This window comes from Hypanus sabinus, unplaced genomic scaffold, assembly GCF_030144855.1.
Source record: "Hypanus sabinus isolate sHypSab1 unplaced genomic scaffold, sHypSab1.hap1 scaffold_486, whole genome shotgun sequence".
Classification (NCBI taxonomy): domain Eukaryota; kingdom Metazoa; phylum Chordata; class Chondrichthyes; order Myliobatiformes; family Dasyatidae; genus Hypanus; species Hypanus sabinus.
Genome location: NW_026781356.1, coordinates 234422 through 306510, shown reverse-complemented (window position 1 = coordinate 306510; position 72089 = coordinate 234422). Strand labels below are relative to the sequence as shown.

Here is a 72089-nt window from a genome sequence, read left to right as displayed (position 1 = left end):
TCATCCCATAACCCTTCATTCCTTTCCTGTCCGTATACCTATCCAAGTTTAACTTTAATAACAATATCGAGCCTGCCTCTAACACTTATACTGGAAGCTCGTTACACACAGCGAGCACTCTCTGAGTAAAGACATTCCCCTTTGTGTTACCTCTGAAATTTTGCCCCCTCTCCCTCAACTCGTGTTGTCTTGTTTGAATCGCCCGTCATCTCAATGAAAAAGCCAATGCACGTCAACTCCATCTTCCCCCTGATAATATGAAATACCTCCATCAAGTCCCCCCTCAAACTTCTACGTTCTAAAGAATAAAGACCTAACTTGTTCAAACTTCTCTAACTTCCTTTAATGCCCCTCCTCCTCTCTTACCCCATCCCTGATTTATTTATTTTCTCCCTTCCCCTTTTAGTTCTCTCTCTGCCCATCACTGCCTGTTCTCCATCTCCCTCTGGTGCTCCCCTCTCCTTTTCATTCTCCCTAGGACTTCAGCGCCTTGTTCCTTTCCCTTCCCCAATTCTGTATCTTTTTTTAGCCAATCACCTTTCCAGCTCCTTGCTTCACGCAACCCCTTCCGGACTTCTCCTATGTTTTCGCGTCCCTCTCCCCTCCGATTTTGAAATCTCTTACTATCTTTTCTTTCAGTTAGTCCGGACAAGGGGTCTCGGCCCGAATAGACGACAGTGCTTCTTCCTATTGATTCTGCCAGGCCGGCTGTGTTCCACCAACCTTTTGTGTCTGTTGCCTGAGTTTGCAGCATCTGTAGATTTCCTCGTGTTTCCTATACACAATACTCGGATTTATAAAGGGAAGCATACCAAAAGCTTTCATCACCACCCTATCCACATGAGGTTCCACCTTCAGGGAACAATGTACTATTCTCCCTCGATCACTCTGTTCTACTGCATTCTTCAATGCCCTACCATTTACCATGTATGTCCTATTTTGATTATTCCTACCAAAATGTAGCAGCTCATACTTATCAGCATTAAACTCCATCTGCCATCTTTCAGCCCACTCTTCTATCTGGCCTAAATCTCTCTGCAAGCTTTGAAAAACTACTTCATTATCTACAACGCAACCTATCTTCGTATCATCTTCGGATTTACTAATCTAATTTACCACCCCATCAGACAGATCATCAATGTATATGACAAACAACATTGGACTCAGTATAGATCCCTGAGGCACACCACTAGTCACGGGCCTCCAACCTGACAAACAGTTATCCACCACTACTCTCTGGCACCTCCCATCCAGTCACTGTTGAATCCATTTTTCGACTTCAAAATTAATATCTAACGATTGAAACTTCCTCACTAACCTTCCGTGCGGAACTTTGTCAACGATGATACTGGTGTTCTGAGCTGTGTATATTTCAATGCTGTAAGTTTTTTTTTAAAGGCGGGTGAGCTCAGGGCATGAATTAACACATTTTGATGATATTGTAGACATTATTGAGTCCTTGCAGGAGGAACACGTTGGACAGACCAATATTTCTGGGATCCCTATTTTCAGCCGTCTACATACGGAAGGAATTAAAGGAGAACGGGGTGACATTACTCGGGAGGAAAAATGTCACCGAATGCCAAACAGAAAACCTACGGTCACGCAGGGCGCAAAGCACAGAGGGAATGTACAAGACAGAAAGATAACTATCAGATGCATAATATAACAAGCAGACGGATAACAAGACAGAGATAGACCAGGCAACCGGTAGCTTTCTCATCCATCCCCGGAGAGAAATGACTAATAGCGCGGTGGAAGTGGAGAGGGAGTATCCTTTCAGGAGAGGTGAACGGCAATGTTTTGTTTGCCCAGAGAGTGCGATGAGTGGAATGTGCTGTCCGGGTTGGAGGTGGAGGCAAATCGACATAGGCGTTAAATTGGCTCTTTGGTAGGCACGTGTATGTGCAGGGATTGCATGGAGATGAGCAACTAAGTCGTAAAACCGGCTTAGATAGAAGGTATAATTGTTATAGCCGAGTTTCGGGCCGAAGGGTCTGCTCCGTTCTGTGATTTCTGGTCACTGCACGGCATGAGGAAACAGAGTGATTTGAACGCAGAGGGTGGGAACAGCAGGGATCAGGGACTATGACGATGAATTGGCAAAGACAAGGAATGATTTTTCAGCAGACGGAATGGGCAGTGATCGATCCACAAGGAGTGACAGATCAGACTCAAGCAGATGGATAATCTTCGTTTTAACAGCGACCCTCATTATCACGGGTATCTGCTGGAGGATTCATGGTGAGTTTCACACCGGTCGGAACGACAAAACCACAGAGAATAAAAATGGCCACTGTAACAGCGACACATTCCCATCATTTCCCAGAAAAACCCATTACGGTGATATCAACACACCCCTCACTGTGGTACTGACGGGTCTCTCAGCATGACTACGACTCACCCCTCACCGTCACACCGACACAACCCCCACCAACACATCCCTCAACATGATACCAACATATCCCTCAACGTAATACCAATGTAATACCGAGTCACTGTAACATTGACACGTCCCGCACTGTGACGTAGAAACATCCCTAACTGTGACACAGACATGTCCATCACTTTTAAGCCGACTTATCTCTTATTATGACAGTAACTGCCACTTCACCGAAACACCGACGTAACACTCACCGTCACAATGACACCTTCCTCACCGTGACACCGACAAGCCCTCAGAGCGTCACCCACTCAGTCCGCACCGTGTCAATAACACTACACTTACCGTGACACCGACACATCCACCGTGACAACAACAGGTCTTTCCTCGTGAGACAGACACGCCCCTCACCGTGACATCGGCATTTTGTCCACTGTCACACCAATACACCGGACATTATGACACCGACGAGTCTCTCTTTGCAACACCGTCACACCTCGCACTGTGACTCCGACATATCTCTCACCGTGACAAAGAGAAACACCGCGATATGACCCGGTGCATTTCTCACATTGAACCAGAAACACCTATCACAATGACAGCTAGACGTCTCTCATTGAAACACCGACTCGGTTTGACACGGAATCAACTATCACCGCGATACTGACGCAGCTCCCATCGTGTCACCAATAAAAACCTCGCTGGTAACATAATATACCCCTCAGCATGTCCCAGACACGTATCGCACTGTGGCGCCGACGCCCCTCACTGTGCCAACAGCACACACCTCACTGTTACACCCTCACCGTGACACTGACGCACTATAAACGCCAAACATCCTTCACCATCTCAGATCTCTCCTGAACGAAACTACAAACTCCTTTGGGCAGAAAATCAGGAGATCAACAGGAACCAACACCAATGTCGAATACCAGTCCAAGAGTTAAACTCAACCTTTGAATGTAAGATATGTGAGATTTCCCACCCGTATGACCCCAGAGAACCTGTCACAAGGAGACTCCGAAACACACCTCACAGTAACACCGACACGCCCGTCACTGTGACACTGAGACACCACTGACACCTACAGGCTCCTCAACGTGACCCGTCCAGCTCCGCACCGTGACAAAGACTTACACGTCACTGTAACACCCCTCACCCCGAAGCAAATACCCACACCTAACCCTGACACAGACAAAACCCTTACTGTGATACCGACATCTAAATTCACAACGGCGCCGACAAAGTTTTATCCATCATACCGACACACACCTCAGCGTGGCAACCGAACACACACCGTGGCCATGACATGCCTCCCACGGTGACACAGACACCATTCTCAATGAGAGCAGCATCCACACGTTACACAGATACTCCACCCACCGTGACACGAACAGACTCCTCACTTTGACATTTCCCTCTCCGTGATGTCGAGAGACACCTCCATCACAGCAACACGAGCATGCCCCACGCTGAGACTGTGAATTGATCATCACCACGATACTGACACAGACCACATTGTAACAACAACAAAACCTTCACCAGGGCATTGATAACCCCTCAGAGATACACAGACACGCCCCTCATGTTTCCGATGACGCCTCTCACTGTGACACCGGCACATCCTTCACTGTGACACGCTTCACCGTGACACTGACTCAACACTCTCTGTGACCCGTTCGGTAGCGTGACGCTGACTCCCGTTTCTCTGTAAACGCTAAACATCCTTCACCATCTCTCTCAGTATCACAGATTCGTCCGTCTTTTAAACGAATGCACAGCGATCTCCGTCAGCAGTTCACTGAGATGGAAACGAAGTACAGATCTGTCAACGAAACCAAGGCTCAAATCTGTGAATTGTTGACCAGCAGAAGAGGTGAGGCATCATCCCCCTCTTTCACCCTCTCCTCATCACAGGGCAGGCATGGAGAGACGATGCGTCACTCTGTGTTTGACCCAGTGATATGTGATGGGGCTGCGTGGAAGAAGTTGCATCTTCACTACTGTGTGGATCCAGCTTCACTCTGTGTCTGACAGCGGGATTGTGTGATGGGACAGTGCACAGAGAGATTCACCACATGTCTGTCCCCTGAAGTGTGTCATGGCACCGTGGAAAGAGAGTTTCAATCTGAATCCCGGAGTGTGTGATGGGTTCGTGGAGAGACAGCTTCAGTCTGTGTCTGATATCGGGAGTGTGTGATGGGACGTTATTGAGAGACGTTTATTCTGTGTGACAATGGATTGTGTGATTCGATGTTGTGGAGTGCGCCATTGGAGAATGTTGACGGAACTTCGCCTTGTGTGTGAACACTGTGGGGTGTGATTGAACGGTTCAGAGGGAGCTTCACTCTCTGACACGCCAAGAATTGTGTGATAAGATGGGTGGAAGAAGATTCACGCTGTGTTAGACTAGGGTGTGTGCGATGGGACCATTTGGTGGCAGCTTCTCCTTCTGTCTGACCGGTGGAGTTTGTGATGGGGCCATGGAGAGAGAGATTCATTCTCCGTCTGAGTGTGAGTGTGTGATCGGACGGTGTGCAGGGAGTTTAAGTCTCACCCCTCACTCCGTGTGTTTGTGATGGGACTCTGTGTTTGACAGTGCGTGCGTGTGATGGGAAGGTCTGGCTGGGCGGTGGGGGGTGAGTGCTTTTGGGATGGGATGTGCCGTGGTCATGATTGTGTCTTACACCAGTAACGGTGACGCGTGCCTGGACGGAATGCCGCCCCATATCTGAAACCAGCATTGTTTGATTGGACGTTTCGGAGGGAGCTTCCCTCGTTCTCTGACCCCTGTACTGTGTGAAGTCACTGGCTAGAAGGCGCATTATACTCTGACTGACCACGGGAGTATGCGGCGGGATGGTGCAGAGATTGTCTCATTTCCTATCTGATCACGGGTGGGTGTATAGAGGTAGTGTAGAGGGTGGTTCACTCTGTGTTTGTCCGCAGTACTGTGTGATGGGAGAGTGTGCAGGGAGCTTCACTCCATGATTGACCAAAGGAGGGTGTGATAGTGCGGTGGAGTGAAAGCTTCAGACCGAGGTTGACCCCAGAGCTATGGGACAGTGTGGAAGGAAGTTCACTCTGTGTCTGACCCAGAGAATGTGCGATGGGGCAGTTTGGAGAAAGCTTCACTCTGTACCTCACCTCGGCAGTGTGTGCCGGGACGGTGGGGAGGTAGCCTCAATCTCTGTCTAACCACGGCACTGTGAGGTCTGACGGTGCAGTGGGAGATTCACTCCCTCTCTGACATCAGGATCGTGTTTTCGGATGCTGTACAATGAACTTTTCTCTGTGTCTGACCCCGGGAGTGTGCGATGGGACAGGGAGGAGGAAGATTCACTCTGTGTTTGACCACAGGAGTGTGCGATGGGACAGGGAGGAGGAAGATTCACTCTGTGTTTGACCACAGGAGTGCGTGATGGGACAGGGAGGAGGAAGATTCACTCTGTGTCTGACCCCGGGAGTGTGTGATGGTACGGTGCGGAGGGAGATTCGCTCTGCGTCTGACCCCGGGAGTGTGTGATGGGACGGTGTGGGGGGAGATTCACTCTGTGTCTGACCCCGGGAGTGTGTGATGGGACGGTGTGGACGGAGATTCACTCTGTGTCTGACCCCGGGAGTGTGTGATGGGACGGGGCGGAGGGAGATTCACTCGGTGTCTGACCCCGGGAGTTTCTGATGGGACGGTGTGGAGGGAGATTCATTCTGTACCTGATCGCGGGAGCGTATGATGGGGCTGCGTGGAGGAAGATTCACCCTGTGTCTGACACCGGGTGTCTGTGATGGGACGAGGTGGAGGGAGATTCACCCTGTGTCTGACCACGGGAGTGTGTGATGGGACGGTGTGAAGGGAGATTCACTCTGTGTCTGACCTCGGGAGTGTGTGATGTGACGGTGTGGAGGGAGATTCACTCAGTGTCTGACCCCGGGTGTCTGTGATGGGACGAGGTGGAGGGAGATTCACTCTGTGTCTGACCCTGGGAGTGTGTGATGGGACGGTGTGGAGAAGCTTCACTCTGTCTCTGAACCGGTGAGTGTGTGATGGGATGGTGTGGAGGGAGATTCACTCTGTGTCTGACCCCGGGAGTGTGTGATGGGACGGTGTGGAGAAGCTTCACTCTGTCTCTGAACCGGTGAGTGTGTGATGGGATGGTGTGGAGGGAGATTCACTCTGTGTCTGACCCCGGGAGTGTTTGATGGGACGGTGTGGAGAAGCTTCACTCTGTGTCTGACCCTGGGAGAGTGTGATGGGTCCACGCGGAGACAGATTCACTCTGTGTCTGACCCCGGGAGTGTGTGATGGGACGGGGTGGAGAAGCTTCACTCTGTCTCTGAACCGGTGAGTGTGTGATGGGATGGTGTGGAGGGATACCGATTCAATGCCTGACTCCGGGACGGACGGAGGGAGAATCACTGTTGCTTGTTTCTGAATTCCAGACCATGCTTGTTCCAAGGAATGGATCAGAAATGAAGACCGGCTTTATTTTCTATCCCCGTTTGCAATTCTCTACGGTGAGGCGACGAAGCATTGTTGTAACTCAAAATCAATTCTTCTTGAAATAAATTCAACAGAGGAAGAGGTATGTTTCTGATCGACGGAAGGTATATATATATATATATGTATGTGTGTGTGTGTGTGTGTGTGTGTGTGTGTGTGTGTGTGTGTGTGTGTATGTTTATATACACCAGAGTGAAGCTCCCTCCACACCGTCCCATCACACACTCCCGGGGTCAGACACACTGTGATTATTCCTCTACACGGTCCCATCACACACTCCCGGGGTCAGACACAGAGAGAATCTCCCTCCACACCGTCCCATCACACACTCCCGGGGTCAGGCACAGAGTGAATCCCTCTCCACACCGTCCCATCACACACTCCCGGGGTCAGACACAGGGTGAATCTCCCTCCAGTCCGTCCCATCACACACTCCCGGGACCAGGCACAGAGTGAATCTCCCTCCTCACTGTCCCATCACACACTCCCGTGGTCAGACACAGAGTGAATCTCCCTCCATACAGTCCCATCACACAATCCCGGGGTCAGACACAGAGTGAAGCTCCCTCCACACCGTCACATCACAGACACCCGGGGTCAGACACAGGGTGAATCTTCCTCCACACCGTCCCATCACATGTTCCCGGGGTCAGACACTGAGTAAGGCTTCATGCATCTTGCCATCTTATTCTCCTGGAGTGAGATACAGTGATAACTCCTTCTGCACTACCCCTTCACACTCTCCATGGGTCAGACATAACGTGACACACCTGAAATTCAATCATTCATGATAGTACTTTAATTTCACAGAATTTTGTTAGCAAATTTGTCCAGGACCAAGGCAGTGCATTCTGGATTGGAAAATGCAAAGATGGGTGAGATTTGGGGTCTTGCATGTTCCTGAGAATAAAATGAGTCGTGAGATTGATACAGATTGCGAGAGTCGAGTGGGCGGTAGGTTTAGTTTGCGGTCTGGCACAGGCTGCGGAAACGTTTGGGGACAATGGTGCTCTTTTGGGAACTGACAAGCGTTGTTTGAGAGTGTGAAGGAGTGGCAGTATGTTGGGGTCTGTCACATGTCCGTGGGGAGAGATGAGGGAGGGGTGTAATTTGGGTTCAGACACAGATCTGTGGGGAGAGAATGGTTCAGTGGGAGTACTCTGGGGACTGAGACACGTCCGTGGGGAGAGCATGGGACGTGGGAAATGTTTTGTTGATTGACACAGGTCTCTAAGAAGAGGGTTGAGCAGTGGGATTATGTCGGGGACTTCGGGTGCTGTGGGGAGAGAGTCAGCCAGTGGGTGTAGCTTGGACTGACACTGATCGGTGGGGTGGAAGTGGTGAGTGTGAGTACTTAGACAGATAACACAGTTCTGTGGGGAGACATTAAAGACGTGGGAGCATTTTGAGGACTGTGGGGAGATAGTGAGGGAAGGCATTACTCTGGGGTCTGACGCAGGGCTGCAGAGAGAGAGAGAGTGGGTCAGTGGGAGTATTCCGGAGACTATAAGGGGGGATGTGGGAGATTTTGGGGACTGACACGGAGCTGTGTGGAGAATGTTGGGTACTGTTATTATTCTGGTCTCTGAAACCGATCTGTGGGGAGATAGTGAGGGAAGGGATTACTTTGGGGTCTGACGCAGGGCTGCAGAGAGAGAGAGAGTGGGTCAGTTTGGGTATTCCGGTTACTGTAAGGGGGGATGTGGGAGATTTTGGGGTGCCACAGGCCAATGGTGAGGGAGGGCGTCTGTGATGTAGGGGACTGACACACAGCTGCCAGCTGGAGGTGCATTGAAATTCTTTACCCCTCCCTGATAGGAAAATGGCCACGAATGTCGTCTACCAGATGAAAGCTGGAGGCTTCGAATGCGGTACATGTGAATGGTTCGGCGAGTTTGAGATTTGCACTGAGTTTCGTCAGCGCTTCATCTGTGAGAAGTCTGCACATTTATGCCCAGGGATTTCTGACCAGATCCAGATTCTCTGTCAACAGGCAGTGGGTCTGAATTGAATCAAATGACAACGCGCTCTTTCTAACCCATTTCCTTCTCTGACTCACATTAACCCATCCGCTCTGCCCCTTACCCTTACCATGTTTTCCTCTTTCCCTCTATCGCAATCTTACCATCTCGCCCTCTCTTTACCCTCGTCCCTATAAACTCTCTCTCTCATCCCTCTCCACTCCCGGCTCCTCCATTTCATTTGCATTTTTCCACCACCCCCCCACCACGACTCTCACCTCCCTTCCTCCCAACTCTTCCCCCTTCTATCCCGGTCTCTCCCTCGATTCTCTATTCCCCCTCTACAGACTCTCCGCATTCCTCTTGTTCCCTTGACTCTACACCACTCGCTCTCCCGCTTCTGTCTTCAGCTACTCTCACCTTAATCATATGCGTCAATGTTCTCGTACCCGCGCCCTGGGGAAATAGAGTGCATGCATTCGCCTTAGCCGTGCCCCTTGTAGTTTTATACACCTCTATGAGGTCACTGAAAGAAGTCTCAGAATTCCCATCCTCGCTCCATTACAGAGTCCCCCCTGTCCCGGCAGCATCCTTGAAAATCTCCCTCTGCAATCTTTCCAGTTCGTTGAGATTTTTCTCAGAGTCAGGCAAGCAGAACTGAACTCCGTACTCCAAGTGCGGCCTGACTGACGTCATCTGCAACTGCAACGTGACCTCCGACTCCCGGACTCAGTGTCCTGACTGATGAAGGCCAGCGTGTCAAATGTCCCGTCCACCTGTATCGCATCTTTTCTACCGGATTCACGGTCTGTTTTATTATCTGTATCTTAGACCACCAGAGATTTGTTGTTTCGAAGGATCAGTAGCGCGCAAATATGTAAAATTAATGGCAAATGCAAAAAGCTAATAAATGCCGCTGAAATGTGGAGTTGGTGCTGATGCGTTCAATAATATGTCGGCAGGGGGGAAGAAGGTGTTCCTGGTTCATTGAGTTTTCAGTCTCCTGTTCGTTGTCAACCCTCCTTCCCAGCCGACCATCCTCGTCACCGTCATCCATGACTTCCTCTACAGCCCTCCCCGTTTACCCCACCGCCATCTACTTCTACAAACCCTGTCTAAATCAACCCTCCATCCCCTACACTCCGTACCGCCTCCGTTATCTCCTCCTTCCCCAAATCATCTCCCCGTCTCCCTGACGCGCTCCATCCCCTGCAGGTCCACCACGATTCTATTAATCCTCTCCCTGCTCGACCCGTTTCCCTCTTTCTCAGTTTATATGGATATTTGGGGAGAAAGGGGGAGAAGTAACCTCTGTTGTTTCTCCACCCAGCCCCCTTCCACCGGATATCGATCTCTCGCTTCTGAGCCTCTGCAATCTGCTGTGTGAACAGGTAGATCGATAACAATTCATCCCAGTGACCGCTATCTCACCACCCTTATCCGTGCTCCCGTCAAAACCAACCCTTCTTCCAATTCCATCCTGTTCCCTGCACACTTCCGGAAAAGAAACGCATACACATTCTACGAGCCGGCACACAATTCAAGACTTCAGGATCCGCAGAGTTTTGGGGATTGGTGAGAGGGAAGCTTCGGAACATCGTAGTTTCTGAAGGGACCCGGGGCAGTGAGCTTCAATTTGTGCCTGAACCCGGTTGTGTGCTCTAGGACGGTCCGGAGAAAGCGTCACCCAGTGTCTAAATTCAGGAGAGTGTGATGCGACTGTGTGGAGGGAGTTTCACTCTGTGCCTGTCCCCGGGAGTGAGTGTGGAGGGAGCTTCACTGTGTCTGACCCCGGAAGTGTATGATGAGACGGTGTGGATGGAGATCCAGTCTGTGTCTGAACCTAGACGTGTTGAATGGGATGGTGTGGAGAGAGTTTCTGTGTGTGTGTGTGTGCGTGTGTGTGTGTGTTTGTGTGAGTGATGAGCCAGAATAGAGGGATAGAGCAGCGGGAAATTGGTTTTGAGCGGAAATAAGAAGGTTTCTATCTTTGAATCTTCAAGGAGGAAGCTTGGGTGAGAGAAGACACAGAACTGTTGGTGGATTTGTTTACTGTTTAATTATTGTTTCTTTCTTTATATTCGCAAGGTCAGAGCAGTAGCAATGTCTGGCCGGACAGTTGAATACTCCTTTGTGGGATGTGGGAAGGCCGGGAGTCCTCAAGAGCTCCTGACAACTTCACTTGTAGGAAGGCTATCCAGATGCACCTTCTAACACACTGTGTTACAGAGTTGGATCTGAAACTAGATGAACTCGGGATCATTCGGAAAGCCGAGGGGGTGATAGGGAAGACATACAGAGATGTATTTGCACCTGATGTGTAGGATACAGGAAATTGCGTGAGAGCCAGGAAGGTAAAAGGTGTTAAAAGCCAGAGTCAGTGCAGAGACCCATTGTGGACAACCCGCTCAATAACAGGTAGACCACTCTGGATACTTCCGGATGGGAGGAGAGAGGTGCAAATTACCAAGCCGGGTAAAGTCTCACCGGTCAGGTGTCTGGCACTGACTGTGGTTCTGTGTCTTAGAAATGAATAGACTGAGATATGGTGAGCTGTATTGATAGGGTTGTCTTTGTTGGGGGAGTCGAAATAAAAACTACTGTGGACGAGAACGAGATTCCTCGATGGAATACTGGCGTTATCGTAAGGGAGCCAGATCCACAAACTTGTGTATGTGCAGGTGTGCCCAAAATTAGAAAATGCATTCAGCCTAAAATGTGGCTAAAATGTTAGGATTGGAACGAGGTGTTCAGATATGTATATCACTGGGATCTCTTCCTCGGAATGTGCGCCGTCTATAGTTGAGACGGTTTCATTTCATTTCAATTCAATTCATTTTAAGCTTAATTGCAATTTCTGCACACATTACCGCCAGGGCCAAGCTACTAAACAAAATACCAACTGTCACACGAGGCACACAGCACATATAATAAGTATAAAATAGAAAGATTAGAAGCATATATGAAATACTTTAACGCTTTATGTACACGGCCGCACAAGCGTGCATTTACATATATAAACAGTTTCTGGTTCTAGGCGCATTAAAAACCACCGAAATCTACAAACTACAACAACCGAGCTTGCCAAGCGAACGCTGGGAGACAGCACAGAGTCCTGCCCGGAGGCCGCACCACACCGCCCCTCGTTGTGAAGCTCCTTCATTTCCTCCGCCATCTGGCAACCTGTCCGTTTACACCTGAACCGGAGTGAATCTAATATCCCAGCGGGAAGGTTTGCCATTAAAAAAAAAGTGTCGTTGTGGTGTTTAAGATCGAGTTGCAGGGGGAGGATAACCAGAATGATTGTACAGATAGTGGAATCATTGTTGGAAGATGTTGTTAAGACCTCAGACAAAGTCAGGAAGCAACATGGCTGAGCCCGTTGAGACTCATGTTCTGAGCTGACTCCGATTCAATGTAGGAAGTATTGAACGAAAGGCAGATGAGCTCAGGGTAGGGGCCAACGACTGGAAACATGATGCTTTAGCCATTTGTAAGATTTTTTAGCAGGAGGGGCAAGTCTGTTATCTCACCCTCCCAGTTTACCACTGTTTTGGTTGTTCTAATGTATATGTAGTTTAGGCTGAGGCGAGTTTTTCGAGGTGAACTGAGGAATAAGAGAGGTATGAACTCCTGATCATCGACCACCGGGAGTCTTACCAGCAAAGATAGAAGTATCCGTTGGAGTCTGTTACGATTTTCAAAACAGTGTTTATTAGTCAAATATACAAATCAATATCAACAATGCAAATATACAGATAATCCACGTTAGCAATACTATACCTAAAAGTGTGGGTATAATAATAATCAAGCTCTATCGTTGTCTAGGGGATAATTCATTATCATGGGAAAGTATAAATTTCAGTTCAGTTCATGAAGGCTGAGGTAGTTGTTGGTTCTTTTGTTGTAACCGTTGGAGGGAAAGATTGAGAGAGAGATCGAGAGAGAGAGAGAGAGAGAGAGAGAGAGAGAGAGAGAGAGAGAGAGAGAGAGAGAGAGAGAGAGAGAGAGAGAGAGAGAGAGAGAGAGAGAGAGAGAGAGGGGGAGAGAGAGAGAGAGAGATCAAAAGGTTGAGCTACAGTCAATCAAACCTTTTATTTTCTGGATCCGTCGATATGTTGTTGCGGCCATTCAGGTATGACCCCTCTGTCCTTTAGCTAGACCGTTCTTCAATGGTGTACTCGTCACCTAGGCAAGGGTGGACACACAACCAAGCCCCCACCGGCCTCGCTATAAACACTGTTTGTTAAAATTGACCGATTCACACTGTTTGTTAAAATTGACCGATTCTTCGTTCGGTCTCCGATGCCCCTCACTTTTTTTGTGGGTTCCAACATTTAAGCAGTGCTCACTAGTGTGTCTCCTGGTGTGTCTGAGGGGTGTCTCCCCAGAACTCACTTTTGTTCCTACTCACGGGGTCTCAGGTGTCAATCAGTTTTGATAGGCTTAGTGCATCAAACCAGCTCACTCCGGCTGTCCACTGAGGAATTTTAATGAACAAAATAGGACCAAGTGAACAGCCCTCTCCAAAAGTCATAACAGTAAATCAATGGCTTCTCTCCTCCCTCTTATCAGCAGCAGATGATTCAATTTGTTTTCCTCTTATCTGTGTGTCTCTCTCATTCTCTCTCATGAGCAGCGTGGTAACAGTAACGGTTTGTGATTCTCCCAAGCGGGAGACATGGGCAACTCTGCACCCTTCTGCCCATCAGTGCAGTTCATCCTTGGTAACGTGGGCACAAGCAGTGTGGACAGTCGGCATTTCTTTCTCTGAGGAGGACCTTTAAAAGGCCAGAGGGCATATAGTTCATTAGAAAGGAAGAACAGTAACTCAATATTTCCTGCTTGCACTGTTTCTGCAGTGTGTAATTTCGTGGATGTTCTGTATGTTTTCCCGACACTGCTGCTGTAAAGACACACTTTAGTCAGATAGTGATGTTAAACCTGACTCAGAATGTTCAGAGAAGATGTGCGTTCAAGTCAAGTCAAGTCAAGTCACTTTTATTGTCATTTCGACAATAACTGATGGTACAGTATGCAGTAAAAACGAGACAGCGTTTTTCAGGACCATGGTGTTACAAGACACAGCACAAAAACTAGACTGAACTACGTAAAAAAAAACAACGCAGAGAAAGCTACACTAGACTACACACCTACCCAGGACTGCTGGAAAACTGTGAGCATCTCTGGTCGGCCGCCTCTGGAAGGACTTGATTCACCTAAAAGCCGGAGTAAGAATTCACGGCTTTCGTTGCGGAGACCGGAGTACTCGAGCCGGAGGCGATGCGACACCAATTCTTCTCTCCGTCGCCACAGGCCCCGCTGTAACGATGCAATCGTGGGATAATGAAAAGGGTGCCCAACATAGAACATATCACATAGAAATCTACAGAACATTAAAGACCCTTCCGCCCACAATGTTGTACCATCTATGTAACCTGTTCTGGAATCTGCCTAAAATTCCCTACCGCATCCCCGTCATTTTTTATCTAAACTCTACTTACCTATCGAAAAGAACCTTAAAAGTCCCTAATTATTCCGCCTCCATCACTGTGCCCGCAGTCTATTGCACGGACCCACCAAACTCTGTGTGAATAAATTTAACCCTGACATCCTCCCACACCCCGCCCCCGGACCTACTGCCAAACACCTTAGAAGTACGCCCCCTAGTGTTAGCCATTTCACACCACGGACAAAGCCTCTGGCCATCCACACGATGAATACCTTACATCATCGAATAGATCTCTCTCATCAACCGTCGGTCCAAGGAGAACAGGTCGTGTTCACTCAACATATTTCATAAGGAATACTCTTCCATCCAGGCAATATCCTTACGAATCTCCTTTGCACTCTAATTGATCCACATTCTTCCTGCGTGAAATGAAAAGAAATGGGGTCTACCTAAGTTCCTATTTAACCTTAACTGTACATCCACGTTCTCGAACTCAATTCCAGGGTTGATGAAAGCTCACCGACCAGACGCTTTCTTAACATTGACTTCCTGCGCAGCACCTTTAAAAATCTTATGGATGGACAAGGATCCCAATTTCTCGCTGATATTCCACACTGCCAAGAGTCTTATCATTAATATTATATTATGTACTCAAATTTGATGTACCGAAATGAACCGCTTTATACATACCTGGGTTGAACTCCATCAGCCGCTTCTCAGCCCAGCTCTGCACCATATCGAAGTCCCGCTGTAATTTCTGACCACCCTCCCGACTAGCCACAACACTGCCAATTGTTGTGTCATAAGTAAACGTACTAACTCACCCCTCTACTTCCTCTTCCAGGTCATTTACAAAAATCACAATAAGGAGAGATCCCAGAACAGATCTCCGCGGAACACCACTGGACACAATACCCCATGCAGAATACAAACCATCTATAACCACCCTTTGCCTTCTGTGGGCAAACTAATTCATTGTTAACATCGCACGGTCTCATCGGATCCCATGCCTCCTTACTTTCTGAATGAGCCTCGCGTGGGGGACATTATCAAAAGCCATACTGAAATCCAAGTATATTACATCCACTGCCCTAACTTCATCAACGAGTTTTGTTTCATTGTCAGATAATTCTATTAGGTTCGTAATGCACGACATGTCCTTGAAAAAGCTATGCTGACCACCGCTAATCTGATTATGCCACACCAAAGACTCACGAGTCCTGACTCCCAGGAACTTCTCCAACAACCTGCCCACGTCACTAGTCAATAATCTAATGGGTTATCTCTAATCCCTTTCTTGAACAAGAAACAACATTTCTGACTTCCCCTTCTTCCGGTACTTACATCCACCCAAGTGATGATGCAAAGATCATCATCTGAGACTCAGCAATCTCTTTCCTCGTTTCCCACCACAGCAGGCTGTCTCGGTGAATTATCTAACTTAATACCTTTCAAAACCCTGAACACACCCTTTGTCTCAATCTCATTAAGTACCTCCGCTACCTCCTCCGATTCCATGCACACGCTTCCACTACTGCCCCTCACTGTTCCTATTCTGACACGGCTCCACTTCTTGCTCTTCACATACTTTACCATGTGGTTTTCCTTAATCCACCTCACCAAGACCTTCAGAGTTTCCTAACTCTCCTAATTTTATTCTTCAGTTCCTTCCTGGCAAGCTTGTAATTACCTGGAACTCTGTATGTATCCAGCTTTTTGTTTTGAACCTGTCGCGTTTTCGTGTCTTCGAATCCAGATTCTTCACATCTCTTGCACACCATGGTTCTTTTACCTTCCATTCATTCCCTGCCTCGATGGAACATGCAAATGCAGAACGCCGTGCTTCTGTCCCCTGCTCTATCTCTGCCGTGCTTTTCCCTGAGAACGTCTGTTCCCGATCTGTGCTTCCAAGTTCCTGCATATTAGCATTTTAAATGCTACAAATTGTTCATAACACTAACGTTACATTGTTTATCCCCATGAGTTTAATTGAGTTTAGATTAACCAGTTTGATAAATTCTAAGGATTCCTTTTGGCCTGAGAGTGTAGTAGTTCATAAACATATTAAGGAAAACTAGTATGGTATATCAACCACTGTTTACATGTGGGTCAAACGATACTTTAATTAGCATTGTCGGTGTGCTATTAGTGCCTGAATTACAGGTATGATACAGAAACAACATAACAACCATTTATCAGCATACACAGCAGTATTGGTTTCCCACATATTCGCCTGACAGTAGGTGGGGGATATTTTTACATGTGGAGTTGTAATTTGTTCAGATTACTATTCTGATTTGATGAGTCTTAAAACAGCTCTTTCTGCTGGAGGTCAGATTTACTGTTATAAAATAATTAATTGTAATTCCATATACAACGTATTGATTTACATGTCATCTTCTTCAATATCATTGCTCTGCCAGGTATTGGGGGGAAGGAGCGAGTTGACTATTTTGCTGAAAGACAGTTAAGAGTCAACTCTGGATATGGACCTTCCACTTAGAAATTAGAAGCTGAGGAATTGCGGGGTTAACAATTGTGGGCTTTTTCCATGACTTCTGGCATGATGGGAACAAGGGCGCTTAACAAATGGTTAACATATCATACCAATTTACTGAATGTATTACTGATTACGTAAAAGTGTTGACTTGATGGGAAAAGGCGGTTAAACAAGACGGGAAGGAATTATATAGACGTGACTTAGAATTGGCCAAACTTTGGTTAATTTTTACTTATGTCATGTTGGAAGGCATCATTCTAGGTCGTGCAGATTTTGTCAAAATGTAAACGTTGCACACATACTATTTTAGAGTGAGGCATATCAGATAGAAATAAATCAAATTGACAATTCAATACAATTTTTAAGGTTAATAGTTTTAATTTTAAAAATTTCTGAATTTATGGGAGGGATTTTAATTTAATTCACAACATTTTGCTCCATTGACTGTAATCTAGTGGGGTTTTGGGGTTAATTTATCATTGACCAGAAAAGAAAATAAGCAGTGAAGGTTTTATTTACAAATTTCCAGCACCGTCTGACAGTCCAGTTGGTGGCAGGAAAGCGCATTTAGGTTGGACTGTCCACCGCTCCTTATTCAGATCCCGCCCTGTCCCCTTTTCCGTGAACCACTCACTCAAGGGGAAGGCCGAACCTGGTGTGATTGATATTCGAATAAACAAACAGCACCTGAAGAGTGCGGCAAGGTCGGACTGAGATTGATGGACGTGAATGGGAACAGATCGACATATTCGCTTACCAATGGATGGTCAGCATTCCGGAATAGTTCTTTGACTGAAATCTGGTGGGGCGGGGGTTCAGGATCGGCAAGACAGTGGTTTTCTGGCAACACCTATCCACCCTCCCTCCCCCCCCCCTACACACACACACACACACACACACACACACACACGCACGCACGCACACACACACACACACACACACACACGCACACAGATACACATGCGCGCACACACGCACACACACGCACGCACACACGCACACACACGCACGCACACACACACAGACACACACACACACACACACACACACACGCACACACACACAGACACACACACACACACACACACACACACACAGACACACAGACACACACACACACACACACACACACACACACACACACACACACACACACACACACACACTATTGTCACGGAGAAGTCAGTCGATGAGGCAACCCGGCCGGGAATTATAACTGAGTGTGAAATTGATATGCTGGTGCCCGGAATGGAGACTCTTCAGCCGCCTCTGGATTGTACTCAGGACCTGGATTCATTAATGAGCTGAAGCACCCAGGTGACCGGATACTTCACGGCACTGATCACGTGCTCCCTGAATTTCGACTGTATGACCATGTAAATAATGGTGTTGGTGCAGCAGCTGAGATCCCTCAGGAAACCCCCGACGTAGTGAAAGATCCATTCCGAATCATTGAAATCGAATCCTTTTCCTGAAACCTGATAATATATGACATTTAACGTGTGCGTCATCCACAGAAGGATGAAGCTGCCGGAGAGGGTGAAGAGTAAAACCACAGACCTCCTCCTGCTCTCCATCTCCGGGTCACTGCGACTCTCCCTCTTGCTCTCACCCTTCAGCCCCTTACGGACCCGACTGGCCACTAAAATGTGCCTGACTGTCAGAGCGTTGAGCAGCAGGATCCCAGCATAAGGTAGAAATGGGGTTAAAAATGTATCAAACCAGTCGTATCCAACCCACCCGGGGTCAGTGAAGTAATTCTCCAATTCAACACAGAGCCACGGTATATTGTCGATGATCATCAGGTGTTGCAACGTGAAATATCGCGGAAGGTTTTTCAAACAGAACAGTACGCCGGTTGTTGTTAGAACCACAGCCGCAGTTTGCCCGGTGCAATATTTCGTTTTCAGCTTCGTGCAGCAAATAATGACAAACCGATCAAAGGTGAAAGCGACGGTGAACCAGACAGAGCAGTCAGAGGCAGTGAATCTCAGTACATGGATAACACTGCACACAGGGGTGATGTCCAGGAAATTCACCGGGAAGTAATACATATTCAATTGAAACAAAATGACCTCGGTGACAATGGTCAGTAGATCCCCCGCTGCCATGGCCACCAGGTAGCGAGTGGTGCAGGTGGAGAGGCCGCACTTCCCCCAGGAAAGGATTACGATTGTCAGAAAATTCACTAGAGAGAGAGAGAGAGTGAGAGAAGGAAGAGAACATCACCCAGAACACATTCTCCGGGACGTAACACGGGATCGAGATTCAGCTGAAGATCCGGGGCTAGAGACTGTAAAGTGTGAAAATCAGACGCGGGTTACAGTGTCCCTGACCGGCCTTTTTTCAATATGGAGGTAGGACGAGCTGTGGAATCGGCGGCGAGAACACCGAGCGGCATGGACATCATTGATCTGTGGTCTCCCGAGTCCAGTCGGTGAAGGGGCTGATTTAACTGATTTCTCTGATTTCACTGATTTCACCGTGACTGACCGCGCCTCTGGAAACTCTGCATCTGATGGGTCCAATAAAGGATCCGGAGGGGAGCCACACACACAAATTACTGGAGCAGCTGGCACTTCAGGCAGCACGAATGGAGTTGAACAGACTCGCCGAGACCGTCCTCAGGACGAAGCCGTGCTCGAATTCCCGACGCGTCTCAGCGCGAAAGCAGCGACAAGTTGGTAACCAGGAATGAGTGGCTCCGTCAATGGATTAATTCTGGACACGGGTTCAGGTCATCAGACCCAATCGTTGACCAACAAGCTGTAGAATCCGTCTCTAAAGACCCTCACTTGGAGACGTGATACACGGGACCACGGTTCACCCTGATCAATAAACTCAGAAACAGTGGCTTAACAATGTTAAACTCTCCCAGTCACCATTGCTGGAGAGCTCCCTGGTCCCCATCATTGTGGCAAATTTAGACAAGAGTCCCATTAAAAGCCACCCTGTCTCACCTTCCCGGACAGCAGCACTGGGACAACCATGGATATTGTGTCATTAGAGGCCGGCACAACTTCCGAGTCCGTTCCTTCCATGTCCCCGTGAGTCAGAGGAGAGACAGAGATTCAGTTTTGCTCTGTTATTAAATATGAACATTCAGAAAGTCGAACTGACAGGATTGATATCACTTATATATATTTGTACAACGGTCAGAAAGTTGGCAGCGTGTAAAATGTTCATGAACAGATTCACAGCGGGTAGCACAAAGAAATACCGAACGGGAATTGCTCTGCTGACTCACCAGGAACGCCAAAGATGGCAACGAGCTGGTACAATATTTTCTCCACACTCACGTAAGTATCCGACATTGTAGACATTTCCTCTGTGCAGTGATTTGTTCCCCTGCGCTACGGACGATCTCTCGGAATGCCATGCTGACGAGTCTGCGGTATTTAATACCATTCAGCGACCCCAAAGGGACATATTTCAACAGATTTAAAAATAGAGAGTTTTAAATTATTTGCACACTAATTACGTCAGTCAAGTGCAATCCCCACGGTGACAGATTGTAAGTAATTGCGTGAATTAATTAAAGAATATCTGTTAGGCTCAATTTGTCCTAATTAACGTCACTGAACCTTCGAGTGACCTGCCGATTAAATGTGTTTCCAAATGCACTGGAAAGGAACCATTTGCCAGACACAATATATTGGAGTGAATTAGGTCATTTACAGACAGTCGCCGAGCAGATTAGATTGGAACGTGTAGTGGAGTGTGTGTGTGTGTGCGTGTGTGTGTCTGTGTGTTTGTGTGTGTGTGTGTGTGTGTGTGTGTGTGTGTGTGTGTGTGTGTGTGTGTGTGTGTGTGTGTGTGTGTCTGTGTGTGTGTGTGTGTTTGTGTGTGTGTCTGTGAGACGCCAGCTAGCAAACAGGTCTTACACAAACACACTGGACAAGGATTGTCTGAATTTTCCCTATCTGTATGACACTCATCACACTGTATTCCTCAATGAAATGTCCCATCGTGTTTCGAACACAAAGTCCCAGCAAACAGCCCGTGTAAGCTTTCTCAGCCCAAAATTGTTTCCCAACTATTGAAGTTTTCCATTATTCAAGAGGAAGAAAGATTGCCTCATCAAAATTATTAATATTAGCTGAAGATTGTTTGCTTTCTTATTTCTAATCATGCAGTAACATATATCATCCTCTCCTGGAGACGTCCAACCTGCCCTCTTAAATTCACACATGGACAACTCAACATCACTGATACTATCATTGCTACACATGACTGCCTGCACACCAGTGTACTCACTGAGAACCTTATCCCTACATATTTAACGTCTTCACTTAAGTTATCTTGTTTATGAATCGCGGCAAATGACACAGCCAATATCTCAACCGTCTCCATTTGAGTAGCAATCATTTTAACCTCATCAATCAATACTGAAACATCAGGAGTATGACGGACCGTACTACACATTTCCTTTAATGATTAGCCAAACTTCCCTAAGTTTAATATCCCTTCCAGAATAATCTCAATATGTCCTCAAGTAAAGGCTTTTCGCAATCTTCAACAATTTCCTCAGCACAGCCTGTAGCCTTTTTATTGTTGATAAGGTCACTGGGAGACTGATGCTTCTTCACTTGCCTAAACTCTTCAATTCCCTCCCTAATTTATCCTATGCACTCTTCAGTCCACCACGGTGCAGCTTTTCTCCCATGAATTCCATTTTAACAGGAATCACTTTCAATACTATTGGATGAAGAATGTGACATTACATTTTATTGTTAAAATCGACATCAACCTCAACATTCAGCCCTGACAGACGCTGATCACGTAAAGCTTTAAACTCATCCCAATTTGGTTCAACAACAAAAAAAAAATCACGTCCGCCCGATTTGCCTCTTGTCCCTGATATAAATCTAAACAACGGCTTATAAAGACAGTCAAAAGTCACTTCCCAATCTTTCATCACCCATAGCGTCCAACATGCTGACGACAGCCAATATGTTCTGAACTAAAACTAAATATCTCCGTGTATCAGGGTTATTATAAATATTGTGTTTCGTGGTGAGAGTTTCCTGAACACATATCACATCGGGAGGATTTCACAAGTCAGATATCATGTATTTTTATAGAGTATGGAACATTGGAAATCATTTTTCTCGCATTCCTCTGCAATATTTTAATCCCATAATGTCGACTGGGATTCAGACACCAAACGCTTCAGAGCGTCATTTACAGCTTCCCACATAGCATCAGTTATAACAAGATACTCCTCTGCAGGTTTCAAAATACTTTCAATTTCCACAGTTTGATGTGACAACTCAGCAACAGAATTCGCCAGGTCGGTTCTAAACATCACGAAATTTATTTTATCCAGCTGTAAAGTACCGTTCATAAGAGAACTGTCATGCCGACATAGGTCCATTGATTTCACGGGCTCTTCTCCCACTGGGAAGAGAAGAAACTATCATCGTTTTATTTAACTGTGTACAAGTTCACTCTCACTGACTGACTTTCATATGAACTGACCGTCGTATGAATTCATATTTGGCGACAGGCACGTCGGCCGCTGACAACTGCGGGAAAAAGTAGATCTGAGCAACGACAGGCCGCGTGCACATCGGCCCCAATCTCAGCCCAACCACTTCTGCTCCTTCGCCATTTTGGAGTTGATCGATTTGCTGCAGTCGGTAGGTCGCCAGCCCGCCGTTAGTCTCTTCGGGCGGTGTTTGTTGTGGATCGGGAACAGTGCTGAGGAGCGAACTAGGAGCAAACGCAATAGGACTGCTGCACCATCAATAACTCTCGGAGACGTGAGCTAAGGTAGGCTTTTATTGGCTGGAAGAAAGCACAAGCAGCAAGTGACTACCACAGAAGCAGTCAGCAGGGGGGCCGTGTCCAGACAGGTATATGTAGTTCACCACAATGACTACAACTCCCAAGCGGCTATGCGCCGCCCCAGCCCACAACCCCATTTCAACAACTGCCGCTGGGAAAATCCAAAGACTGCCCGATTTCCCGTTATCTAGGCAATATCCTTGTATACCACCGTCCAAAACTCCAGAACTTTTTTTTCTCTATAGTTTTATTGCAACACTTCAGGTGCGATTAAACTAGAGATCCATGAAAGTGCAGAGTAACTACTTCACACCAGAACTCAGCGCCGCGACTAGTAGTGACCACTACCCATCATCCTATGCAGCTACTTTCAGTGAGTTATTGTCGTTGGCGCTCCGGCTCGCCTGCGAATGTTAACAGTGCCTTGTAAGATTTCTCATCCTGTCTCTCGTCCGTTCTCTTCACCTCAGATTACAAGTTAATTGAAACAAGTGAGTGAACCATTTGCCGATACATTTATAAACAACAGAACGCGTTTGGAGCCAGGGTTACTTGTGAGATAATGCCAGCTGTATGGTAACGAATCACGGCCAATCGTCCCACCGAGTCCGCACTGACAGCAGATACACCATCGCACTGATGTTTCATTAATGAAGACCGTCTAATATGTTCTGTCGGTTCGCAATCAGAGCAAGACTTTAACGAACAATTAACCGACCTATTGTGAAGGCAAATTATATCGGTAACCACAGCCTTCAGGAACGGAGCGTCAAATCGATCAGCTTTGAAGTCACGCTCCAGCCGGAAGGACGTCAGTAGAATCGAGGAAGGTGTCGTCTCTTTAACAGAGGCTTGGTGAATTCGGGACATGTGAGAAAAATTTTATAATTCGGTACAGAAAGAATACAAATTCATGTTGAGAGAGAGAGAGAGAGAAAGACAGAGAGAGAGAGATCAGCATTTCGATACCAATTGTGGCCATTGAGGCTACGATTAATGTCTCTTTTTTTCGCCTGTGTCTGAAACAATACACCGAAACAGGTAAATATTGAGTTTACTCGACAGCACAACGAACCAAGGTGAGTTATAGTGAGAGGTTTCATAACTATTCCTTCAGGAAGGGTAGGGTCCGTTCTTTCACCACTTTCAACAATGGGAAGTGCGTGTTGAATCAAATGAAACATTTCAGTAGAATGTTCAGCTTGAGAGACGCCGAGTCACCCGGGCACTGCCAGCATTAAAAATCACGAGTGCTCCAGGTGAGGCTCGAACACAGCCTCGCCATTTCTCCGCCGCGTACTGACATATAAGTACCTCGCGCTAACCGATTGCGCCACTGGAGCCCAGTGCTGCAAACGCGTGTTTTTACATATGGAAAGAAAATTTAGAAGCCTCTTACAGATATCATAGAACATAGAGCCTATGTATTGCCATACCAGCTAAAAAGCAAATCAAAGGCACTCAAACTCTAATCCCACCATCCTACCATGTCCATATATCTCGATCGTCCTTACATTCAAGTGAATATCAAATCAGTAGATGGGCACATCGTATACCACCTATAAATTTCCTGATATTGCAAGTATTGCTGGTCGAATCTCAGATGGAGACGAGAGAGCGAACAGGGGCGAGATACGCCAATGTGTGGTGTCACAGCAACAACCCTGCACTGAACGTCAGAGAGAGGAAAACAGATTATTGTGGACTTCAGGAAGGATGGAGATACCGATCCTCATCGGGGGGGGGGGGGGCGGGGCGGGGGGGGTAATCAAAAGTGCAGAGAAGAAGCAGTTTCCAGTTCATGGGTGTTAAGATCTCTGAGGACATAACCCGGTGCCAGCATATCGATGCGGTTATAATGAAGGCAAGAGAGCGGCTATACAGTACTTCCGTACAATGTCCTCTGTATGTTACTCAAAAGGGCATCTTTGGTTGGTTAAGAGTGGGAATGCTTCTTTGTCTGATAAGCGTTTCTCTCGCAGTTGTTTAGCTTTAGACTTGCTGCCGTGGGGATTGTATTCATTCGTTATACATTTGTTCATTGCTAACCAATGAGGCTGGGAGCTTGGGGGAGGGGTGTCCCGGGTTTTCAGGAGAGGAGGGAAGGGGACGCCGAGGAAGGCGGACGTGCGCTGCACTGCTTGGTTGAACAGCGGGGTGGTCCCAGGACGTGGAGGTCGGAGAAAAGTGACGAGGGGCCGAACGATGTGCACGAAACTGACTGAACTTTGATGGCGAGTTTCTTAGGCTCGTTTTTGAGAAGGATGTCTTTGGATGAGAGCCACACCATCTGCCCAGGTCGATACTCAGGCGCAGGAGTCTGGGGATTGCGCAGATTTATAGGGATGCTTTCGAAATTCTGAGATCTCACAGAGTTTTGGTGTCTGCGGATTTGGAGTTGTGACGTGTCTAAATTTTACATCATTCACAGATACTTTCATAATAGATATATTTTTAATGTCCAACAGTGTTCTTGCTACTTTATGGTGGCGGCACCAATTTGCTGATCGGTTTGAAGTGATCCTTGCTCTGGTAAAATCTAATATGCATATGTGCATGTCAACGGGATTGTGGTGCAGACTGAATATGTGACTCCACGCAGATTTGCTGTACAACCATACTTTTGTGTAGTGGTTGATCTCCAAATGTATTCTGGGGCATATGTGAATCTTTATTGTCCAGGCCGGCATTTTCTGAATTCTTTAAAATGATTCGCATTCTGAGATTATCCTTTGGGACGTGTCAGAGTGATTAGGGTGCGCGCCGATTTGGGGATAGAGCAGATTCAGGACGTCACCAACAAATTTGCGAGGCACAGTTACTTACGCAGTCATCATGTGTACTGTTCGAAATGATTATTTTCTGGGATTACGTAAAACGCATTTGAGGTTCCCAGCGGGTTTGATGCACACGTGGATTTTGGGTGCGCTCTTTCTTGAGGATGTGTGCGTATTTGGGGTACACATGGGTTTGAGATGCGAAATTAATTGGAACTTGCGCAGACTTAAGGGTTTCTTCTCCGATAAAGGGATGCAAACCAATTGAGGGTTTGTGCACCTACACTCCATCCGCCGAACAGGCGGTATCTCCAAGTGGTCACCCATTTTAATTCCACTTCCCATTCCTTTTCCGATATGTCCATTCATGAGTTCCTCTACTATCACGATAAGGCCACACTTAGGTGCGAGGAACAACAGCTTATAATCCGTTTGGTTAGCTTCCAACCTGATGGCATGAACATTTCTTTCTCAAACCTCTCCTTCACCATTTTCTACCCCTTTGTCTCTCTCTCTTAATATCTCCTTGCACGCCATAGCCTCCCTATGGTCCAGATCCCCTTGCTTCATTTTTTTTTCTTTCCTCCATAGCCTTCTGTCTCTTTCAGCAATCTACTTCCAAGCACTTTGCTTCATCCATCCACCTCCAAGTTTTACCTGTCGTCTGGCGTTTCTCTTTCCCCTCACATCACCTTTCAAATCTACTCCTCTACTCTTTTTGCCCTCCAGTCCTGCTGAAGGGCTTCAGCCCGAAACGTCGACTGTGTTCTTTTCCATAGATGCTGCTTGGCCTGAGAAGTTTCTCCAGCATTTGGTCTAATCAATCCCCCCACCCCGTTTTGTTAGGTACTCAGTTATATTGGGCCGTAATGTACAGCATACAAGTCTGCATATACCTTTGATTCATCTAATCGCATTCAGGAGTTGGGTAAATCTCCAGTTGAATGCTATACACAGGAGAGAAAGTTAAAATATGGTTGTCTTAGGAATGCATTCCTGTGAATGACCGGGACACGCTGTTACATTATCACACTGGTCAGTGTTAAGTCTCCAGAGACAACAACATTATCATCACGGTCAACGGTGGTCAAATGCATGTGCACCCTCATACCCAGCAGCAGTATGCACGTATCTCGAAAATGCGTGTGAGTCAGAAAATCTGCGTACTTCCCCAAGTAAGGACGCACATTCGGCGACTCAGACGAAGAATCATTTCAAACACAAAATGGCTGCCTTGTCATTAACAGCTCCACGCATCCCAAAGGTCGGGAGCACATCACCAAATCTGCCGATCAACCCGAATCCTTATGAACTCCCAGATACACACACAAAAATGTGGCGACTCCATATTCGCCGACAAACCCCCAAATATGTTATCCCCAAATGCGAGCGCATCCCCATAACAAGAACAAACCCCAAAAGCCGTGTGCATCCATGTGCACCCCAAGACCCTGTGCAACCCATTTTAGCTGACACGCAATACACAATACCCAATGCAGCTCGCACCCTAAACCCGCTGACAACCCCACATGCCCATGAGATTTTTCCAAGCAAGATGCATTCGAAACAGTTGAGAAAATGGCATCGTCGACGTCAATAATCCGCACTCAACACATTCGTGTGCAAATCTTGACCCGCCAACACACCCAAATCTAAGTGTGTGCACGGCCATGTTTGAGACTAAATTTCGAGTGATGTCTAAGTTTCTTCCTGAAATTTTCGCCTTCTCTTAAATTGCACTAATTTCTAAAGGCGCAGCGCAGTACCTTTAAGTTTTAAATATGTTACAGTATTGATGAAGAATTAGACCAATAGTTTGTAGAGTTGCCCAGCGCTCCGGATTATCGGAATTTACTTTAGCAGAGGCTTTGCTTCGATAAATCAAAACAGCCCGCCGTGAATCCACAAAACGTGTGCATATCACAAAATCAGTGCACACTCCAAACACACTGAAACACCACATATATAATAGATAACTCTAAAGAAGAATTCCTGTCCAACAGTTCAGAATATGGCTGTTCCAACAATTAAATTTCGCCCCACCCGAAAATATGATTGCAACTATTGATTGGTAAACAAACAGCCCCGGAATATACGAACATCACATCATCTAATTACGTCTCCGTAATTGACTACAGACCCCTAAATTGGCGCGTATCCCCAAATCCTTGTGCGTATTTGCTGCCAAACCCTAAATCTATGCACACCCAAATTCAGCGCTCACCACATATATTTCAATTTTAAATCCGTGCGTATTCTCAAATCCAAGTTCACACCATAGCAGTGTGCACCCCTTATTCTCCGAAAATGCCCAATATCTGCACGACCCAATTCAGTGCGCACCCCAAAGCCGCTGATATCCTGACATGAAGTTTAGAATCCTTTCAAGAATTCATTCCTCGACATTAAAATCCGCACACAGCCCAAAGTTAATGTGCAACTTCAAATGCGCCAACAAGTCTAAATCTTTATCTCACCCCAAATCCGTGATTACATGTACACAGTCCCAAATCCATGTACACCTCAAATACGGGCTCCGTCAACTAGGAACGCACCCTAAAATTCATGTGAATATCATACCCGCGGAGAAAACCACTTGCACATTAGATTATCCTAGAGGAAGTATCATTTAAAATAATTCACGTCAAATTTCAAATTAAATTCATTATTCACGTGATCGAAATGAAACAACTTTGAGATTCGGCACACTTTCAAACCGCAGGCACCGCAAATACGTGAAAAATCCCCACAACTTCAAAACCGTGGACGCACACGCACTAATTAGATTATCTCAAAAGAAAAAAAAACAAACAAAATCTGTGTACAACGAGCCCCACAAATGAATGTGAAGGTTTCAGCGTGTTTGGGCTGCGCATGGTGATGCGCACCAATTTGACGATGCAAATGGATTTGGTGATGTGCACCAATTTGACGATGCACATGGATCTTGTGACGCGCACCATTTTGACGATGCACATGGATTTGGTGATGCGCACCAATTTGACGATGCACATGGATCTTGTGACGCGCACCAATTTGACGATGCACATGGATTTGGTGATGCGCACCAATTTGACGATTCACATGGATTTGGTGATGAGCACCAATTTGACGATGCACATGGATTTGGTGATGCACACCAATTTGACGATGCACATGGATCTGGTGATGAGAACCAATTTGATGATGCACATGGATTTGGTGATGCGCACCAATTTGGCGATGCACATGGATCTGGTGATGCGCACCAATTTGACGATGCACATGGATTTGGTGATGCGCACCAATTTGACGATGCACATGGATCTGGTGATGCGCACCAATTTGACGATGCACATGGATCTGGTGATGCGCACCAAATTGACGATGTACATGGATTTGGTGATGCGCACCAATTTGACGATGCACATGGATCTTGTGATGCGCACCAATTTGACGATGCACATGGATTTGGTGATGTGCACCAATTTGACGATGCACATGGATTTGGAGATGTTCGCTGATTTGAGTTGCATTTTTCAGTCATGGGGACACAGATAGATTTGTTGAGTTGACGGATCAAAATTTGCGTCTGGATTATTAATATCGAGGCTGCTATTTTTTTCCATTGCATTTTATTTATTGTTTCTCCGGGAAAATCTGATGTACAAGTGGCGGAGTCCGCGGGTTTAGGGTGTGCACTGAACTAACGATTGCGCAATTTTATTTCTTGTCGATGAATATGGGTTGCACACGGTCTTGTGGTTGATGTGGATCTGGGGTTGTGCCTGGATTTAGGAGTGTTCTCTAATAAAGAGTTGCAAACTGATTTAGGGGAGTGCTCTGATGTAAGGGTGCGCACCTTTTAGGGATAGCAAATTTAGGGTAGAATCTCCACGTTTTTGTGAGTGCATGTCGATTTGGTGACGTGGTGGTTTTTACCAGACAGCCATTTTCTGTTAACAATGATTATCCGTCTGGTCTTCTAATATGCCTGTGGTATTTGAGGATGTGCGCAGATGTGGGGCTGCAGGATTAGTGATCCGGATTTTAGTGTAGTCTTGACTACGGGGCTGCACACAGATTTGGGTTGATCGGTGTGTCGTCGATCTGCAAAAGGACTTTGGCGCACACATGGCTTGCTGACCACGAGACGGTCATTTTCTGTATTGATTGATAATCCCTTATGCCTCTCGGGTGTCAGAGGGTTGGGTGCGCACCGAATTTGGGTTTGCGCAGATTTAGGGGTGCTTCGGCATATATGGGTGGCGACCAATTTGCGATGCGAACAGATTTACTGAAATCACTGGATTTGGGGTTTCATGCAGATTTGGTCTTGGTTTCGGCGAGTACTTGTGCACAGTGGTGTGTGGATTTGGATTTTGATGGTGCTTTCTAATTGCAATAAATTGCACAAACCAATATGGGTGCACAGGACTTCAGTCTGAATTTGGTCCTCGCGATTTCTTTAAGGTGAACGCTGTCACTCTAAAGCAATCCTTCCTTTGGAAAAATCAAATGTGTACACGTGAGTATCAGCAGGTTTGGTGAGGGTACACGGTCTTCGATGCTCCCCGGATTTGGGATCCTGACAAATCTCACGGTTGTTTAATTGATATATACTTTATTAATAAATACACTTCCAGTTTTCTACTCTGCTCTTGCTACGATTTTTAAGTTGGAAGTTGCTACTTTCTGAACTATTTGAAATGATTTCTCCTCTCGGATAACCAAATCTGTAAGTGGAGGTGTTGACAGGTTCGGAGTGCGCACCCATTTGGGTGTGCTTACGGATTTGGGAGTGCACGTGCATTTTGTTTGTCGCAGGAATTGGGTATAATGCCAAAATTCAAATTGCTTATTTTACGGATACTTGGATAAATAATACACTTTAACGTTGAGCCTTGTTCTTGCTATTTTTTTAAAGTGGATTGAGCTATCTTGTGAAATGTTTGAAATGTTTCTCTGTCTAGGATAAACAATTGTACATATAGGGGCGGACTCGGATTTGGGGGTTCTCAGAGATTTTGACATGTGCGCAGCGAGTTTGGGTACACACGGATTTGGGTGTGTCGGTGTATTGGGGCGGGGCGTGACGAATTACAATGTTGTTTCACTTATATATACTTTAATAATAGAATTCGGAAGTTTGTTTTAGATTTTTGAATGCGAAGCTATTTTGTGAAACTGTTTGACCGGACTCGTTATTTCGGATAATCCAGCGTGCATGTGGGTTTGTCGTCAGAATTGGAGTGCATGTGGATTCAGGGCGAGCTCTTACTCGGGTCATGCGCACAGATTTATGGTTGAATACGCTTGGGAATGTGCGCAGATTTAGGCGTCTGTTGTCTAATATGGAGGTGAACAGGTCAAATGATCTGGAATTGCAGCTGCATTTTGAGATTCGTGCTGATTGTAACGTCGAAGCAGTCATTTTCTGACCGATTTGAAATGATTCCCTCTGAGATAATCTATTATGCATGATGGAGAATCAGTGTGTATGGAGAGAGGACTGATTTCTGGGATTACGCAGATTTAGGGCGGTGTCGGCAAATTTGCCCTCGCACAACAGTCTGGGGATGTGAACAGATTTAGTGATGTGTCCGACAATGTAGAGATGCACATTTATTTGTAACGCTCATTGATGAGCGAGGAGCGTGCAGGCCAGTATGTGAATGTTTACTGGTTTTGGCAAATATGCCCTCACACACTACTCTGAGGATGCGAACAGATTCAGTGATTTGGATTGTTAGATATCTGAAGGTTGTTTCATTCAGAGATAATTTCAGAACCAATGCTCCCTGAACTTTTTATCGGTATTCTTGTAACTTTATGCTGAACTTTATCTTGTGAACTGTTCGAAATTATTCTTCCCAAACTCATTCAATTTCGTGTGGGAAGAGTTACAGTCTGACGATGGTCTGTAAGAAAGTTCAGTTCAATCCACAGAACTGAGGTGAGAGAGAGGTATTTGTAATCTGAATAAACAGGGGTCGTCGGTCTTGCCCTTCTCCTCTGAATTCTTCAAGTTAGTCAAAGGTGACTCCCCTAAGGGTACCGACTTCAGTGGAAAATCTGCTCACCCAGGCCAGGGTTAAACACACCGGTAGTTTGCACAGCGTCACCCTTGCACTCACTGTGACGGCCTCTGATCAATCTCACTTGATCGATCCTCAAACCACCCTCGTGTGCACTCGAAGAGTTCATCCAGTGACTCCTTCGTCACCAGCCTCTGTGAGACTCTTCTGTTTGTCTGTGAGAAAGACAGTCGACCTCCCACACGCTGAACATCAGCTGCCCATCATCTAACTCCTCCTCTCTCTCCATAGCAACTCGGGCAGCGGTAGAAGACTATTCCGTCTCTCTCTCTCTCTCTCTCTCCTCTCTCTCCTCTCTCTCTCTCTCTCTCTCTCTCTCTCTCTCTCTCTCTCTCTCTCTCTCTCTCTCTCTCTCTCTCTCTCCTCTCTCTCTCTCTCCCTCTCTCTCTCTCTCTCTCTCTCTCTCTCTCTCTCTCTCTCTCTCTCTCTCTCTCTCTCTCTCTCTCTCTCTCTCTCTCTCTCTCTCTCTCTCTCTCTCTCTCTCTCTCTCTCTCTCTCGCTTTCTCTCACTCTCTCTCTCCTTAAAAGGAATGAAACTTAATGAACAATGAATGAGCAAAGGGAATGAAACTTAAGATCCCATCTCAGGAGGGATGTATTTCCTCACAGTGTGGTAAGTCTGTGGAATGGGTAGCACAGGCGGCTGTGGAGTCTGACTTTAGATATATTGAAGTCAGAGTTGAACAGGTTGTTGATTACTCAGACCATGAAGGGATACGGTGGAAAGGCAGGAGACTGGCGCCGAGGGGGACCTGGGTCAGACATGATGAAATGGCTCAGCAGACTCGATGGCCTAATTCTGCTCCTCTATCTCATGGTCTGATTTTAGGTTGCTGTGTTGCCGGGTGTCAGCATCTCAGTGGATCTGTCCTGGTGGGACCAACACATTCATGCAAACACGAAGGTGTCATGATCCCGACTGAACAGCGCCAGGCTTCCAGAAGCCGGCACGCCCATTCCCCGGAGTGTGGAGAGCTGACACTTTCCCTATAAGGGTCAGACTGACAATTATCGCTCGTCAACATTGCGTCTTGGAATGCACTGGTGAGGCCTCACTTGGAAATACTCTGGGCGGTTCCCGGTCCATTATCTACACCGGCTAGATGAGCTTGGCATTGAGAAGGGTTGAAAGGAAGGTCACGGGAATGATTCCGGGATCGAAACGCTTATCAGATCTGGAGCGTTTGAAGAATGAGGGGGCTCTGGGAAGAGGGTTGTAGTTGAAATCGATCGAATGTTCAAAGGCTTCGAAAAAGTTGATGTGGAGAGAAGGTTCCCCATGGCGAGACCGGTGGACCCACATCGCAATGAAGATGCGTCCTTTTAGAGCTGTTACTGGGAGGAATGTGTTCAGCCAGAGTATGGTAAATCTGTGAAATGAGTTACACAGGCGGCTGTGGAAACCGACAGTGTGTGTATTGATGTCGGAGGTTGTTAGATTCTTGATTAGTCAGGGCATGAAGGTGAAAAGGCAGAAGATTGGGGGTGGGGGGACGGACATGGATCAGGCATGATAAATTGACGCAGCAGGCTCGATGGCCTATTTCTGCTCCTATATGTCATGGTCTGACTTTTGTGGGCCTTCACAAGTCAGGGGACTGAGTTTAAGAGCCATGAGTTTAGAACACACTTGGAGTATTGTGTTTCGTTCTGGTTGCCTCTTCATAGGAAGAATGTAGAACACATTCATGCAAACACGGAGAAGGTGTCATGCTCCCGACTGAACAGCGCCAGGCTTCCAAAAGCCGGCACGCCCATTCCCCGGAGTGTGGAGAGCTGACAGTTTCCCTTTTAGACTCATTATTGCTCGTCAACATTGCTTTATGGAAAGTCCGCCGTTGACGTCACCGAGCTGAGCACTCAGTGCTCAACCGTAGGAAATTCATATCGAGAACTATCCTTTGTGATACAAACTTTAGATGTCTTTACTGTCGTCTTGTTTATTTCGAGTCTACGTTTCAGTGTATTCCAAGCAATACTCTACACTTCCCATCACCACCATAGATCTCTCGTTGCAGAAGGAATTACAGTGCTTGACGTTGGAGAGGATTTGTTCTTTCATTGAAGACGAGAAAGTGATCGCTGGGAGAAGTCTGACTAGTTGCATCGCCGCCTGGTGTGGAGGCTTCAATGCACAAGGTCACCAGAGGCGTGCGAGTGGTGTAGAATCAAACAGCTCTATCATGGGCACAACCCTCCCCAGCCTCGAGGACATCCTCAAGATGCGATGCGATGCCATCACCCCGGGGACCAGCTCCCTGCTCATTACTACCATCGGGAAAGAGACACAGAAGAGTGAATGCTCAAAGATCCTGGAACACCTTCTTCACCTACGCATCACACTTTTGAATGTTGGAGCACCGGCACGACATTTTTGCGTGATTTTTGTTTTATCTTTTTGCACCTTACATTAATTTTACATACTTCTCACGTATTGATCATACAAAGATACAAAGCTCAGGGCGGATAAGTTACGGATATGCGATGCAGTCCTTTGATGCTGGGAGCGGGAGGCAGGAAAGTGACGGGAAGGAAAATGGGGATGAAATATTGGAAGATGGATGGGAAGAAGTTATGACAGAGAGATCAGAAGTAGGAGTGTAAAGAGAGAGCAAGATTGCGAAAAAGAATGCCATAGGTAGAGAAAGTATAGGGTAGGGGCAAGGGGCAGAACTGATTCGGTTGTCAGAGTCGGTGAGAGAGCAGGAATTGTGGTTAGAGAATAATGTCACTTGATTTACGTCGGCTACGCGGACTTTTGACAAAGATCCCGGATCTTTTCAGGAATATCCGGACGCAAAGCTGCGGGCTTCTCACAAATGAAACGGTGCTGACCATTTTTGCAACTGCCAAGCCAACCGGATTTACATTCATTGCATTCGAACTTTCCAGAGTTCACCTTGTACACGACGTTAGAGACCGTTTTCCTGTGAAGGAAGGGTAAAGAGTTTCAAAAGGGACAAAACAATCAGTCCCCAAAATACACCCACTGACTCAATTTCGCCTCAACGACCGGTGTCAGTCCCCAGAACACTCACACTGACTCAATCTCTCCTCACCGACCGGTGTCAGTCCCCCAAAATACTCCCACTGACTCAATCTCCGCTCACTGACCGGTGTCCGTCCCCAAAATACTGCCACTGACACAATCTCTCCTCACCGACCGGTGTCAGTCCCCAAAATACTCCCACTGACTCAATCTCTCCTCACCGACCGGTGTCCGTCCCCAAAATATTCCCACTGACTCAGTCTCTCCTCAGCGACTGGTGTCAGTCCCCAAAATACTCCCACTGACTCAATCTCTACACACCGACCGCTGTCAGTCCCCAAAATACTCCCCCTGACTCAGTCTCTACTCACCGACCAGTGTCAGTCCCCAAAATACTCCCACTGACTCAATCTCTCCTCACCGACCGGTGTCAGTCTCCAAAATACTCCAATTGACCTTCTCTCTCCCAACATACTTGTTCCAGTTTCTAAAATAATCGCACTCACCCATTCTCCGAGACACTGTCAGTCCCCGAATAATCCTTTGCCCAACGCTCTACCCTCAGAGCATTTTCAGTCCCCAAAATAACCCCACGATCACACTTTCTCCTCACAGTAACCTGTCACACCCCAACTTACTCCCAGAGCCACAGCATCTCCCCACGGCCCAATGGCAGTCCCCAAGATACTCCCAAAGCCGTCTTTACCCCCCATGGAAACCTGCCAGTCCCCAATTTCATCCTGTTGCTCCAGTCTCTTCACAGCCCGGTCTCTATCCCCAAAATACTCCCACTGACTCTCTCTGTCCTAATGCCGCGTGTCTGTCCCGAAAATACTTGCACTTCCCACTCTCACCCATCAGCCCTCAGTCTGCCCCCAATATGATCCCACTGTCCAACCTTCTCCCTGCAGACCTGTGTCAATCACCAAAACACTCTCTTCCCACAGTCCATGTCAGCCCACAGATTAAACCAACTGTCCGCGCTCTACCAAGAGCCCGTGTCGGTCACAGACTAATCGCATTGCCTAATCTCACCCCACAGACCCGTGTCAGTCCCAACTTAATCGGAGTACCCCACTCCGTGTCCACAGTGTCCCTCCCCAAACACTCCCACAGACGCATTTTCTCCCCATTGACCTACAGACCACAGTCCCCGAAACACTCCCGCTTTCCATATTCTTCACATAGACTGCGCCGGTCAACAAATTAATCACAATGTCCAGTCCCTTCCTACGGGGATATCAGGACACAAAATACTCCTACTGTCTTACTCTCTCCCCATAGACCCATTTCTGTCCCCAAAATATCCGCAGTGACCCACCTCTCACCACTGAATAGAGGCAGCACCCAAAAGCTCCCCGTACCGCGCCTCCCCCATAGACATGTGCCTGTACCCAGAATTAATCCCACTACCCAATCCCTTTCGAAAATCAGGCCTGACCCCAAATCTCACCCCGCCTTGCATGTTCCAATCCAGTATAAACCGTCTTGGCCGCGGACACGGTTGTTAATAAAATTCTGTGAAATTAATTTGCAATCATTAATGATTGAATTCGATCACAATATAAGGAGCGTCACTGTGTGTCTGACCCCGGGAGTGTGAGATAGGACGGTGTGGAGGGAGATTTACTCTTTGTCTGACCCCGGGAGTGTGAGATATGACGGTGTGGAGGGAGATTCACTCTGTGTCTGGCCCCGGGAGTGTGTGATGGGACGGTGTGGAGTGAGATTCACTCTGTGTCTGACCCCGGGAGTGTGAGACAGGACGGTGTGGAGGGAGATTCACTATGTGACTGACCCAGGGAGTGTGTGTTGGGACGGTGTGCAGGAAGATTCAATCTGATCTGGATATATTATCTATCCATCAGACACATACCTCTTTCTCCTCTGAAATTATTTGAAGAAGTTTTGAATCAGCGATAGAACAGAGTTGCTTCGCCCCCTGGTAAGAACTTTCAAACGAGGAAATGAAATAACACAGGTCTTCATTTCTGATCCAATCCTTGGAACATGTTTGCTCTGGAAATCAGAAGCAAGAACAGTGAATTACTCATTACATCCGCTGAGTGTCAGATGCAGAATGAGGAACCCGCCGCACAGTCCCATCACACACACCAGGGGTCAGACACAGAGTGAAGATCCCTCCACACCTTCGCATCACAGACTCCCGGGTTCAGACGCAGAGTGAATCTCCCTCCACACCGTTGCATCAGACACTCCCGGGGTCAGACACACAGAGTGAAACTTCCTCCACAGTGTCCCATCACGAAATGCCGGGGTCAGACACAGAGTGTAACTAGCTCCACATAGTCCCATCACACAGTCTCGGGGTCAGACACAGCGCGAAGCTCCCACAACACTATTACATCACTCATTTTGGGGATTAGAGCTTCTTTGCTCGTCCTGTGAACGCAGAGTGAAGCTTCCCTGTGGCGCCGCAATAACGCACTCCCGGGTTGAGACAGCAGGTTCCCTGACGCACTGCCAGCGTTCAGACACCAGGTGGCGGTCTCGCCGCACGTCTCAGCGCACTTTCCCGAGAACAGCCAGAGACTACACCCTCCCCTCCCTCTCTGCCTTCTGATTAGGTGCGGGAAAATATCTGATATTACCTCAGCATTTCTGCTGCTCAGCATTTTACAGATTTCAGTCTTGGTTTGGCTGAGATTTTCGCACTTCATTTCGCGGTCATTGAATTTGCCTCGGAGATCAGTTTGCGTTTGATGCTGATCAGACAGATCAGAGTTCAGGACGGAGAGGATGTTTTCCAGGACCAGCAATTTGTTTTCAAGGATGGAGCGCTTGCTTTCGACGACAAACAATTTGCTTATGAAGATGGAGACGTTGTTGTTGAGGGCCGAAACATTCTTGAGACAGGTCCTTGGATCCAGTCGGGAATCTCGGATTTCCTGCTTTTAAGGGTTGAGTTCAGCTCGTGGAGTTGCAGTTGATGCTGGGTCCTGTTCATGTCCTGATATTTTTTTCAAAAGGCTCCGGTATTGGATGCGATCTGACACTGACGGATCTGTAACGCTGAGAGAGATGGTGAGCGGGGTGCCGGCGTCACGGTGAATCGTGTGTTGGTGCCGCAGTGAGCGGTGTGACGGTGTCACGTTGAGGGGTGTGAGTGGGAATAACAGGATCCTTTTCTGGTCGGCTGCCAGTGACTGGTTGTGTTCCGCAGGAGTCGATGTTGTCACCGCTTATGTTTATGTTGTATAGCAATGATTTACATGATGGAATCACAATATCCAAGGACAAAGGAGCAGAAGTAGGCCGTTCGGCCCATTGAGTCTGCTCTATCACTCCACCATGAACTAAACCATTCTCTCGTCTAGTTAAATTTTCGGGCTTCTTCCCTATATCCCTTGATAAACGGACTAATTAGATACCTATCAATCTCATCGTCAAACACCTTAAATGATCGGGCATCCACAGCTGAATGTGGCAACGAATTCCACAAATCCACCACGCTCTGGCTAAAAGAAATTCTCCTCAACTCTGTTTTAAATGGGTACACTCTATTTCTAAGACGGTGGCCTCTTGTCTTGGCCTCAACCACCAAGGGAAGCAGCCTTTCCGCATCTACTCTGTCCAACCCTTTCAACATTCATTTTTTCTTGTAGATATTTCATCTAATCCGCGCCGAGTTCACGCGCCTGCGCAGTCGTGCCTCTTTTAACCCAAGTAGTTAAAAGTAATATCGTTCAACTTGACTGCCAAAGCAACCTCATGGCTTCCTGTAGCACGCCTGATTCATTTCTTAAGTATGTTCTTGCACATTTATACTCCTCAAGCGCCTTATTTGCTCCGTTTGTCTAGACTTGTCATTTATGGTTCTCTTCTTATTTATCAGATTTCCAATATCCCTTGAAAACCAATTTTTCGTATTCTTATTCATTTTTCCTTTAACCCTGACAGGAGCATACAGACACTGCTCTCTCAAAATTTCTGCTCTGAAGGACTCCCACTTGCTAATCACATCCCTGCCAGAGAGCAACCTGTCCCAATCTACGCTTTTTAGATCCTTTCACATTTCTTCAAATTTGGCCTTTCCCCAGTTTAGTACCTCAATCCGAGTACGAGATCTATATTTTTTCCATGGTCAAGTTGAAGCTAATGGCGTTATCATCACTATACACAAAGTGCTTCCCTGCACACACTTCCGTCACTTGTCTTAACTTGTTTCGAAATGGGAGAACTAATGTTGCTTCCTCTCTTGTCATTACATTTACATATGGATTTAGAAAACTTTCCTAAACACATTTTACAAACTCTAACACCTCTAAACCTTTAACAGAATGGGAGTGCCAATCAATATGTGGGAAATTAAAATCCCCTACTATCACAGCTTTATATTTCCTGCGGTTGTCTGCTATCTCTCTGCAGATTTGCTCCACCAGTTCTCGCTGACTATTGGGTGGTCTATAATACAAACATGTTAATGTGGTCATAACTTTCCTGTTTCTCAGCTGTGCTCCACCCATATGACCTCGGTAGACTAGCCCTCTAATGCCCTGCCTGAGCACTGCTGTAACATTTTCCCTCTCCAGCAATGCCATCACCCCACCCTTCATCCTTCTGCGTTTATCAAGTCTGAACCATCGGAACTCTGGAATACTAAGCTGCCTGTCCTGCCACTCCTGCGGCCAAGTTTCACTAATGTCTACAATGTCATAATTGCATGTGTCAATCCACGCCCTCGGCTTGGCAGCTTTCCCCACAATCCTCCTTGAATTGCAATAGACACACATCAGAAGCTTATTACCACCACACACAACCCTTCTATTTCTTACCTACCATGAACTTTTAACATCATTTATTTTCACCACCCCTCCACTATCTGCTCTGCCATTCTGGTTCACATCCCCCTGCAAATCTCGTTTAACTGCCTCCCCCCCGCTCCAATACCTGGCAAAGCCCCCTGCAATTATATTGGATACCCCTGTAGTTTAGATTTAACACCTCTCTCTTGTGCGTGCCACCTGCAACAGAAGAGGTCCCAATTATCCAAAAATCTGAAATTATGCTCCCTACTCCAGATCTTCAGCCATGTGTGCATCCTCCAGAGCATCACGGGCACGTGACGCAGGTAGCGATCCTGAAATGACTGTACTCATTGTCCTGATTTTAACTTGCTACCAAGCTCTCTATACTCATTCTTCAGGACCACCTCAATCTTTCTTCCTACGTCATTGGTACCGATGAGAAACATGATATATAGCTGCTCACCCTCCCACATCACAATGCTGGGCACGAGATCAGAGACATCCCTGATACTGGTACCCGGGAGGCAACAAGCTATCCAGGATTCTCTGTCACGACCACAGAACCTTCTGTCTGTACCTCTAACTATCGAGTCTCCTATAACTACAGCTCTCCTTTTCTTCCACCCTCCCTTCTCTACTCCAAAATACTCGCACTTCCCACTCTCACCCGACAGATCTCTTTAGGTCCCCAAGGTAAACCCACTGCCTGACTATCTTCACACAGGCCCGTGTCGGTCGCCAAAACCCTCGCACTTCCCACTCTCACACCAGAGCCCCGTGCCCGTCTCCAAAGTATTTACACTGCCCAACCTCCTCCCTAAAAACCTGAGTTAATTCAACAACACACTCTCTCGCAACAGCCCGTCTCGGTTCGCAAACTAATCCAATTGCTCACACTCCCCCCCCCCCCCAATTGATCGATGTGTCCCAAATTATTCCCAGTGCCGCACTCCCTCCCCACTGTGTCCGTTCCCAAAGGCCTCCGACTGACGCATTTTCTCCCCACAGAACTGCGTCAGTCCCCAAGCAAATCGAACTGCCCCACGAACCCTCCGCACACCTTTTTCTGTCCCAAAAATGCTCCGAATGCCTAACCTCTCCTCACAGTCCTCGGCAGTCCGTAAAACTAATCCCACTGCACACAATGTTCCCACAGCCTGTTCAGCCCCAAACAAAAGCCACTGCACACGCCCTTCTCGGAGCCTGTAACAATCCCATGACAAACCCTCACCTCAAAAACTAGCAAGACTCCAAGTTTCCCTTGGATTGGCATTTTGCAAAACAGTATGAACCGTCATGCTCGCGGACAGATTTGTTAACAAAATTCAGTGAAATTAAATTGCTTTCATTAATGATTGAGGTCGATCAAGATATACGGAACAACACTTTCTTTCTCTTCCCGGGAGTGTGTGATGGGACGGTGTGGAGGGAGATTCACTTTGTGTCTGACCCCGGGAGTGTGTGATGGGACGGTGCGGAGGGTGATTCACTCAGTGTCTGACCCCGGGAATGTGTGATGGGACGGTGTGGAGGGAGATTCACTTTGTGTCTGACCCCGGGAATGTGTGATGGGGCGGTGTGGAGGGTGATTCACTCACTGTCTGACCCCGGGAATGTGTGATGGGACGGTGTGGAGGGTGATTCACTCAGTGTCTGACCCCGGGAATGTGTGATGGGACGGTGTGGAGGGTGATTCACTCAGTGTCTGACCCCGGGAATGTGTGATGGGACGGTGTGGAGGGAGATTCACTTTGTGTCTGACCCCGGGAGTGTGTGATGGACGGTGTGGAGGGAGATTCACTTTGTGTCTGACCCCGGGAGTGTGTGATGGGACGGTGTGGAGGGAGATTCACTCTGTGTCTGACCCCGGGAGTGTGTGATGGGATGGTGTGGAGAGAGCTTCACTCAGGTGTGGATATATCTTCAGTCGATCTGACACATACATCTTACGTCCGAGCATTTATTACAAGAAAATTTGAATCAGAGTTTGAATAAATCTGCTTCGCTTCATCGTGGGATGTTTCAAACGTTTTTTTATTAAATAACACCTCTCTTTATTTCTGATTCAGTCCTGGGAACAAGATTGCTTTGGAAATTACAAAAAAAAAAGCAGAAAATCTCCCTCCGTCCGTCCGGCAGTTGGTATAGAATACGGTCACCTCCTCAGCGTCCCAACACACACTACCGGATTTCGCTGCGAACCGTCCGATCTCTCAGACTCGAAGGGGCAGAGAAAGAGTGAATCTCATCTGCCCTGTCCCATCACATATTCCCGATGTCAGACATGCACAGAAGTTCCCAAAACACATTCCCGGGGTCAGACTCAGAGTGAATCTCCCTCGACACCGTCCCATCACACACTCCCGGGGTCAGACGCAGAGTGAATCTCCCTCCACAAAGTCCCATCTCACACTCCCGGAGTCAGACACAGAGTGAATCTCCCTCCACACCGTCCCATCACACATTCTCGGAGTCAGACACAGAGTGAATCTCCCTCCACACCGTCCCATCTCACACTCCCGGAGTCAGACACAGAGTGAATCTCCCTCCACACCGTCCCATCACACATTCTCGGAGTCAGACACAGAGTGAATCTACCTCCACACCGTCCCATCACACAGTCCTGCGGTCAGACCCGGGGTGAAGCTCCCTCTACAGCGTTCCATCATAAACTCCCGTCGTATGGCACAAACTGAGGCGCCCTCCAAACTTCCCCATAACACATTTCCGGTACCAGATACAAACACACTCCAGACCCTCCTATCACGAATTCCGGCAGTGAAACTCAATATGAGTGTCCACTCACAGAATCCAATGGACAAACACATTACGCTTTTGCATCATTCCCTACAGAGGTCAGACAGAGAGTGAAGCTCTTTCTCCCTAAAGTCCATCATGAGCTCAGGTTGCTCACTGTCACATCACATGGTCTTGTGGAGAGCAACAGAGTGATGCTCCATCCACACTGTTCAATCACGCACTGCCTTGGTCAGACACATTGTGAATCCGTCTCTCCACGACCCCATGACACACTCCTGGGGTTAGACACAGAGTGAAGCTCCATCCACACCGTCTCATCACACACGGCCTTGGTCAGACACAAAGTGAATACCACACTCCACGGCCCCATCACACACTCCAGCTTTGAGACACGGAAAAAAACGTCCTCAGCACACGTGACAAATGAACTTAGGCATGGAACATAGCATAGTACAGCACAGTGCAGGCCATTCAGCCCATAATGTTATCCTGACCCTTAAAACTTGCCTCCCATATATACCCCCCACCTTAAATTCCTCCATATACCTATATCGTAGTCGCCTGAATTTCACGTGTGAAATCCGTGCATTTCCTTACCCAATGTTCTTACTTCTAGATCAATTTCGCCAGCTTTTTGGCTATAAACTCAATCTACACAAGTGTGAACACTTTCAAATTAATAAAGAATCTCAAACATTAGTATTTCGTGACCTCCCTTTAAAGCAGTTAATAATCAATTTACTTTCCTTGGTATTACACTTACAAGGAATTTCACGGATCTTTTTCGTGAATATTGTGCTTATCTTCTGAACGCTACACAACAGAGTTTGTCACAGTGGTCACCCTTATCTATGTCTCTGGTAGGTAGCGTTAATGTTATTTAAATGTATATCCCTCATAAATTATATGCTTATTTCAATCTATTCCATTTTTTCCTAAAGATTTTTTTGACTCCTTAAACTCCATTATCTTGTCCTATTTATGGAAGGGCAAACGTTCTATACTTAATAAAGCTTACCTCAAAAAATCTGAAGAAAAAATTTTATGGTTTTACCTAATTTCCGTTTATACCTCTGGGCGGCTAATATTCGCTATCTTGCTTTCTGGTCCTTTTTTCGTAACCAATCTGATTGTCCTAAATGGGTGACAATGGAGTTAGCCTCCCCTGAGGTTTACTCTATTTCTGAACTTCTTGGATCTGCACTCCCTAGCTGTTTGCCTACACTAATTGTTAATCCTCTTATTAGACATACTCTGAGAATGTGGGCCTAGTTTAGAAATTGTAATGGCCTTCATGCTGTCTCTCTTTCTAGTCTTATCTTGCATAATCATCTTTTCTATCCTTCCATGCAAGATTCAACATTTCATGATTGGTACAGAAAGGGCATTAGGCATTTTAAGAACTTATAATTGATAATCGTTTCGAAAATTTCCAACAACTTTCTGCAAAGTTCAATCTACCTAATGCCCAGTTCTTTAGATATCTTTTCATTAGACATTCCATTGATCCTTTATTGTCCAATTTTCCTGCGGTGCTTGAGAAAAAAGTTGTGCCCCCTTTGATAAAATTAGAACGGCTTGGGAGCATGACTGAAATGTTTATATTTTATCTGTTGCGGTTCTGGACTCATTTCGTAAGTCAGTTAATTCAACTTCTTTTTGTGCTCGTCACTGCTGTTTTACAGTTTAAGATTGTACATAGGCTCACATGTCTAAATCTAAATTGTCCCGATTTTACCATAACATTAGTCCTTCTTGTGACAAGTGTAAAGGGGGCTAGGCTTCTCTTATCGATATGTATTGAGCCCGACCTGGTCTAGAGGAATTTTGGAGAGACTTTTTCTTAACCTTATCCCATATTCTTAATTGACACTTAGAATCTTACTCTCCATTGCTCTTTTTGGTACCTTGGGTGAGGCAAATATACATTTGATTCCGGCTAACCGTCGAACAGAATATTTTGCTTCGGTTTTGGCTGGACGTGTAATTCTTCTTAGGTGGAGAGATGTTGCACCACCCACACATGCTAAATGGCTTACTGATATTATATCCCGTTTAGACTTTAATAAAGTTCACTACTCACATCTGAATTCGGATATAAAGTTTCAGAAGGTGAGGGGACATTTTGAATATTTTCATAACTCCTCTTTCAATTAAGTCTTCTTTTCAGTCCCTTATTTTTAGTTTGTTTCTCACTCTTTGGCAGTAGGCATTATAATTTATTGTTCATATTATCATTTACAGTTTTGGGGTTTTGAATGCTCCAATTAATATTTTTTTTACATCTTGCAGTGGTTGGTCTGGAGATTTTTTTCTTGTGCAGGGGGTGTGAATACAAACGTTGCTTGATTCTATTATGTTTTTGAATCATTGATTTGATTATATTATTTTATGTTTATCTTGCACTGTATTAATATTCATTTTGTTGTAGTAATAGTAGGAAGGTAAAAAAAATCAATTAAAAAAGTCATTTAGTGTATTTGCCTCCACCACAGACTCAGGCAGTCCATTCCATGCACCAACCACTCTCTGAGTGAAAGGCCGCCCTATAATATCCCCCTTGAACTTCCCTTCACTTACCTGAAAGCCATGTCCTCTTGTACTGAGCAGTAAAGCCCTGGGGAAGAGGAGCTGGCTGTCCACTCTGTCTATTCCTCTTAATATTTTGCACAACTCTATCATGTATCCTCTCATCCTCCTTCTCTCCAAAGAGTAAAGCCCTAGCTCCCTTAATCTCTGATCCTAATCCATACTCTCTAAACCAGGCAGCATACTGGTAAATCTCCTCTGTACCCTTTCCAATGCTCCACATCCTTCCTATAGTTAAGCGACCAGAACTGGACACAGTACTCCAAGTGTGGCCTAACCAGAGTTTTATAGAGCTTCATCATTACCTCGCGACTCTTAAACTCCATCCCTCGACTGAAAGCTAACACTCCATAAGCATTCTTACCTACCCTAACTACCTGGGAGGCAACTTTCAGGATTATGTGGACATGTACCCCCTGAGCCCTCTGCTCCTCCACACTACCAAGTATCCTGCCTTTTACTTTGTACTCTGCCTTGGAGTTTGTCCTTCCAAAGTTTACCACCTCACACTTCTCCGGGTTGAATTCCATCTGCCACTTCTCAGCCCATTCCTGCATCCTATCAATGTCTCTCTGCAACCTTCGACAATCCTCTACATTATCCACAACACCACCAATCTTTGTGTCGTCTGAAAACTGCCTAACCCACAATTCTACGCACACATCCAGATCATTAATAAAAATCACGGTAAGTAGGGATCCTTGTTGGACACCACCAGTCACATTCAGCCAATCCCAATGTATCCCCTCCACCACGACCGTCTGCTTTCAGCAGACAAGCCAATTCTGAATCCCCCTGGATAAACATCCTGGGATCCCATGATTTCTGACTTTCTGAATAAGCCTGCCGTGAGGATCCTTGTCAAGTGCCTTATTAAAATCCATGCAGATCTCATCCACTGCACTACCATCATCTATATGCCTGTCACCTCCTCAAAGAGCTCTAACAATATCCTTGACCAGTAATGCGACACCTCCTCACCTTTCCCCCACTCTCTATCCCTTTTAAAGCACTGCAATTCAGGAATGTTTAGAATCCATTCCTGCCCTGGTGCCAGCCAAGTCTCTGCAATGACCAGTACGTCATAATTACATGTATGTATCCAAGCTCACAGTTCATTACCTTTGCTTCTGATGCTGCTTGCATTCAGGTATCGCATTCTAGCCCTTCTACCTTACTACCTGTACACCCGTTATTCTGCTTCTCTTTCCTTAAAGCCTCTTTATATATAAATTCTGGCATTACTCCATTCTATACTTGCGGTTCTCACATGACCATTATCCTCCTCCACCTCACTATCTGCTCTAACACTCTGTTCCGCACCCTCTACAAATCTAGTTTAAATCTCCCGGAGCAGCACTGGCAAACCTTCCCGCAAGGATCCGAGTCCCCCTCCAGTTCAGGTGCAACCCTTCATGTCGGAATAAGTCCCAAGTTCCCTAGAACAAGGCCAGCTGTCCGGAAACAGGAAGCCCATATCCTGCACCGGCACCAGCCAGGTATTTAACTGCATTATCCTTCTGTGTCTGTCCTCACCAGCACGTGGCACGGGAGCAATCCTGCGATTCCAACTCTGCCTGTCCTGTCCTTCAAATTTGCACCTAACTCTCCTTACAGGACCTCCTCCTTCTTCCTATCCACATCATTGTTCCGTACATGGACCACGACATCTGGCTACTCGCACTCCCTCTTGAGAATACTGAGAACTCGATGCGAGATATCGCGGACCCTGGCACCAGGAAGGCAACAGACCATCCGAGTTTCTCGATCTCTCCCGCAGAACCACTTATCTACCCCCTCAAACTATTGAATCTCCTAACACAACTTTTCTCCGCTTTTCCCTCCTGAGTTCAGGGTCCAGTCGGTGCCAGAGACTTGACCACTGCAACTTGTCCCTGGTAGTTTGACCCCACCAACAGTATCCCGAACGGTATACTTATTGTTGATGGGAACGGCCAAAGTGGTGCTCTGCTCTTTCTGTCTATTCCCCTTCCCTCTCCTGACAGTCACCCATCTACCAGCCTCCTGACTCTTAGGGGTAACTATCTCCCTGAATCTCCTGTCTATTTCTGCCTCTGTCTAACAAATGACCCGAAGTTAATCCAGCTCCAGTTCCAGTTTGCTAACTCAGTTTGTCAGGAGTCGCAGCTGGATGCACCTTTTATAGGTGTAGTCATCAGGGACAATTGTGCTCTCCTGAATTCTCACATACTGCCCTAACCGTGCCTCTATCACCAACACCGAAATTAATTAAATTAATTAAAGGATTTTAACCGGCCTTACCTCACTGGCAGCAAGTCTCTGCCCGCCCAAGCCTCTCGAGGCACAGCCTTTCTACTCTGTCTCCCCTGCTCCGTCCCCCGCTCCGTTAATCTGCTCGCTTTTTAAAATCTCCCGATGTCTCCGGGGGAGTGTGATTGTCCATCAACAGCTGCTCGAAACACGACAGAGCAAAGTGTCAGACACAGAGGGAAGCTGCCTCCACATGGTCCCATAACACATTCCCGTGTTCAACACAGTGTGAATCTCCCTACTTACGTATCATAACGCACTCCTGGAATCAGACGCAGACAGAAGATGTCTCTCCACGATCTCATCACACACTCTAGGATTCAAACACAGAGTGAATCCCGCTCTAACGACTTCCATCACTCACTCCCGGAGTCCTAAACATACTTAAGCTCTCTCTCCACGATCCCATCACACACTGCCGGATTCAGAGTGTAACGCTCTTTCCACGGTGCCATAACTTCAGGGGTCAGACATGGGGTGAATCTCTCTCGGCACTGTCTCATAACACAATCCCGCTGTCAGACACAGAATGAAGCTGGATTCATACAGTCCCATCAGACATTCCCGGAAGGAGACACAGAGTAAGGCTGTAATGTTACGTCTCACAATCCCGTGGTCAGACACAGAGTGAATCCACATCCACAACGTCCCGTCACACTCTCCTGGGTTTAGTGACAGAGTGAAACTTCCTGCAAGCTGCACCATCATACACTCACCGGGTCAAACAGAGTGAATCACCCTCCATACCAGAACCATACACTCCCGATGTCAAGCACAGAGTGATTCTTCCTCTCTCCATGCCTGCCCTATGACGAGGAGCAAGTGAAAGAGTGGAATGATGACTCACCTCTTCTGCTGGTCAAAAATTCACAGATTTGAGCCTTGGTTTCGTTGACAGATCTGTACTTCGTTTCCATCTCAGTGAAGTGGTGATGGAGATCGCTCTGCATTCGTTCAATAACGGACAGATTAGCGTTGAGCGCAGAAAGCTTGGATTGGAGGGTTGAGTTTAAATCATGGTAGTTTCGATCAGAGGTGACCTTAGACTGACGAATCTGCGATACTGAGAGAGATGTTGAAGGATGTTTCGCGTTTGCAGTGACACGTGAGACAATATCTCGCTACCGCACGGGTCACAGAGAGTGTTGTGTCAGTGTGACGGTGAAGGGTGTCCCAGTAAAGGAGGAGAAAATGGCGGCGCGACGCAGCGCGCGCGGCCTCTCTGGAGATGGATATCTATTACTCGTTAAGTAGGGATACGTGCACAATCCTGATTTGATGGAGACAGACGTGAGAGCGTGTAGGAACATCTGGAGAAACTATTGAAATACCCGCTTCACTGCCGTTGCGACTGTGCGGTATTCAATCTCCGGAGAAGAAGGCCGCTGAGACCTACGTTTTGCTTGTTTCGGCGGCCGGGACGAGGTCGAAGGGGCTCCACAGAGGATTCCGCTCGGGGGGCGATATCAGAGGGACTTGTCGGAGGCTCGAAGTTTTCGGACGGACTCCGTGTCGGCTGTCGTCGGGTACTATCGAGGCATTAGTTGGCAGTGCCTGGAAGTTTATGGCAGGGAGAGATACTCCCTTTTGCTGCCTGATATCGGGACTATCGGGACTGGAGACTTTTTTACTAAACCTTGCCCATGGTCTGTTTTTTATCAAATTACGGTATTACTTTGCACTACTGTGACTATATGCTACAATTATTTGGTTTTGTCAGTTTGTCTCTGGTTTCTCGTTTTTTTTAAATTTTGTGATATCACTCTGGAGGAGCATTGTATCATTTCTTAATGCATGCATTTCTCAATGATAATAAACGAGTGTCCTCATAATACAAAAAAATCTAAAGGATGCGCGTGTGGTTCATTGGGAGGCGCCACCTTGAGGGGCGTGTCGGTGTCACGCTGAAGGGTGTATCAATGTCCCGATGATGGTTTTGTGGTTACCATGGGGGTCTGCGTCAGTATCGTGCGGGGCATGTCAGAGTTGATGAGAAGGACGTGTCGCTGTCACTGTGACAGGAGTTTCTCTGCCCCGGAGAGAGGTGTACAGGGATACAATCAATTGTAACTCGATGTCAAGGCGAAGAAAATGTCAGGGTGAAGGGCCTTGTCGTTTCACCGTGGGTGGAGTGTCTGTGTCATGGTGTGTTGTTCTCAAGTATGTCTGTGTCACGGTGATAGACATGTCATTGCCGCGCTGTGTGTGAGAGTATCACGCTGAACTCTGTGACGGTGTCACGGAGAGGAAGATGTCGATATCATTGTAAATTTAGGTGTCGGTATCACGTTCAGGGGTTTCCCTGTGTCAGGGTGAGGCGTGGGTAATTGCCTCAGTGAGCTAGGTTGAGGACCGGTACCGTCTCGGTAAGGGGTGTTACAGTGACGTGTGAGTATTTGTCACGGTGCGGTGCAGAGCGAATCACGTTGAGGAGCGTGAAGGTGTCCCGGTGTATTGTGCCCCAGTGTTACGGTGAAGAGCTTGTCGGTGTCAGTGTGAGGTGTGTTTTGCTGTGGCCCTGAGGAGTTTATCAGTGATACGGTCAGGAGAATGTCGATGTTTCAGTGAGGGGTGCGTTGCAGTCAGTGCGACTGTCATGTGTGTGTCCCGGAGATGATCGTGTCAGTGTCGCGGTTAGGAGTGTTCTTGTGTCTAATTGAAGTTCGTGACCGTGACAGTGCTGCTGATATTATAGTGAACAGAACGTGTCCTGATTGTGTTATGGTTAAGTCCGTGTTTTTATTACGGTGAGCGGTGTGTCCGTGTTTTGGTGATGGGTTTTAAACGGTGTTACAGTGAGGGGCGTGTGGGTATCATTATTTAGCGTCTGACTCCACCGGGAGCCCATTCCACTCACCACGGATCGACAGTCCGACCACAATCACGATGAGGCAGAGTCGGCAGATCAGACGGTACGGTCTATTTCCGATCTTCACTTTCGACTTCCGTTCTTGCGCAGCTGTGGCGAGACCATACGACCATAAGACCATAAGATTAGGTTGCAGAAGTAGGCCACTCGGGCCATCGAGTCTGCTCCGCCATTCAATCATCCCCACTCCTCTGCCTACTTCCTATACTCTTTGAAACGCTGTCTCCACAGGAACCTGTCTATCTCTGCCTTAGATGCACTCAGTAGCTTGGCTTCCGCAGCAGCTGGTAGTAAAAAAAAAATCCACAGATTTTCCACCCTCTGACTAAAGTAATTTCTCCGCATCTCAGTTCTAAAAGAATGAGCTTCAATCCTGAAGTTGTGACTTCTTGTCCTGGAATTCCTCACTACGGGAAGGAGCATTTCCATATCTAGTGTGTTCAGGACTTTCATCATTCGGAATGTTTCTATCAGATCCTCCCTCATTCTCCTGAACTCCAGGGAATGCAGCCCAAGAGCTGCCGAACGTTTCTCATGCCGAAACCCTTTCGTTCCTGGAATCATTCTCGGGAATCTTCCCTCAACCCTCTCGAATGGAACAAAGGGGAAATCATGCCTGAATAATCTTCTGCAATTTGTTGAGGATGTAATTCTGAAAATGAACAAGGGAGATCCGGTGGATGTAGTGTACCTGGACTTTCAGAAAGCCTTTGATAAGGCCCCACTGAGGAGATTAGTGGGCAAAATTAGAGCACATGGTATTGGGTTAGGGTACTAACATGGATGTAAAACTGGTTGGCAGACAGGAAACAAAGAGTAGGGATAAACGAATCCTTTTCAGAATGGCAGGCAGTGACTTGTGAGGTACCGCAAGGCTCGGTGCTGGGACCGCAGCTATTTACAATATAAATCAATGATTTAGATAAAGGTATTAAACGTACCTTAGCGAATTTGCAGGCACAAAGCTGGTGGCGGTGTGAAATATGAGGAGGATGATAGGAGATTGCAGAGTGACTTGGGCAGGTTGCGTGAGTGGCCAGATGCATGGCAGATTCAGTTTTATGTGGATAAATGTGAGGTTAACCACTTTGGTGGCAAGAACAGGAAGGGGGACTAATATCTGAAAGGTGTCAAGTTAAGAAAAGGGGATGTACAACGAGATCTAGGTGTTTTTGTACATAAATCACGGAAAGTAAACATGCAGGTACACCTGGCAGTGAAGGAAGCTAGTGGCATGTTGGCCTTCATATCAAGGAGAGTTGAGTATAGGAGCAAAGAGGACCTTCTGCAGTTATACAGGGCCCTGGTGAGACCACAGCTGGAGCATTGTGTTCAGTTTTGGTCTCCAAATTTGAGGAAGGATATTCTTGCTATTGAGGGAGTGCAGCGTAGGCACAAGGTTAATTCGCAGAATGGCGTGACTGTCATATGTTGAAAGATTGAATCGACAGGGCTTGCATACACTGGAATGTAGAAGGATGAGAGGGGACATGATTGAGACATATGAGATTATTAAGTGCTTGGACCCGTTAGAGGCAGGAATTATGTTCCTGATGTTCGTGGAGCCCAGACCCTGAGGCCTCAGTTTAAGAATAAGAGGTACACCATTTAGAACGGAGTTCAGGAAAACACTTTCCCCCAGAGAGCTGAGGATCTATGGAATGCTGTCCCTCAGAAGACAGTGGAGGCCAATTCTCTGGATGCTTTCAAGAAAGAGTTAGACAGAGTTCTTCAAGATAGCGGAGTCAAGGGATCTGGGGAGAAAGCAGGAACGGGGTACTGTTTGTGGATGATCAGCCATGATCAGATTGAGTGCCGCTCCTGGTTCCATTTTCCGAATGGCCTACTCCTGCATCTATTGTCTATTGACTATAATATCAGTATGAATATGGAGATTAAAACAGCAAAAACAAACCTCTAAGTGTGGTCTTATGAGTGCATTTTGGTGCCTCATAAACACATTCCTGCTCTTTTATTCTGTACATCTAGAACTGAATGTCAACATTTCATTCGCTTTCTTCACTACTGACCGAAACTGGAAATTAATCTTTAGGGTACCTTGCACAAGTACTCCCAAGTACGTTTGCATCTCTACATTTTGAATTTTCTCCGCATCTAAATAATAGTCTGTTGAATTAATTCATCCACCCAAGTGCATGACCATATACTTTCCAACACTGTATTTCATTTACCACTGCTTTGTCCATTCTTCTAAACTACTGAAGTCTCTCTGTTTCTTCAACACTAGCAGTTCATCCACATATCTGTGCAGCATCGGCTGCAGAAAAGGTGGACGCTATGGAGGGATTGTCTAATGAGTCTCTTTTGTGGAGGTTTGGAACTGGAAGTGGTCAATAAATTTACAGTTTTATTTTATAGGCCGCCCAAGAGTAACAGGGATATTGAGGAGCAGATATGGCAACAGATCCAGGAAATGTATACTATCAAAATTGCTGCGATGGGAGATATTACTTTCCCAAGTATCGATTGACATCTCTCTAGAACAAGGGGTTTATATGGGGTAGAGTTTATTAGCTGTGTTCAGGAAGATAGAGAAGCCTACACGAGAAGAGGCTGTATTTGATTTGGTATTGGTGAATCAACGTGGCCAAGTGTCAGAAATCTCAGTTGGAAAGCATTTTTGAGAGATTGATCATAATTCTATCACCTATCCAACGGTACTGTAGAGTGATAGGAGCAGACAAATTAGAAAAACGTTTAACTGGAGTAAGGGGAATTACGAGGCTATCAGGCAGGAAATTGGAATCTTAAATAAGAAACAGATGATACCAGTAAAAAGTACGGATGAAATCTGGCAAATGTTTAGAGGATATTTGTGTGGAGTTCTACATAGGCACATTCCAATGAGACTGGGATGATATGGTAAGGTACAGGAACAGTGGTGTACCAAGGCTGTACTAAATCTAGTCAAGAAGAATAGAAACAGCTTGCAAAAAGGTCCGAGAGCTAGGTAATGTTAGAGATCTAGAAGATTGTAAGGCTAACAGGAAAGAACTTAAAAGGGAATTTCGGAGAGCCAGAAAGGGGCCAAGTGAAGTCTTGGCGTGCATGATTAAGGAGCACCCCTAGGGATTCTGCAGGTAAGAAAAGAGTAAGAGGATAAGACGTGAAAGAATAGGACCTATCAAATGTGACAGTGGGTTAACTGTGTATGGAGCCGGATGAAATAGCGAAGGTACTTATTGAACATTTTGCTTCGGTATTCACTATGGAAAATAATCTTCTTGACAGTAGTTATGACGCAGCAGGCTGAAAAGCTTCAGCACTTAGATATGAAGAAAACGGATGTGCTGGAGATTTTGAAAAGCATCAAGTTGGATAAGTTGCCGGGACCGGATGGCATGTACCTCCGATTACTGTGGGAGGCGATGGAGGAGATTGCTGAACCTCTGGTGATGATCTTTGTATGATCAATGGAAACAGGAGAGGTTCCGGAGGATTGGAGGGTTGAGGATGTTGTTCCTTTATTCAAGAAAGGAAGTAGAGATAGCCCAGGAAATTATACTCAAGTAAGTCGTACCCCAGTGGTTGGTAAGTTGATGGAGAGAATCCTGAGAGGCAGGATTTTTGAACATTTGGAGAGCTATAACATGATTAGGAGTAGTCAGCATGGCTTTGTCAAGAGCAGGTTGTGCGTTACGAGCCTGATTGAATTTTATGAGGATGTGACTAAACACATTGATGAAGGAAAAGCAGTAGATGTAGTGTATATGGGTTTCAGCAAGGCATTTGATAAGGTACCCCATGCAAGGCTTGTTGAGAAAGTAAAGAGGCATGGGATCCAAGCGTCATTGCTTTGTGGATCGAGAACCGGCTTGCCCACAGAAGGCAAAGTGTGATTGTAGGCGGGTCATTTTTTGCATGGAGGGTTGTCACCAGTGGAGTGACTCAGGAATCTGTTCTGGGACCCTTACTCATGGTGATTTTAATAAATGCCCTGGATGAGGAAGTGGAGAGATGGGCTAGTAGGTTTGCAGATTACACAAAGGTTGGAGGTTTTGTGGATAGTGTGGAGGGCTGTCAGTGATTACAGCGGGACATTGATACAATGCACAACTGTGCTGAGAAGTGGCAGATGGAGTTCAACCCAGATAAGTTTGAAGTGCTTCATTTTGGTAGGTCAAATAAGGTGACAGCATATAGTATTAATTGTAAGACACTTGGCGGTGTGGAAGATCAGAGGGATCTTGGGGTCCGAGTCCCTAGGACGCTCAGAACATCTGCACAGGTTGACTCTGCGGTTACGATGGCCATCATCAATCGTGGAAGTGAATTTACGAGCCAAGATGTAATGTTGCAGCTCTATAGGAACTTGCTAAGACTCACCCGGAGTTCTGTGCTCAGCTCTCGTCGCCTTACTATAGGAAGGATGGGAAAACCGTAGAAACGGAGCAGAGGATAGTTACAAGGATTTTACCTGGATTGGGGAGCATGCCTTAAGAGAATAGGTTAAGTGAACTTGGCCTTTTCTCCTTGGAGCGAAGGAGTATGAGTTAGAGCTGACAGACGTGTAAATGATGATGAGAGGCGTTGATCTTTTGGATAGTAAGAGGCTTTCCCCCAGGGATGCAATGGTTCCCAAAGATGACACAGTTTCAAGGAGATGTGGAGTAGGTATAGAGGAGATGTCAGTGGTAAGTTTTTTTTTTAATCAGAGAGTGGAGGGTGCGTTGAGTGGACTGCTGGCAACGGTGGTGGTGGCGAATAAGATAGGGTCGTTTAAGAGGCTTTTAGATTGATACATGGAGCATAGTAAAATAGTGGGCTATAGGTAAGGCTAGTAATTTCTAAGGTACGGCCATGTTCGGCATAAGCTAGTGTGCCAAAGGGACTGTACTGTGCAGTAGATTTTCTATGTTTCTATGTTTACCCATATGTTATAACGTCTATGGAACGAGCTGCCGGAGGAAGTGGTTTATTCGGGTACATTAGGAACGTGGAGACTTGGGGGCATGACTTGTGAGACTCTCCAGAATGACGTCAATACTGCGACCACTGACCTGTCTGTGCAGTGATTGTCTGCTCGCCAGGATGCGAGACGTTGCGGTGATCCTCAAACTCAGCAATGAGGGGTTCGGCTTTCGAAAAGTTCAGTTCTGCATAGGTGGAGATCAGACCGTCTGGGGAGGAAAGACGGAGAATATGAGTGTGTGTGTGTGTGTGTGTGTGTGTGTGTGAGTGAGAGAGAGAGAGAGAGAGAGAGAGAGAGAGAGAGAGAGAGAGAGAGAGAGAGAGAGAGAGAGAGAGAGAGAGTGAAGCAAATGGATGGAAGACGATGAGTGAAGGAACATTGACAGGGTGAGAGAGAGAGAATAAGTGGGGAGAGGTAGAAGTGAGGACAAGTGTGGACGGGTGAAGAGACAAGGAGAGCGAGGGAGACAGAGTGAGAGAGGGGAAAACAGAAGGATAATAGAGACCGGAGAGTGCGCGAAGCAGAAAGAGGGGATTGGTGGGTAGAGAAAAGGAGAGTGTGTGGAGTGGGAGTGAGTGGAAAATGGTGGGGGGGGGGAAGCGAGAGGGGATGGACACGGAAATCAATTGAGAGAGATAATAGGTAGCGAGAGGATGCGGGAAGAGGAAGAGCGGGAGAGGGGCGGTGTGATAGAGGGGCTGTAGAGCGTTTGAACAGAGAGAGAATGAAGGAGAGAGTCGGTAGAAAGTGTGAGATGAGGGAAAGAGTGGGGAGAGAAGGGGTTGAGAGATGGAGAGAGGCAAAGACGTAAGGTGAAAGTCGAGAAAGAAGGGGAATAGAGGAAGAAGTGTGAGAAAATGTGGAGAGAGAGGATGAACAAGAGGGACGGGCGAGAACGGGGGAAATTGGTAGAGGTTTAGTGAGGTAGTAGGAGAAAGAGGGCAGTGAGGAGATGGAGAGAGGGAATAGAGACTGGGGTAAGTAAGAGTAGAGTGAGATTTTAATTTTATATTGCGTCCCTCCCACTGTCCTATATCCTCATCAGTCCTCGCTCGGTTTTTCCTGCTCTCTGCCATCCCCACAGCGCTCCTTTCTTAATGTCTCCTGCTCAACACCCCTCCCGCAGTACAACTAACATAACGCCCTTGCGATGACATTCGCTCTTTACTGACTCCTCCCACAATACTCTCTCTTCATCCTATTCCATATGACTCCCTCTATACCTCCCCTCCCCAGCTATGTCTCCACTCCCCCACCCCGAGTGCAGGCTCTGCGCCAATCCTCCAACAGTGCTCCCTCCTCATCGCCTATCCCACCTTTCAGCTGGGGACAGAATAGTGAACCCAGGGATCGTGGGTTCGTGGGGTCCCTCTGACTGATGGTTAGGTTCAATTGAGCGCCTTCCCTGAGATCTCCCGACATGAGCGAACACGTCACCTAACGGCGGTCAAACTGACAGAGATGAAACTGACCTCCACCTGTCCGGAGCCGGGAAACAGAGATGGTCCTGAGATTAAGTTCCACGTACGATACATCAGGTTCAGCTGGGGACAGAACATTGAGAGTCCGTGAGGCTCCCTCTACCCGTCCGGTCGCACACACCCGGGATCAAACTCAGAATGGAGCTCTCTCTACCCCCATTTTTATCTGACCCACTCACCGTTGGAAGGAGACCGTGCATCCGTTTCTGCAAACCTCACGTTGACGTAGGTTTTGCCCTCATCCATCTTGTACAGCACTCTCTGCGTCTCTGAGCTGACAACGACCGTTGTCGGAGGAAACCCGTGATGAGAAGGCGGTCAAACCGACACCAGCAAACTCCAGGTGGACAGCTGATAAAGAGAGGAACCGAGAGCAGGGAGAGGAATTGCGGAGAGGACAGAGAATGCGGAAATGAGAGTGCGTTGCTGAGAGAGATTAGAGTGGTGGGAGCTGGGAGAATATTGACAGTGGGGAGAAAGAGAGGGAGGGGTGAGAGGGGATGATTAGGGATCAGCGGAGAAGAGGTGAGGGGAGTGTACAGAAGGTCGAGGGGGTGAGAGAAGGGGTAGAGTGTGGAGAGAGATGGAAGCTAAGCGTGACAGAAATGGGGAAACAGGAGTAGGTAGCAGCGATGTACAGAATAGAGGGTGAGGACTTTCGGCGAAAAATTGGGAAAGCGGGAGAAAAGAGGCGGTGAACGGGAGAAAGAGAGGGAGGGGGGAGCCGGAAAGCGAAGTGGAGGAGAGAGAAGGGGAGAGTGAGCGCTTCAGAGAGTAAAAAGAGAACCGTGGGAAGGGATGGAAGAGAGGAATATAGACGGATTGAGAGCGGAAGATAAACAGGGGGAGGAAAAGATAAGGAATGGAAGGAAGAGAGAAAATATTGAGGGCAGGAGGGAATGTCGGAGGGATTTGTGTCACTCATACATAACTTGTATTTCCCGGGAGATATGCAGCCACCGTTGGTTCATGGATTGGACGTTGGTCTGTTCCTGCTCATCGCCGGGGCTCCAGGCCTTCAGTCCGCGAGAAGCCACGACCCCAGGTCAAAGCCCGAACACGCACCGAAGTGAGTGAGGTCACACCGCACTCCGAGTGAAGTAAACTCGTTGCATCCACATGGTTTCCTCGCCTCCGGCATCCAGTGGCCCTTCTTCTCCCTATCTCTCTCTCACTCACTCTCTCTTTCTCTCGTTCTCTTTCTCCATACTTCCATCACTCTCCGCTTTCCCCACCATTTCTCTCTCTCTCCTACATTCCTCCCTTCCTTGCATTAGGAGAAACTTGAGGGATCGTCCACACATTCGCGGCTCAGCTCCCAGTGGAACAACTTCGCTGCTTCTATCTTATCTATCTCTTTTTTGATCTGTTTCTCTAAGATCTCCTCCCTTTCTTTGGATTCCAATGAGTACAGCGCCAGGCGACTCGATCTCTCCTCATTTTCTCCGCCCCCCATCTCTGAAATGAACCTAGTGAGCCTCTTCTGCACCTCCTCCAAGTCCAGTATATCCTTCCTCAAGTAAGGACACCAGAACTGCCCGCAGCATTCCAGGGGTGGTTCCACCAGGACCCTGTACAGTTCCATCATAACCTCCCTGCGCTTTAGTTCAGCCCCTCTCATAATGAAAGCCAAGATTTCATTTGCCTTCCTGACAGTCTGCTTCACCTGCAAACCAAACCAGACCGTGATTCATGTAGGGGAACTTGTAAGTCCCTCTGCATAGCAGCACGCTGCAATATTTTACCACTTAAGTAATAATCTGCTCTTCTGTATTTTCTTCCTGCCAAAGAGGATGACATCCCATTTACTAACATTGTATTCCATCTGCCAGACTCTCGCCCACACAACCTATCTATATCTCAATGTGGACTCTAAGTATCTTCTGCACAATTTGATTTTCCAGTCAATTTAGTATCATCAGCAAACCTAGGTACACGACACTCTATCCTATCTTCCAGAACGTTAATGAATATCGTGAACAGTTGTGTAACATCAGCCATCTTCGTGACACTATACTCGGACCTCTCTTCCAGATCGTAAATATATATCGTGAGCAGTTGTGGGACCAGAACCGACGCCTGCGGCACACTGCTCACCACCGATTGCCAAACAGAGTCATGCCCATGTATCCCAGCACTCTGCTTTCTTCCAGTGAGCCACTCCTCCATTCCTACGAATCTCTCCCGCATCCATCATTCAGTGAGCCACTCCTCCACCCATGGGAATCTCTCCCGCATCCATCATTCAGTGAGCCACTCCTCCACCCATGCGAATCTCTCCCGGATCCATCATTCAGTGAGCCACTCCTCCACCCATGGGAATCGCTCCCGCATCCATCATTCAGTGAGGCCTGCAACATCACACCTGCCAATCTGCAACTGCGCTGCGAGTTCATCTTCTTATTCCGTGTACCGTGTGCATTCAAATATAACATCTCCAGTGCTGCATCCATCCTCCCCGATTCTGTCCACCTTCTACTGTGCAACTCATCCCACTGACTACTGTTACGTATTCAGGCAATAATAAACATATGAGTTCGGCAAGGGTTTTTATAACAAACAACACTTTTACTGTACACTGAAAACAAACCCCCCAAAAGTAAACAAACACTAACGTAACCGGAAATCAGCTGCTGTGCGGCAGCTTGAAAAGTTCTTAAAGCGATGTTGCAAAAACAGTTCTTTAAAGTACAAATGTTCGAAATGCTCACAGTCCATTTAAAAGGAGAGACTTTATAAGACAATTTAAATTCTCTTTCACGTCATTTTGCTTCGATCCCCGATGTCGAACTTTTCCCACGAAGAATTAACGAAACGAAAAGAAACGGCTTAAAGGCACTGACCTTTCCTTTATCACAATGTCCTCAATTTTCTGCTATCCCGCAGAGATTAACACGAGAACAGTCAACGAATTCCTTCCGAATAAGATTAAACAAGGTCGAACCCGTTTCACTGTCGAAAATCGATTCTCCTCGATCTTTAACTCCCGAACTTTGATCTTCATTCTCCACTGATTCTCAACTAGCAGTATCGTAAAGACACTGCTGGCAATGACCTTTTAACCTTTAGGCATTAGATAAAAAAATCATCCTTCAACTAAACTGCGTCATCACATTAAATCACGCAGTGGCATAAAGTTAACTTGTCAAATCCAGCCACGAACTGCCCCCCCCCCCCCACACCTCACAGGTTGGTGTCTTCCTTTTATAACCTGTAAAAACAACCTGTCACATGATCTCTACTGGCGGGAAAATGACGTCACTCCACCATCACAAGACCATTACCTCAAGTCCAGTGTTGCTTCAACCCCAGTCACTTGACAAGGGTACCACTATCATGTGTCACGAGTACGTAATACTACAAATTTGCCCTGTCCATAGCCTCTTCTCTCTACACATTTCCTCTGTTTGAAACCAGTAAACTCATCTTCAACACAATTATCCGCCTTCCCTCCGATCCTTCATTCATTGAAACACATGGGTGTTAGATGATCTATACTGGACCCAACACTGGACCCGCTTCACTTTGTCTCTTTCCGGAATAGGTCCATGGTGGGTGAAATCTCACTTGCTCTTCTCAGGACCTTGGACCATCTGGACAAAAGCAATACCTACGACAGGCTGCGGTTTATCGACAACAGCTCAGCTTTCAGTTCTAATCAACAAGCTCCAAACCCAGAGGGAGGTATCTTCCTCTGCAACGGAATGTTTAACGTTCTCTTCGGGAAACCACAGTCAGTGTAGATCGGTCACAGCTTTTCAGATCTACAGGTGGTTTTGAAGACAGATTCGGCAACTGGACAAAGCAGTTCCGGATGGATTACAGTGAGGGGACGGTTATGGTCATGGACAAGAAATAAAATCATTGACGATTCTCTAAATTGGGAGAAATATTAAATAGCTGCGGGGCAAAAGGATTTGGGAACCTCGTGCGCAATTCCCTGATGGTTAATTTAAAGGTGGATTGGTGGTAATGGAGGGAAATAGAAGGTTAGGATTCAGTTCCAGAGGACGAAAATCTAAGTTCGCATGCACGAGAGCAGATATTTTAAGGTGTTTGGATGTAGGTACAGAGTAGATGACAGGGGTACGTAGTGTTTTGCAGTAGTGGTGAGAGCGTGGAGTGGGCTACAAGCCACGGGGGTGGAGGCAGAATCGATTAGGGTCTTTTACGAGACTTCTGGATAGGCACATAAACCTTGGAAAAATAGGCTATGGGTAACAATGGGTAATTTCTAAGGTATGTACATGTTCGGCACAACTTAGTGGGGCAAAGACCATTATTGTGCTTTTGGTTCTCTATGTTTTATTTTTCTTTCCTTCTTTTTGAATCATTAAGTTTCAAATAGGTAAACATGACAAAAATGATAATGATATCAAGAAATCGGGATTACATTAATAACGGTCAAAATGTACAAACACTTTTTCAAAGTAACAATGTAGTTTAGACTCCCAATCTCTTAGTAACTAATCATGGAAAAGATATTTTATAAAGAAAGAAAAAAAAGAACCCTAAACTATATTAAAAAAAATCTAAAAGAAAACAAAGTAAGAATGTTTGGGCTGCCTTATTTCATCGCCTAAAATTATGATTTTTCTTTAACTCCGCTCCACGAGACCTAAGAAAGAAATTACTAAAAAAGGATTCAGAAAGTGTCAGCGTATATCATAAGAAAATATTCAATGTGGCATCTAAGTCTCTTCAAATTTAACGGAAGGTTCGATAGTAACACTCCTATTTTTTTTTTTCAAGATTTAACTGGCGATCGTTTGGGAAAGCCATTGAAATGTGGTAGGAGTATTGGAATCTTTCCATTTAAGTAAAATGGATCTACTGCCTAATAATTTAACAAATGCAATTGAACGACAAGAGCTGATGAGGATAAATGACTGGAGTCTATTACTGGTAGTACAAGATATTGCTGTAGTAGGATGAGATTGTAAAGCTACACTCAGAACTCTTGAAATGATATCAACAATATATTTCCAACATTTTACAATGAGAGAGCAAGACCAGAACAGATGTGACAGTGGAGCTACTTCAGAATTACATCTATCACAAACAAGATTTATATGGAAGATAAAACGAGCTAACTTATCCTTGGATATATGAGCCCAATGAAATACATTAAATTGTATCAATACTTCTGGCACAAATTGAAGAAGTATTAACTAGTTGAATTGTCTCCCATTTATTTGTAGATAAAGATATTTGAAATTCTCTTTATCACACAATCTATATTTTATCGGAAGTACCTAAGGGTATTTTTATAATTAAAACATAAATAAATGCTATTAATCTCTTCTGATATGGATTTAAACTTTTTTGTTTGCTTCTGTAATTTCAATTTGATGCGATTTGGGAAAGGGAACTAAAGTAGCGTTCAGAAAGTTTCTAATCTGTAAATATCTGAAAAGTGCTACCAAGGCAACATATTTGTTAGTCAACTTTTCAAAGAACATAAAAAAATCATCCATGAATAAATCAAGGAAACATAAGGAAACATTCTTTGCTTTCCATAAAAGGACAAAAGCTTGATCAATTCTTAATGGTTGAAAGAAAACAATGGATATAATAGCACTTGACAGGATATATTTACTCAATCCAAAAAATTTCTAAATTGAAATCATATTAGTATTGTGTATTTATTTATTCGATTTATCATTGTCAGCACCTTTGTCCAAAACGTTACATATGGAATATTTGTTGCACAAATGTAAACTCCAAGATTCGGCAAAGCCAAACCGCCTTCCTTTTTTGATTTCTGTAAATACTATTTCTATTCTGCCATATATACGTAGAAATGTTCGAATCAGTAATATCAAAAAACAAAGATTTAAGAAAGAAAATTGATACCGCCTGAAACATGTGCAGATATTTAGGTAAAATAATCATCTTAATAGCATTAATTCGACCAATCAAAGATAAGTACAATTGGGACCATTTAATAAACAGCTGTTGGACATGGATAATTAAAGGTAAAATAATTAAATGATTTGGTCTTTATGCTTCTTAGTATTTTACCACCCAAATAAATAAAGTAATCAGCAAGTAATGTAAAAGGTGATTGTCTATAAATTTTAACTTGCATATTTAATGGAAAAGCACACTCTGATTAAAATTCAATTTGTAACCAGAAAAAAAAGCTACTAGACTGATGAAGTAGAGTTATTACTGCAGTAATGGAGTTCACTGGGTTATAGTTATATAGCAACAGGTCACCTGCATACAGTGATAATTCATGCGTCCAATTCCCATGGATAACACCAAATATATTGGGTGAATCATGAAGAGCGATTTCCAAGGTAACCAGGGCAATATCAAGTAGTAAAGGGCTTAAAGAACAGCCCTATCTAGTACCTCGAAAAAGCCTAAATAAAAGTATCTTTCATAATCGGTAAATACAGCAGCCAAAGGTGTATGATATATCAATTGAATCCGAGATATAAATTTGGGGCTAAAATTAAATTATTCAAGTATATAAATAAATATTCCCATTCAAGTCTGTCAAAAGCCTTCGGGCGTCAGGCGAAACAACACATTCTGCTGTATTAGATGAAGTAGCGATTACAATTTTCATTAACCTCTAATATTAAAATGTGAATAACGATTTTTAATAAATCCTATCTGTTCCTAGGAGACAATTTGTCTTGTACAGTTGCTTGTAACTTTATCTTTCGATTTCATCACTGTTGTCCTGTTTATTTCAAGTTTGAGTCGGAGTGTGTTCGAGAATTTAGTCGCCGCTTGTTTTCATCACCATCTTTGGCTCTCTCGTAACAGAAGGAATTACAACGTTAGGGGTTTGAGTCGATGATGAATCTCATTTATAAACCATAGAAACATAGAACATTACTGCACAGAAACTGGCCTTTAGGCCCTTCTTGGCTGTGCCGAACAATTTTCTGCCTAGTAACACCGACCTACACCTGGACCATATTCTTCCATGCAACTTTCATCCAGGTACCTGTCCAAGATCTTTCGTTAATGTGAAATGTGAGCCTACATTTGTCACGTCATCTGGCAGCTCATTCCACACTCGCACCCCTCTCTGTGTGAAAAAGCCCCACTATAGATCCCTTTAAACTTTTCACCCTTCACCCTTAACCCATGACCTCTGATTTTTTTGTCCCCTCGCCTCAGGGGAAAAAGCCTGCTTGCATTCATTCTATCTATACCCATCATAATTTTATACACCTCTATCATGTCCATCCTCATTCTTCTACGTTCCGGTGAGAAAAGTCCAAAACTATTCAACCATCCTCTGTAACTCAGTTTCTCAAGTCCCGCAACATCCTTGTAAACCTTCTCCGCTCTCTTTCAACCTTATTAATATCCGTTTTGCAATTTGGTGACTAAAACTGCACACAATAGTCCAAATATTCCAATTCTTAGAAAGCCCAATGTACCAAAAGCTCTCTTTACTATCGGATCTATCTGTGAAGCTACATTTATGGAATTATATATCTGTATTCCAAGATCCCTGTTTTCCACTGCAGGCCTCGGTGCCTTACCATTAGCATTGTATGTTCTACCTTGTTTGTTCTTCCTTCCAAAGTGCAATACCTAACACAGTAGTCCATCTGCCATTAATTTGCCATCTCTAAGTCCATCTGTAGCCTGTCTACTTCCTCAAAACTGCCTGCCACTACACTTATACTCATATGGTCTGCAAAATGTGTAGCCACGTTCAGGGATCTATGAACAAGGCCCCTCTGCTCATCGAAACAATTTTGTCTTTAATAGTGTGCTATATGTTTGTATTTGTCCGTGATGAACTCCACTATCAATTCTCCAACCATATCTGCAAGGGATGTCAGCAGAGCGGCAATGGCTTTAATTTCTGGGTGAAATAAATTAGGAAGGTGCAGGACATGTGTTTTCCTAAAAATGGAGGAGTACTCAATTCTCAAGAAGTATTCAATTGTTGCCGAAAAGGGAATTCAAGGCTGTTGTAAAAGCTTAAGCGAGTAGAAACACTTATTTATCAAGGGATCAAAGAGAAATAAAGGCATAGGCATCGGTGCACGGTTAACCCTTGAATTCGTGATCACGTTGCCTTACGACCCCGCCAAAGTCAGATTATATCTTAAATTTATACAGCGAATTTTGGGCCATAGCCAACAGCCAAATATACACACTGAGCGATTTCAGGAAGCACTTGTTGGATATTAGCCAATCTTCGAAGGCTTCCGTGCGGTGCACAAAATTAGAACTGCACATCTGCTGTCAGTTCCTCCATTACCAATGCAGTTTCGCAGAAACGTTAACATTACCTCATTCTTCGTGTAAAATGTGCTTAGCTTTTGTTAGCTCGCACAAGCAAGGCAGCGTCTGCATCTTATCCTGTGGCCTCAGTCTTCCACTAGTCAAGCTGAGCAACAACATTTCGTTTTTGCACAATAAAACAAAGTAACTTATCATGTGAACGTAGGATTTAAAATCAGAATTAGTCCATTTGTCTCATTTAGACCGCTGCACAATTTCAAAGTGTCTGATGCGATTTACTACTCAGCCTCAATCTCGTCCCTTCTTCCAGTATTCCTTCAAGCCCTGGCCAATCAAGAACCTCTGCCATAAACATAAAAAAGTACGTTTTGGCCTCCACGGCCGCCTGTGCCAAATAAATCCACAGATTCACCACTGTCTACCTAAATAAATTTCTCTTCGTCTCTGTTCTAAAAGTCGCTCAATTCTTCCAAGTCTTTGTCCTCTGGTCTTCGACTCCCCAACCAGAGAAACTATCCTCTCCACAACCACTCGATCAAGGAATTTAAATAAATAGATTTCAATGTGGTCACCCGTCTTCCTTCGACATTCAAGTGTGTACAAGCCTAGAGATATCAAGTACTTCTCCTATGAGGCCCTTCAATCTTGTAAGTATTTTTGTGAACCTCGTTTGAACCCTTTCCACTTTGAGCAACATCTTTCTAAGATAAGAGGCACAAAATTGTTCACAATAATCCGCGTGAGGCCTCACCAGCGCTTTATAAAGTCTCAGCATTACACCTTTCCTTCCATATTCGAGTTGAAATGCTGATATGCATTTGTCCTCCTCAAAAACAGACTCAATCTGAGAAAGTTACATCATCGGCATAACATTGTGTGCTGAGGGACCGAGAATGTGCTGTAAATTTCTGTGTTCAACCTGCAAATTAACCTTTGGGGATTACCCATAAGAACTTTAAAGTCCCCTTGAATCAATGATTTTTGTGTTTTCTCTCCATTTAGAAAAGAGTCATCCCTTTAATTTTCTCCCAAAGTGCATGACCATACATATTTGAACACAGCTGTACATCTGCCATTACTTTGCCCTGTCTAAGCACTTCTGCAGCCTGTCTACTTCCTCAAAACTATCTTCCCCTCCACTTATCCTCAGATCGTCTGCAAACTATGGAGCCACGTTCATGGAGCTACATACACGGACCGTAAGATCCCTTTGCTCATCGACACTGTCTTGTCTTTAAGAGTGTGCTATATCTTTCTAATTGTCCTGGTTGAACTCATCTGCCATTTCTCCAACCATATCTGCAAGGGATTTCAGCAGAGCTGCAATTGCTTTCCTTTCTAGGCAAAAAATGAGGAAGGTGCAGGATATGTGTTTTCCAAAAATGAAGAAGTTCTCAGTACTCAGGAAGCATTCAAATTTGGCAGAAAAGGGAACTCAAAGCTCTTGTAAAAGCTAAAGAAAGGGCTTACAAGAAAATAATAAAAAAAAAGTGTGACTGCAATCATCGATGAGGCTCGCGGCTTCATCCGGGTGATGGTAGCCCCTGGCCCGAAAAACTTACGAATTCTCCTTTAGGTGGATGCAGTACAATGTTTAAAAACAGTCCGCAATATGAGAGTAAATGACTGAACTTAAAATGTGTATTTTGACTGTATGGTTAGTAAAGCAACATAAAAAATAAGAAAGGGGCACGTTCTTATAATCAGTCTAATATTCCAACGTTGGACCTCACAGTGTCGTCCATTTGTTCCCGTCGACCTCTTCCGATCGCAGCCGACCCTCGGATCCACTCTCCTCAGACCGCTCCGTCCAGCGGTCACAGAAACAAAGAAACACAGAATGCCCAGATCACAGTACAGGCCCTTCGGCTGACAAACTGTGTGAACATGTCCTTACCTCAGAACCATCCAGCCCTTTTACAGAATGGACTTCTAACTTACCTGGGTTTACCAATAGCTCTCTATTCTCCTGAGCTACATGTACCTGTCCAGGAGCCTGTTAAAAGTGCCTGTCCTGTCGGGCTCCACTACCATGTCCGGCAGCGCATTACGCGCACTCACCACTCTCTCCGTTCAAAACTAAAATACCCTGACATCCCCTCTGTACCGACTTCTAAGCAGCCTCTAGTGCTATCCATTTCACTCCTGGGGGGGGGGGGGGGCAGGCCTCTGACTATCCAAACGATCAATGCCTTTCAGCATCTTAGACACCTTATCAGGTCGTCTGTCATTCTCCGTCGCTCCAAGGAAATATAGCCGAGTTTACTCAACCTATTCTCATAGAGCAGGCTCTCCAATATAGGCAACATCCTTGAAAATCTCCTCTTCATCCTTTCCATCGTTTCCACATCCTTCCTGTAGTGAGGCGACTAGAACTGAGCACAGTATTCCAAGTGGGGTCTGAACATTTGTAATATTACCTCTCTGCTCCTAAACTCAGCTCCTAGAATAAACTAAACTCCTAAAATAGAAGACCAATGCACCGTATGCTTTCTTAAGGACGGAGACAACTTGCGCAGCAGTGTTGAGTGTCCTATGGACTCGAACTCTAAGATGTCTCTGAGGCACCAAACTGCCAAGAATCGTTCCAACATATTGGACGTACAAAAGAGGACTACCTCTCACTTATCCTGGTTGAACACCATCTGCCTCTTCTCAGCCCAGTTTTGCATCCTAGGTCTGTCCCGCTGTAAGCTCGGACAGACCTCATTATTGGGGGCATTTCAACAACCCCAAACATGTATAGTCCGCAAATCTACGAAGCCACACCTCCACACCTTCATCCAGGTAATTTATAAAATCACGAAGAGTAAGGGTCCCAGAACAGATCCCTGAGGAGCTCCACTGTTCACTGGCCTCCATGCAGAATATGACCCATTTAAATCCTTCTGTGGGCAAGCCAGTTCTGCATCCAGAAAGCAAAGTCTCCTTCTGTCCCATCCACCCTTACTTTCCCAATAAAACCTCCATGGGTACGTTATCAAATTATCGTTGAAATCACTCGTTGAAACCTAGATATACTGCGCTACCTTCATCGATATGTTCAGTCACACCATAAAAAAAAAAATCAGTCCGGCTATTAATGCACGACCTACCTTTGAATATCCATGCTGACTATTATTAATTATATCACGCCTCTCTGAATGTTCACAAATCCTGCCTCTCAGGATCTTCTCCTTCAACGTAGCAACCACTGAAGTAAGACTCATTGATCTATAATTTCCTGGGCTAGCTCTACTCCCTTTCGAGAATAAAGGAACAACATCCGCGACCCTCTAATCCCCCGGAACCTTACCCATCCCTATTGATGATACAATCATCATCGCTACTAGTTCAACAATCTGCTCGCTCGGCTCGCACAGTAGCCTGATCCTCCATTCCCTGTGACTTTTGCAACTTGATGCTTTCTAAAAACTCCTGCATTTTGCCTTTATTAATGTGTACATACTCAAGGTTTTCAGTCCGCTCTAAGTCACCCGTACAAACGCCAGAATCCTTTGCCCTGGTGAATTCTGAAGCAAAGTATTCATTATATTCCTCTGCTGTCTACTCCGGTTCCATCCACCCTTTTCCACTGTCATACTTGATTCGTCCCAATCCCTCACGTCTTATCCATTTGTTCTTCACATACTTATCGAGTATGCTGCGGTGCAGCTGAATCCTAACCTCCAAAGGCTTCTTAATGCCACTTCTGGCTCCTAATTTCTTTCTGAAGCTCCTTCCGGCTAGCTTTATAATCTTCCAGATCTCCGTCATCTGCTTAACTTTTAAACTTTTCATAAGGCCTTCTTTTATTATTGACATAACTTCCAACAGCCTTTGTTGACCACGGTTTCTGTACCGTACCATACTTTCCCCTTCTCATTGGAACATGCCTATGCATAACTCCAACCAAATATCCCGTAAACATGTATCATAACTCTTTCTTACAGTTCTGAGAACTCCTGATCCCAATTTATGCTTCTCAATTCCTGCCTGTTAGCCCCGTATTTTGGCTTAATTCAATTAAACGCTTTGCTAACTGATCTGTTCCTATCCCTCTCCAATGTTATGATAAAGGAAGGAGAGTGTGATCACTGTCTCCTTTGAATTCTGATCTGGTGGCCATTACAGATACTTCGATGCCTCAGGGACAGGAATGGTTACTTTCGGGGTCGAGTTTTGAAGTTACAGAAAGACATGGAGGGAGGCAAAAGAGGTGGGGTAGTGGCACTGTTGAACAGAGATCGTGACACAGCTGCAGAAAAGGTGTACGCCATGCCGGAATTCTCTACAGCGTCTCTGAGGATGAAGATTAGTAACAGTAAGGGTTCAATAACTTTAATGGGCGTTTTTATAGGCCGCCCAGTAATAGCAGAGATATCGAGTAGCAGACAGGAAACCCGAGCCTGGAAAGACGCGATAATGACAGAGTAGTCGGGATGGCAGAGTTTAATTTCTCAAATTTTGATTGCTATCTCCCTAAAGCAAGGGGTATGGATGGAGTGGAGTCTGTTACGTGGGTTGCAGTAATGTTTCGTGACACAACATGTAGATAAGCCTACAAGAGGAGAGGTTGTACTTGATTTGGTACAGGGAAATCAAACTGGTCAGGTTTCATATCTCTCAGTGGGAAAGCATTCTGGAGATAGTGTTCATAATTCTATTTCCATCAAAGCAGCATTGGAGAGATGGACAGAGACAATTAGAAAAACACTTAATTGGAGTAAGGTCATTTATGAAGTTATCAGGCAGGAAAATGGAAGCTTCCTTTTAAACCTTCTCTACACTCTTTCAAACTTATTAATATCCTTCCTGTAAGTAGGTGACCAAAACTGCACACCTTACTGCAAATTCGATCTGTCCAATATCTTATACAACCTCATCATAACATTCCAGCTCTTAAACTCAATACTGTGATTTATAAAGACCAATCTGTATCCCCAGGTCCCTCTCTTCTACAGCACTCCTCAGTGCCCAACCTTGTATGTTCCACCTTGATTTTCCCATCCAAAATGCAGCACCTCACACTTGTCTGTATTAAACTCCATCTGCCATTTTACAGTCCGTTTCCCCAGCTGGTCCAAATCCCTCTGCAAGCTTTGAAAACCTACCTCACTGTCCACTACACCTCCAATCGTTGTATCATCAGCACACTTGTTGATCCAGTTTACCTCATTATCATCCAGATTAATGATATAGATGACAAATAACAATGGACCCAGCACTGATCCCAGTGGCACACCACTAGTCACAGGCCTCAACTCAGGGAAGAAATTATCCACTACCACTCTCTGGTTTCTCCCATTGAGCCAATGTCGAATCCAGTTTACTACTTTATCATCGATACCTCGCAACTGAATCTTCTTAACAAACCTCCTATGTGGGACATTGTCAAAGGCTTTACTGAAGTCCATCTCTGCGGCCATTCTCTCGCACTCTCATTTCCTCTCCACGGTTCCTCTCACACCCCCAGCTTTCGCTTCCTCTATTTTTCAGCTGTTCAGCTTGTATTTTTTGGTGTCGGTCTGACTCACTTGTCAAAACGGGCTTACTCTGACAACGGTTACTTCTCCTTCCTGAGCTCAGATACGCAGAGAATCCTCGACAGGATGGACGACAGCGAGACTTACATGAATATGAAACGCACATATACTGGCTCAGTGGCACCTTCCCGAGGTGAGTGGGATTGAAAGACGGAGGGAGGGCGTTTCAATTTGAGTCTGGCTCCCAGGGCGTGTGTTGGAAAGAGTGGATGGAAACCCCCGCTGCGTTTGTCCCTGGGGTTTGGTGACGGCACAGTGGGGAGGGAGCGTCACTCTGTGTCTAAGCCCAGGACTTGTGAGAAGCTGCACAGGGAGATTCACCCTGTGTTGACTGGGTCGATGATGAGGGAGCCTCAGCCAGTTTCTGAAACTGATGTACCGTAGGTGGAGACTAAAGCCTAAACCCTCTCTGTGTCCCATGTCCGTAGAGATGGAAGTCAGTTTCATTGTTGTTGCCTTGACTGTGTTCATGTAATTTGACGATTCCTGTCGAGAAACCTCAGGGCAAACTGACAGCTGACCCTAATGATTCGCTGTTTGAGAATATGTCAGAGGGAACGCGCAGGACAGGATAATTGGAGGGAGCAATGTGAGGGGGTGGGGGCGTCAGTGATGCTGGCGTGCTTTGTGAAGGTTGGCGTGGAGCGACTAGCATCTGAGGGCATTATCGAGGCAGCATTGTGGAGTGGGGTGTAGAGAGTGTGATGTGTGAGGACGGAATGTCATGGGGACAGTGTTGTGTAGTGGGGTGTAGAGAGTGTGATGTGGGAGGACGGAATGTCATGGGGGCAGTGTAGTGGAAGTCTCGTGTTCGGGGCGGTGGGGTGGGAGGGTGACTGAGGGGGGAGCGCTTAGACGGCGGAGGGAGGGAGCGTTGTGGGATGGCAGGTGAATCAGCAGCACCGTGGGAAGGGTGGTGTTTAGAGAGGGCAATGAGAGATGCAGTGATGAGGGAGACCTCGAAAATATATTTTTAATCCACTCTCGTATTTTCCATCTACAACCCCCACCTCACTCTGCACAAACCTTACCTCTCTCCCTTTCCCTCTCACACTCATTCTTCTGTTTCCCTTCTCTTCTCCCCTCTGTCCCCCTTTTCCCATCTCGTCCACTCTCCCCTCTCTGGGCCTCACTCTGCCCCTTGTCCCTCATCACCCCCTATCTTTACGGTCTAACTATTCTCCCCTTGCTGCTCTCTCTCACTCGCTCCTCTCAAACGCCCCCTCCCCTCTCTATCCCTCCTTAAACCTCTCTCTCTTCCGTACTCACTCTCTCCCTGACCTCTTTCACGCTATCTGTCCCACTATTCCCTCTCTCACATACTCTCCCTTTCCATATAACCATATAACAATCACAGCACGGAAACAGGCCATCTCGGCCCTTCTAGCCCGTGCCGAATTCTTAATCTCACCCAGTCCCACCTCTCCGCACTCAGCCCATAACCCTCCACAGCTTTCGTCCATATACCTATCCAATTTTACCTTTAAATGCCACAACTGAACTGGCCTCTACTACTTCTACAGGAAGCTCATTCTACACAGCTATCACTCTCTGAGTAAAGAAATACCCCCTCGTGTTTCCCTTCAACTTTTCCCCTTTAACTCACAAATCATGTCCTCTCGTTTGAATCTCCCCTACTCTCAATGGAAACAGCCTATTCACGTCAACTCTATCTGTCCCTCTCAAAATTTTAAATACCTTGAACAAATCCCCCCTCAACCTTCTACGCTCCAATGAATAGAGACCTAACTTGTTCAACCTTTCTCTGCAACTTAAGTGCTGAAACCCAGGTAACATCCTAGTAAATCGTCTCTGCACTCTCTCTAATTTATTGACATCTTTCCTATAATTCGGTGACCAGAACTGCACACAATATTCCAAATTTGGCCTTACCAATGCCTTGTACAATTTTAACATTACATCCCAAATTCTGTACTCAATGGCTCTGATTTATAAAGGCCAGCGTTCCAAAACCCTTCTTCACCACCCTATCTACATGAGACTCCACCTTCAGGGAACTATGCACTGTTATTCTTAGATCTCTCTGTTCCACTGCATTCCTCAATGCCCTACCATTTACCCTGTATGTTCTATTTGGATTATTCCTACCAAAATGTAGAACCTCACACTTCTCAGCATTAAACTACATCTGCCAACGTTCAGCCCATTCTTCTAACCGGCATAAATCTCCCTGCAAGCTTTGAAAACCCAC

General features: G+C 46.0%; 1 protein-coding gene across 1 annotated transcript; it reads right to left on the bottom strand.

Annotated features, from left to right (window-relative positions):
• Positions 1 to 33851: 33851 nt before the first annotated feature.
• On the bottom strand, positions 33852 to 47826 carry LOC132389156 (natural killer cells antigen CD94-like). Its single transcript, XM_059961614.1, has 3 exons — positions 47688 to 47826; positions 36307 to 36449; positions 33852 to 34368 (listed from the first exon to the last, which is right to left on the bottom strand). The coding sequence occupies exons 1-3, from the start codon at positions 47788 to 47790 to the stop codon at positions 34354 to 34356; spliced, it is 261 nt and encodes an 86-aa protein (XP_059817597.1). The 5' UTR covers positions 47791 to 47826; the 3' UTR covers positions 33852 to 34353.
• Positions 47827 to 72089: the final 24263 nt, after the last annotated feature.

Bases quoted from the DNA above. Each gene is read 5' to 3' on its own strand.
- LOC132389156 (XM_059961614.1), bottom strand. From the start codon at position 47,790: ATGCAGAGCGATCTCCATCACCACTTCACTGAGATGGAAACGAAGTAC. The intron at 36,450-47,687 runs GTGAGTCATCAT...TCTGATTTCCAG, and splicing joins ATTTTTGACCAGCAGAAGAG to AGCAAACATGTTCCAAGGAT.